General features: G+C 33.3%; 2 protein-coding genes and 1 long non-coding RNA gene across 5 annotated transcripts; 2 read left to right on the forward strand and 1 right to left on the reverse strand.

Annotated features, from left to right (window-relative positions):
- Positions 1-6,164: 6,164 nt before the first annotated feature.
- Positions 6,165-26,013, reverse strand: LOC110668311 (uncharacterized). 2 transcript variants are annotated; one of them, XR_009150039.1, is made up of 3 exons: positions 25,794-26,013; positions 15,637-15,694; positions 6,165-6,690 (listed from the first exon to the last, which is right to left on the reverse strand). It is a non-coding gene; the product is annotated as an uncharacterized LOC110668311 (long non-coding RNA). The 2 variants fall into 2 exon arrangements; XR_009150040.1 differs by lacking the exons at positions 6,165-6,690; positions 25,794-26,013 and adding exons at positions 14,867-15,028; positions 23,098-23,158.
- Positions 26,014-31,487: 5,474 nt separating this feature from the next.
- LOC110668301 (receptor-like protein 43) lies at positions 31,488-34,589 on the forward strand. The gene is made up of 2 exons (XM_058149981.1): positions 31,488-32,587; positions 33,218-34,589. Exons 1-2 carry the CDS (start codon positions 31,573-31,575, stop codon positions 34,546-34,548), a joined length of 2,346 nt encoding a protein of 781 aa, XP_058005964.1. The 5' UTR covers positions 31,488-31,572; the 3' UTR covers positions 34,549-34,589.
- A 6,563-nt stretch (positions 34,590-41,152) lies between these two features.
- Positions 41,153-56,585, forward strand: LOC110668285 (putative threonine aspartase). Of its 2 annotated transcripts, none has more exons than XM_021829467.2 (11): positions 41,153-41,394; positions 41,529-41,579; positions 41,966-42,086; positions 42,212-42,296; positions 42,473-42,554; positions 53,598-53,727; positions 54,057-54,223; positions 54,328-54,494; positions 54,858-54,981; positions 55,056-55,160; positions 56,190-56,585. In XM_021829467.2, the coding sequence occupies exons 1-11, from the start codon at positions 41,191-41,193 to the stop codon at positions 56,277-56,279; spliced, it is 1,326 nt and encodes a 441-aa protein (XP_021685159.2). In that variant the 5' UTR covers positions 41,153-41,190; the 3' UTR covers positions 56,280-56,585. The 2 variants fall into 2 exon arrangements, with proteins under 2 accessions (XP_021685159.2, XP_021685169.2); XM_021829477.2 differs by having other exon boundaries at positions 54,331-54,494.
- The last annotated feature ends 15,504 nt before the right edge of the window (positions 56,586-72,089 follow it).

Raw genomic sequence — 72,089 nt, forward strand, 5'->3', positions numbered from 1 at the left:
GTTATGCCACTCAGTGTGCCGAGCACTCTATTTTATCTTAATTCATTTTTATTCTTCCTTTTGAATATAACTTGTGAAATATAATTTATTTAAGCCATTTATCGAAATTATAATTTATTTAAGGTTCCGAAAATTTTAAAGAAAATCATGGAGTACCAAATAAAAATGGAGAAAGCAGTTCTTGAACTCGTGAAAACACTTCCAATATTCATATATTCGTATTCAATTACTCTCAAACTCCAATAATCATCATCTCAACATTTGTCAACCATTCATTTCTCAATTTCAATTTTCAATCGTTCATCTCATTTGATAGTCATGTAACAATCACAGATCAATATTCACTTTTCCATTTACAAACACAAATTTGCATTATTTACATGAAAATTAAAATACATTACATAAGTTTCATTACATATGAGAAAATCAAAATTTATTACAGAATGCCAAAATTACACCTATTGTCCTACCAATGCAATCGCAGGTTGAGGTGACACGGACACTATGCGAATCGTGAACCGCCTTACCGAACTGTGGTCTACCGGGCCCTCTGTCCAAATCTTTCGCACTCACGCGTTGCAAAGCGACGCGCTAAGCATAAAGCTTAGTGGTGCCAATAATACAAGAAAATATAATATGCAAATAAAAATAATAATTTCCTTGCTATTGTGTTCATAAGAAATGAATAATTACTAACTTATTGTGTAGTCGAGGGCTAATCATGTTTCATGATATTAACTTCTTCATGCATTTCGTTAATTATTTTCTTCATGATATTGAGCTTCTTTGTATTTTTGTAATCATTCCTGATACTTAATTTTCGTATTTTCTTTAATAATCAGTTCAATCACAGTTATACTTTTCCATGCCCAAGTAACCTATACTGGACGACTAGACTGGATAACGGGTCGTTGGCACTGGACACCGCGGTGTCTCGGGCCGTCATACCATGGGACGCAGAACGTCAACCACGTATGCAGTCAGTATGGCTAAAAAGCCATGATATCACATAATTGGCATAAAAGCCATGAATACAGGCATAAAAGCCATGAATACGGGCATAAAGCCATGAATACAGGCATAAAGCCTTACGCAGTACTGCTAAAACAATACCCTATTGGCATGCCAACCTATCCAAACCAATCACATTAGGCCTACTAGGGCATTTTGCACTTTTAAGTTTCACAATTTTTGAATTTTAAGTTTTCATGTCACTATTTATTTCATTAGTCAACTAAAATGTTGACTTTTGCATAAACCATAGGTACATTGGTCTTAGTACTCCCAACATACCACATTTTGTATTCAAAACTTGTTGGTTTTGGTCACTTTCTCAAAGCTTAGGTCATTTTGGCAAAATTGCCAATTTTTGGTTTTAGTGTCACTATTCACCTCATTGGTCAACAAAAATGTTGACTTTTGGATAGAAAATAGGTGTATTGGTTTTAACACCCCAAACATACCACATTTTGTATTTAAAACTTGTTGGTATTGGTTGCCAATACCATTTCTAAGTTTAATGCTAATTGAACAAAATTTTCAGATTTGGTGCTTCATCTTTACTGTTCCATTTGTTATTTTTACAGTGGGAATTTGAGGAAATGGTAAACATGAAAGTTGTTCCTTATTCTGTCTAGTTGAATTTCCTTTTTTGAATCACTCCATTTGGAGTTTTGTAGCACAAGTTATGGCCAAAATAAGTTTACTGTTCACGTAATCGCTCTCGCTGAAATTTTGGGTTTTGGCAGATTTTGGTCCAACTTTGGTCAGTAATTTGACCAAGTTAAGTTCATAATTTGGTCTAACTTTCTTCATATGACATGTTCTACCATACCTTAGGTTTCCATCGGTTCAAGAATCGCCTAAATCCGAGTTTTCTAGAGGGAGTTATAGTCATCCAAACATTACTGTTCAAATGTAAATCTGCAGAGTTGCAGGTTTGATAACTTAACTTTGCCCAATCATTTGAATGGGTTAATGGCATTATTTGGGGTAGGTTTCTTCATGAAAGTTGTTTGTCTATATCTTATCTTGTTGCTGTAAAAATTTCAGGTCAATTAACCAAATCTACAGTGAGTTATGGCCAAATGAACAGTTACTATTCATTTGGTCATTTCTGCAGGTGCTGTTGCAGGGTATCCGGATTGGGGCCAACTTTTGGTCCTCTTGCTTTGGTCTTTTGGGCATGGTTTCTTCAGCAAAAATGTGCCATTATAAGCCTAGTTTCATGTCCAATTGGCCAAACACCAATTGGACCTACACAGCCAAAGATATGGCAGTCCAAACAGGCTGGACTCACAGCCTTATTGCTGCTGTCACTAGGCAGCCTACCAATTGGGTTTGTAACACTTTAGTTCACTTCAAATTATGATTAACTTGCCTCAAATGGTCACTAATTGACCATTAGGATGGTCACTCACCATTTCACAAGCAAAGTCTAAGTTTCTCTCCCAAAACCCTAGCTCAAATTCAAGGTTCACACAACACACACTAATTAAACATACTAATCACACTTCTCATCATAACCAAGCAAGTTATCCATTTTATTTGCAATAAAACACTTCAAATCCTACTCCTACACAAGCTGGCTGGATTCTTAGTCTAACATATATCCATCAATTTCAACATTTATCATGTAATCCTAGTGTAACTCACTTTATTTTCATCATTTATCATGTAATTCTAGTGTAATTCACTTTATTTTCATCATTATAAGAGGAAGAAGTAAGAATTTAGCACTAACCTTAGGAGGGCAGAATTTTCTCTTAGCCAAACTTTAATTTTCCTTCACTTTCTTGGCAGCCAATCACTTGCTCAATATGTAATATTAAATTTTTATGAAGAAAGGTAGGGATTTTATGGTGAAAAATTCAAAGTTAGCAAGGTGTAATGAAGGATAACAATGGTGGAAATGGGAGAGGTGGCTGCTGGCTGGTTTTGGGAGAGAAGATGCAGATTTTGTTTTTCAATTTTTGTCTCAATTATCTCCTTTTAAAGTGCTAGTTGAAATTTGATTGGTGGAGGGCATTGCAATGACATCATGTGATGTCATTATTCTCAATTTCTTTCATTTTTCTTTTTTTTTCTTTTCTACTCACTTTCAATTCAATTTTTAGCAATATTTATTCATATTTTAGATTATAATAATTATTTACTTAACTGGACAAGTCGGCCAAAAATCACCTCTGAAGGCGAAATGACCAAAATGCCCTCCGTTTGGCTTAACGGGTCAAAATTGTCTGTACCGATTGAAAAATTTTTCTAAATATTTTCTTGGCATTCTAATGCCATAGGAACCTCAATAACCCTTCTCTGGAGTCCCAAAAATTATTTTAAAATTTTTCCCTCGGGTCTAGGGCTCCTCATTGCGAGAACCGCAACTTCCCTCTGGTTACCCTTCGCTTGGGCACCGGCTCATTTAACTTGGTTGTATTTTATTTCTAAAATTTTTACTAAATTTTTCTTATTAATATTTGAGTTAATTATGGTTCCTGACTTTAGTTTAAATATTTTTCCGGACGTTCTAGCTGTCCGGACCGACATCGGTCACCGGAACAGTAGACTGTGCGGAATTACTACCGGGAGGATGTTACAAATAATATCTATAACATGGGGACCTCAGCTCACCCTTACAATACTTAAATCACATATATCCATATTTAGGAGCTTAGCTCCCTCCATCACTAAAAATAATATCCATGCAATCTGTTTGCTGGTTTTACAACCACCGCAAGTACACGGATCGCTAACAAGTAATAAAGTGATCAGTAGAGTATTGTTCACATGAGGATCGTGTTGAGTACCAAACTATAGTAATTTTAATTATCTAGACGATAGAATTGTAGAGAAATAATGATTAGATCTAAAGTAAAAGAAATAGAATCTAAATAATTAACTAAACTAAAATACCAATGGACAAAGGCATTCTAAAGCTAGGGGTTCACACTTCAATTAATTATAGAATTAATCTAATTCATTCAATAAATGGGAGATTATTACTTTGATAGAAATTAATCCTAAGGTATCCTAGATCCTCTCTCAAGGTATCTAAGTTATATTTCAATTAGAGTCAAACCCTACTTTCATTGGTGATTAATCCTAATCAAAACCCTTTAAGATCTATGATTAATTTTGGAACTCCACAAAGGTTATCGGCCTATCTCTAGGTCAGATTTTCTAGGTTCAAAATCTCAATTTTCTAATATTAATCTCCACCTTTCAGTCCTTCAATTAATATCTGTAATCAATACTAAGTGCGTACCAACACATAGCATGCATTAAGATCACAAAAGATTGAATTAAAAAATAAAATACCCAATGTATTAAATAAAATCAAACCAGATCCATAATGAAATTGAGTGCTATACATTAACCCTAGAATAAAGAACCTACTCACCAATGGTGAGTTTTACAATCAAGTTTATAAAAAAATATAGAAAAGACATAAGAAGAAAATAGAGTGAAGGAACCCAGAAAAAGAGTTGCAGCCTTGGACTTTTGGAACTTCTGTTGAAAATCCCTTCTAGCAATCTTGCAGATCTTGTTTCTCCTTTGCCTCTCTTAAAGTTGATGTGCACCCTTGAATGTAAATTTTCCTCCTTTGAATGGAAATTCTCCTCTTTCTCTTTGATGCAAATTTTCTTTTTCCTCAATTCTTGACTTGTTATATTTATATCTGGTGTAAAAACCCTAATTTCAGAGTCCTAGAAGCATTAAGAGTCCATCCGGGTCAAGTTGAAAGCAAGAAAGTAGCATCAGAATTGCTGTCAGGGGACTTTACATTGGCCGTATAGTGATACACACCCCGTGTAAATTTCTACCACTTCATTTTTTAAGTTTTCTTCAGTCCAGAGAGTTACACAGGGTAGGTTACACGGCCCGTGTACTACTTCTGGCCCTGTATTCTTCATGTTTTAACCTCCAAATCTCTTTCAAACTTGTCCTTGATTCTAGAACCACATAAAAATACCTGATAAAATATAAAAATCAATGAATTGAGTTGCATTAATATGTTTTCTAAAATAATAATAAAAATACATAAAAATAAACATAAAAGGAGACTAAATGCTAACAAAATGTAATGAATGTTAATCTTAAATGTTTATATAATTTGATGCAATCAAATACCCCCAAACTCAAACTCATTGGGGTACTTAGAAACTTAACCAAAAACTTAACTTATACATAATTAGGCACTCTTCAACCTTCATACCAAGTCTCACTTTCAAGGTATAGAGACCTCAATAGTTGCCTGCTAGAACCTCACCTCCTTTATGGTGTTTCAAACAATTATTCCTCTATACAAGGCCATTAATAAGTCACAAATAACTTGTTTTATCAGGATAGACTTGAGAAATACTTACTCCCCCAAATTTGCCTCTATTGTGGATAATTGTAGTGAAGTGACTCAATTCCAACTCCATAGGCATATCTCAATTTTCTATCTCCACTAATGTAGCATACACTTTTCAAAAGATCAAAAGGTCTTTTAGTAGGGTTGTAATAGGGCTAAAGGAATAATAACTTGGTTGTCAATGAAAGGTTTTAGGGCTAAAGGGATAATAACTTGGTTGTCAATGAAAGGTTTTTAGGGAATGCAAATATGAGGATAGCATTTATGCATAAAATACCAAGTATACTAAGTTTATTCTGTTGATTTTGTATGGAGAGGAGGGGCTTTTAGTTTTTTTATAGTACCAAGCATGCTTCCATGATACTTATCTTAGGACTTCTTCTTCTCTTTTTTTTTTTTTTTTGTCCCTTTTGTCCTCTCTCCCAAACTCATTGCTTTTGCTAAGTTGGAAAGGTAAAAATTTTTTTGATTTCAATTGCACACTTTCACTCTTTCTTGAGTTCTACATTCTCTCTCCATTTTTTTTTTGCACTTAATATATTTTTTAATTATGCATTTTGCTTCCTCAAAAGGGTAGGATAGGTGTTTAGGCTAGGGGCTAGGTAAATAATATGGTTAAGCAATAAATTCTAAGGGATAAATATAAGCTTCAAGTTGGCTACAATGGATATATATTTTAATTAAGGATGGCTAAGGCTTAATGGGGATATATCAAAGAAAGCCTTAATCATCTCTTCATCAAGCATATGCTAGGATTTCACCTCGATCGGTCCAAGAGACATGTTCTAGAGCTGGTGAGGCATTTTTAGATTTACTTGTATTTCAAAAATTTTCTCCTAATTTTGCAAGTTCAATGTGACAGATTAATAGCTATGAAGGGGTTTAACTAGTTTAACTCCACTTAGGTGATTTAGTTTTTCACAAACAATATATTAAAGCCTTTTTGTCCATCCAGTTACATTCATTCCTCTTTCCCAGAGAGTCTAATCATTAGCTCATCAAGGTTTTAGTTATAATTCTAAGTTTAAACCCTTTTGAAAAATCCAGAATTTTTAAAATTTGTAAAAATTTTTTGGATTTTTAATACACAAATATAATATAGACATAATAAGATAATGAAATACAATATATGAATGCAATACATGAAATGCACCCCCAAACTCAAATTTGATATTGTCTTCAATGTCATCAAGATATTATAATCAGGTCAAGAGCAACATCATAAATGTAATAACAAAGAAAAGCTAATAGATATAGAATACTCCCCCTTGAAGCATGCCTTCCCTTGAATATTTGTGAGTTTGATCCCCATTGCTCATTTTAAGTGCTTCTTGAACCTACAAAGTAAACAAATATCGAAATCAAGTTTGGGAGGGTGATAAAATAAAAGAAATAGACAAATGCAAAGGTTAAATTTAAAACTTGTGTTGCCTCTCAAGAAGCGCTAATTTAAGGTCATTAGCTTGACCCCTTTTAGAATTACTAATCAAACAGCGGTTTTCACCCATAGTAGCTATCATGTAACACCACATATGGGTCTTGATTTGTGGTGCCCTCAAGATTGGCAAGATCTGAAACAAAATTGCACATAGCATGAACAACACATGGCTTGGAATGATATGCTTGGGATGAGAACTGTTTTAGCTCATGGAGGACATATGATGATGTAGGAGGTGTCCATGATAGAAAAGGGTCTTCTGGTGGTATATGTGCAAGCATCATTAATGAACTTAAATTGATAGTCTCATTAATTTCCTCATCTACCACCTTTATCTCTGATTTGTCTTTATGGAAACACTCTTCCAAGCAACCCCCAACTATAAAGGAGTTATTTCCTTCAGCTCTAGGTTCCACTTGTTCTTTACGTAACTCCTATTCTTGTGGGAATTCTACTGGTAAGTCATCTTCAAAGGAATTGTTCTTGAAGCTCAACTTCTTTTATAGGTTCAAATTCCCATGAAGCTTCTTCATTCTCCCAACTTTGTTCATTTAATTCCTCTTCATAAAGTGATAGCTCGTTGTTCACCATTAGTTTGTTAAAATTTTCTAATGGAGCTATCGCCTCTTCAAGTCCCACTCTATTCTCTAATTGTAGCTTGAATAATTGGTGTGAAATATTAGGTTGATAGGTGTCTGAAGGGTTTTGGTGACTCCAACCTTGCAGTGAAGGATCCCAATGCCAATCGTAATCAAAATCTGCCATGTCATTCAACAAGTGAATGGCATCCTCATGGTTTCTTTGAAGAACATGATCACCGGTAGCCCAAGCTTCATAATCTACTCAATTTCTTATCACTTCATTCAGACTATTGTAGAAATTGAGAGTGAGTTTATAATTTGAAAGAGTATGATTGGCAAATTGCTCTACCAATTCATTGAATCTTCTCCAAGCATTGTAAAATGGTTCATTGTGTTACTGAATAAAACTTGTGAAGACTTGTGGATGAAACATCTCAATGTACCTCACAAGAAAAACAGGTAAAAACAAAATTAATCAAGAAATAAACTATAAAAGAAATAAAAATGTCTAGAGTAATCAAATCACTAATCGTTTGATATCAAGCAACGGTCCCCGGCAGCGGCGCTAAAAACTTATTTGCTGGTTTTACAACCACCGCAAATGCAAGGATCGCTAAGAAGTAATAAAATGATGAGTAGAGTATCGTTCTCACGAGGACCGTATTGAGTACCAAATTATAGTGATTTTAATTATCTAGACGATAGAATTGTAGAGAAATAACGATTAGATCTAAAGTAAAAGAAATAGAATCTAAATAATTAACTAAACTAAAATACCAATGGATAAAGGCATTCTAGAGCTAGGGGTTCACACTTCAATCAATTATAGAATTAATCTAATTTATTCAATAAATGGGAGATTATTACTTTGATGGAAATTAATCATAAGGTATCCTAGATCCTCTCTCAAGGTATCTAAGGTGTATTTTAATTAGAGCCAAATCCTACTTTCGTTGGTGATTAATCCTAATCAAAACCCTTTAAGATTTATGATTCATTTTGGAACTCCATAAAGGTTATCAGCCTATCTCTAGGTCAGATTTCCTATGTTCAAAATCCCAATTTTCTAATATTAATCTTTACCTTTCAATCATTTAATTAATATCTGTATTTAATATTAAGCAGGTACCAACACATAGCATGTATTAAAATCACAAGAGATTAAATCAAAGAATAAAATACCCAATGTATTCAATAAAATCAAACAAGATCCATAATGAAATTGAGTGCTATACCCTAACCCTAGAATAAAGAACCTACTCACCCGTGGTGAGTTTTACAATCAAGTTTATAAAAAAATAAAGAGAAAACATGAGAAGAAAATAGAGTGAAAGAACCCAAAAAAAGAGTTGCAGCCTTGGACTTTTGGAACTTCAACTGAAAATCCCTTCTAGCAATCTTGCAGATCTTGTTTCTCCTTTGCCTCTCTTGAAGTTGATGTGCACCCTTGAATGTAAATTTTTCTCCTTTGAATGTAAATTCTCCTCTTTCTCTTCGATGTAAATTCTTTTTTTCCTCAATTCTTGACTTATTATATTTATATCTGGTGTAAAAACCCAAATTTCAGAGTCCTAGAAGCATTAGGAGTCCATCCGGGTCAAGTTGAAAGTAAGAAAAGTCGCATCAGATTTGTTGTCAGGGGACTTTACACAGGCCGTGTAGTGATACACGCCATGTGTAAATTTCTGCCACTTTGTTTTTCAAGTTTTCTTCAGTCCAGAGAGTTACACGGGGTCCAGGAAGTTACACGGGGTAGGCTACACGGCCCGTGTACTGCTTCTAGCCCTGTATTCTTCACGTTTTGACCTCCAAATCTCTTCCAAACTCGTCCTTGATTTTAGAACCACATTAAAAAACCTAATAAAATATAAAAATCAATGAATTGAGTTGGATTAACATGTTTTCTAAAATAATAATAAAAACAAATAAAAATAAACATAAAAGGAGACTAAATGTTAACAAAATGCAATGAATGTTAACCTTAAATGTCTATATAATTTGATGCAATCACAATCTCACATAATTAATTAATTTTACAACTCGAGAACTAAGTTATTACAACTCAAATAAAAATATGACTATTGGTCCATGCGGAGTTCTAAATTTAAATAAAAGACAATAAAGGTCAGTCAACATGTTTTCTACTTAAACCTGCGATGAAAGAAAGCAGGTTAATTTCAAATAAAGTTACCTATCACCTAAGGAAAAATAGTTGAACAGGGCTGAGCGTTCGACTCAGAGAGTAAGATATTGACTTTAAATATAATTTCTATAACTAACTATATCTAATGCATTTCTACGTATGAAATGCAATACATTCATATAGTTCAAATAATTCAACCAATATTCGCACAAAAAGATAATTTAAATAATTGGTTTATCCCAAAGTTTATACTTGGAAAAGGTGTTAAAAAGGTTTAACATGCTTGATTCTAAGAGAAGATTGTTACCAGTGAGACATGGTATCCACCTTTCTAAAGAGATGTCCCCAAAGACACCTGAAGAAAGAGATAAAATAGCTAGGATTCCATATGCTTTGGCTATTGGAAGTTTGATATATGCAATGATGTGTACTAGGCCGGATATCGCACATACTGTTAGTTTGACTAGCAGGTTTCAATCCAATCCAAGTTTGGAATACTGGATAGCTGTCAAGAATATCCTTAAGTACTTGATAAGAACTAAGGATTTATTCTTGATTTATGGAGGTGGTGATTTGTAATTAGATGGCTATACTGATTCTGATTTCCAATCAGATATCGATGATAGAAAGTCTAACTCTAGGTTTGTGTTCATTTGTAATGGAGGTGCAGTCAGTTGGAAGAGTTCCAAACATAGTACGACTGTTGATTCCACTATAGAGGCTGAGTACATTGCTGCATCAGATGCTGCAAAAGAGGCTGTTTGGATATGGAACCCCAGTCTCACTAGAAATCTAAACACATAGAAAGACGCTACCACATTATCAGGGAGATAGTTTGGCGAGACAATGTAGCCATGCAGAAAATAGCATCAGCTGAAAATCCAGCTAATTCATTCACGAAGCCTATGTCACAAACTCAGTTAGACCGACATCTTGAGAAGATGGGTTTAAGATATTGTAATGAATGGCTCAAGTGCTAGTGGGAGATTGTTAGTAGTATGCCCTAGAGCATATCATTTAGTATGTATCTAGTATATATTTTATTAATAAAAGGCAATTTCACTTTTCCGTTTACATAATATATTTATATGTAATAGAAAAAGTCCATTGCTATTTTGTTAGAAATTCTATTCTTAAGTTGTTAAGAATATGAGTGATAGTATTTCTAGTACAAAGTATCATAAATTGATTCACAATCGAGGATACTTCACAATAAGGACATGACTTATCCAGAAAGATTATAATCATGTTTATTCCCAAGGTATTTATATGAGATATAAATAAGATAGAATGGTGAGTCTCATGCCATATAACAAACATGATACGTACTTATACATGATAAGCAGGCTGAACCAGTGACGCATGTGACAAGCACATGGAGTTTACTCTTTTCAATGCATTATCATATATCATATCAATGCATATAATCTTTAGACCTGAGATAACATAGTTATCTTGTATATAGGTGGTTTGAGTTTAATATTGCTTTCATACTTGTACTGTGTATGGGTATATGGGATGTGTTGGCTCCTACTAGTTATATAGAGAGGTAGGTGTTAATCAAGATGGAATCTATTACCCTAAGTAAATAGGGATAAAATCCTATGTTCATTTAATTGTTCTTGATATTTCAAGTTCCTAGCCAGGACAGACAGATTTAGTCAGAAAAGAGTTTCTGACAAAAAAATCTAATTAATCAAGAACTAGAATTAAAAGAGAACATAATATTCATAGCAAATGGGGTTTGACATAAACCATGACTCCAACTCGAATTGGGATTTTGTAACAAAGAGATTCTAGTGCATGGTAACATATGATTATAGGTTCATTTAAGGTATTCCTTATTACTGATTGGGTGGCCATGACATGCTATGCTAGGTGTTAACCATAGTCTATGAGGTGCCTAAAATGATTTAGAGAAATCATTTATGGTAAGAAAGAGTTCTGATGATATTAAGAGTTAATATCATATCTCATTGCCAATTAGTGATGAGCCTAATAAGTCACACACATATACAAGATAATCACCAAGTAAAATATGATTTAATTGATTAATTAAAGAGTTTAATTAATTAATTAAATAAGTTTGGTTTGCAATAAGATTGCAAAGTACCTAGCATGACTTGAAACCAAATTTAGGTTGTTGGATGTATAATATAAGTTAAATTTATATTTAAAGTGTTTAAATATGAATTTAATTGTGAGAAATTAATTAATGAAGATTAATTAATTAATTAATTTATATTTGATATAAATTGATTAGAAGAGAAGAAATAACGATTTTGGGTTGAGAACTCAAAATTAAAACATAAGGGTAATTTGGTCATTTCACAGGGTGACACATGGCACTATGAGATGGTGACACATGGCACCATATAAGCTTGTCATTTGTCTTCCTATCATGTAAGATGATCAAAGTCAAGATTAAGTCTAGCTTTGATACTTGGCTTAATATGATTAAGTCAATTAAAAATAAGATGCAATGTGGTAGTGACATGTGGCAATAGGTTTAAGTGATGACCTAATTATAAAAGGGAAAAGAAAAGAAGAAACAATATACTCTTCTTTGTCTCAAAAGTGCCGCCACCTTTATCACTCCCTCTCCTCCTTTTTTTTTTCTTATCAATTCAAAGAGAATTGCCCAAATTTCTTTGAATTAAAATTGCTAAAAATTATTTCTAGTGTCCTATACACACATACAACCTCTCTAAAGGTAAGAACCCAATTTATAATTGGTTAGCAAAGGCTTGAGAAGCAAATTAGGGGCTGCCCATTAGTGATCTTGGTGTGGACAAGCTAGAGGGACAACACTTGGGGTCCTAGGTGCTTCCTAAAGGTGCTAATCACATTCATTGTGCATCAAAGTGGTTAGTGCTCTAATTCCTCTTTTAAACTAGGGGTTAAATGAATTAATTTGTTAATTCACAATCTTAAATGGCAAACATAGATCCTAATACATATTAAAAGTGTTTTAATATGCAATTGAGTATTGAAATTAATTAGGCACATAAAGTATGTGGTATGATGCATGTAACCCTAAAAGAAAATTTTTTGTAATTCAATGCTCTAATGAACAACTTTCATGCTTCTGCTCCTTCAGGAAGGGTGCTGGAGGTAGACCGCTGAGGGAGGAAAGTGGGGGAGGTGGTGGTCGGGAGGGAGGAGTTAGAATAAAAAGAGAGGAGGAGGGAGGTCATGCAGCACGAGAAGAAGAAGAAAAGAAAAAGAAAAGGGACCAGTCTGATTTGATCGGTCCGATCCAGATTGATTTAATTCGGCCGATTTGATTTAGGACACCCGAAATTTATTTTTACTATGCCTTGGGATCCAAATCTATAAAAACCATGTGTAAATCTTTCTTCGCATCTCTATATTTCTCCATCAAGCTTCTAATAAGAAAGATCGCTTCCATGGTTGAACGGCCAGGCATGAAGCCAAATTGATTGGGAGAGATAGAAGTATCATGACGTAGTCGATGTTCTACAACTCTCTCCCACAACTTTATAGTATGGCTCATGAGTTTAATTTCTCTATAGTTTGAGCAACTCTATATGTCTCTCTTATTTTTAAAAATAGGTACTAAAATACTCCTCCTTCATTCATCAGGCATTTTCTTTGAATTTAGAATCTTATTAAACAATTTAGTTAACCATGCAACTCCCATATCACCCAAACACTTCCACACTTCAATTAGTATTTTATCGGGTCCACAGGCTTTACCTACTTTCATTCCCTTAAGTGCTTCCTTTACTTCTAAAGATCTAATCATTCTAGTATAATTCATATCTCTTAGGATTCAAAACGAGGCTCGAAAATTTTAGAAAAATTATAGAAAATTTAAAAAAATTTCTGAAATTCAAAAATATTTTCAACTTGTCACTTGGTCTTTCAATTAATTTTTAAAAATTATTGAACTTAATTACCTCGAAAAATAAAAATCCAATTTTAAAAACTCAAAAAATTCAAATTAAAATAGCACAATATTTTAATACATTAAAATATCAAAATTTACATAAAAAATAATTATTTAAAATTTCAAAACATTACAATTAGCATTTTTAACAATAAAAGAAATATTCTCTTAATTTCACCTGTATTTTAACACTCTTTCTGTTAATCTCTTCTTTTCTTATATCTTCTTTCCTTTATCTATCGGTCAATTCGCTAAATTCTGTTGTCACTTATAAGAGAGATTTATTTTTATTGTTGAAGTGTCAACGTGACATTTCTAACTCAGCTTTTGGCAAGTAACTTATAATGAAATTTGGCTTTGAAATTGGATAAATTTTATAATTCAAAATTAAATTAAAGAACAGTGCTAAATTAACCTATAAGTTAAGAGATGATGAGAAAATTTTGATAACATAATAAATGTGCCAATAAATTTATAAAGAATATATAATATAAATTAATAATTTAATTTTTGTTAGTATTTTATACATTTTTAAAGCTATTAAGATTTAAAAATTAAAATTTATATTATTTAAATTGGATCCATATTATAAATTAATATTTTAATTTTTGTTAGCATTTTATAAATTTAAATTAATATTTACAAGCTTAATATTTCATTAATTGGTATGATCCAATTTCAAGATAATTGATTTGGATTTAACCTGAAAATTAAAGAATACTAAAAAATTTATATTCTTAAAATGAATGAAATATTCACTACAAGAAAAAAAGGAGATTTGAAACCGAATATTTGGTTTCAAATAAGTGAAAATCAGTTTCTAAATGCATTTGGAAACCGATTTGAAACCGAAATATTCTGTTTCAAATTCGCATATTTCCAAATAAATTAGAAACAAAATATGACATTTGTTTCAAATTCTAAAACTATTTTGAAACCGATATGGCATTTTAAATTTTACAAACCACATTATTTCGATTTCAAAATCCATTTCAATTTAGAAACGGACATTTTCAGTTTCAATTTATCTGAAATGGATTTCCATTTTGAATCGTTTCTAAATTGTAAACACAAATAAAACACTTTTTAAAACTGTCATGGTTTGAATTCTGGACTGGACCGACACTAAGACTTTGGTCAGCATAAAGCTCCCAAAACCCGTAGTAAGTCTAACTATTCCCTAGCCTAACTTTTAAGCCCATATTTTGAGTCCATTTTCAAGAAACCAACCGGACAAAGTCCAACCATAAACTGAACTACCCAACGGGGAGTTTTTAGCTCACTTGACCTGTGATCACAGCATCTACACATATGGGGAGCCCAGCTCACCCTCACAATCCTCAATCAGTCAATTTAATCAAATGGGAGCTCAAATCCCTCATTCAAAATAAGCATCCATCTCATATAATCACACATGCATAATTAATAAGTTTACAACTTCAAACTAAATAATCTTTTATAGTCTTAAATCAAATAAAACACTTCTAATACATGCGGAGTTCTAGATTGCAAAATAATAATATAAATTTATGAATACTACGAATCTAGACCTGTGAAGAAGAAAACAGGTTAATCACAAAAGGAAAAGTCCTCCTGTAACCTGGAAAAAATGACTGAACAGGAGTGAGTGTTCGACTCAGAGTAAAATATTGATTTTACGTATAATTTCTATAACTATCTAAGTATAGTGCATCCCCAAGAATGAAATGCAACATGTTCACACAATTCCAATAAGTCAAGTCATAATCATACCAAAGGTAATCTAGAGCACTCACACACTCGTGTGTTAAGGTCATACTCACACACACACATATATATATGAGAGCTGATCTTCTATACAGCTCTCTTAGTTCCAACCTCTACCAGCGAGATCAACTCAAAGCCGAACTTCCTCTTAGTATCCAAATGCGGAAGTCAGCGAGATCAACTTGAGCCGTGCTTATCCCGACTTATTCATAATAAGGATCGAGTCCCAGCGAGTCAAGCTCCATCGCATCTACCCGTCCTACGTATATCCATATACACACCAACTCACACACGCAGCTCTAGATCGCCATAAAGCAATAGCCACAGCAATATCATTAAATACAAATGCAATACAAGGCATGCCTAGCAAATAACTATGTACATATATCTATAAGTGATGCATGAACATGCCTTAAATGCATAATAATATTTAAATTATAAGTAAAATCAATATCCACTCACTAATTAACTGAAAGTCACTGCAGTGGCTGGACGGAGGAGAAAGGCTAACCGAGCTCACCTAAAAAATATATCAAAAATTTTTTCAGTATTTACTTAAAGCAAAACTTTAAAAAATCAAAGTACATCCTAAATTTTACAGAAAATCCGACAGAACTCCCCTTATACCTAGGATCTACCCAACCTGCAAAATGATCTAAATAACACTTCTAAATCACATCTCCCATATCCACATCTCATCAACATTATATGGCCCCTCCTGGGCCCTCCAAAATAGGCAATACTCATAAAATTGAACAATTACATGTTAGTCCCTAAAACTAACCATTTATAAAAAAAAATCATTCAAACGAGCTCTAAAATTTTTAAAATTTTGCTTTGTGGTCCTTAACAATATTATAAAGCTAATACAAAAGAAATTAAAATTTTCTAGCTACCCATGAATATTTTATGAATTTTTATTCTAAACTCGACATTATGAAATTGAAGAAACTTGAAGTTCGGGTTTACTTATGCCAATTCTAACACTTGGAATGCATCCAGAGTGTTTGCAAATAGTGGGGAGGCCCATAATTCCAATCTGATTCTAAAACGATTTTGGCAGCCTGTCTGTCCGACCCAAAATTATAGATATGGATGACGGTCAAATTTCAGCGAAACAATAATACCTATGTGAAGCTCACAATACCGGGGGTTAGAATAAAATTATTACAAAATTAAATAAACTCATTTGACGCTCAAAAAAATACTGCAAAGTTCATGGGACTCACTAAATTTTCAGAATCAGAAAATTTTAAAATTTATATTGTCGTGAAACTCTTGTTGAATGGAGCATGCTGGTACTCTTGGAATTTCCATTAGGTTCCCGGTTTGGGATAAATTTGGCCAAAAGTCGAAATAGGCTAAAACTTCCCCAGCAAAAATTGGATAATTCGCTCAAAGAAAATTTGTGATCTTGGTGTCTATAGAAAGCTCTCGAGGTATAGATGAGGTTTATGAATTTTCTAGCTACCCATGAATATTTTATAAATTTTTATTCTAAACCTGACACTATAAAATTGAAGAAACTTAGAATTTTGGTTTACCTATGTCAATTCTGACGCTTGTAACGGGTTCAGGGTGTCTGCAAATGGTGGGGAGCCCGTAATTCCAATTTGATTATAAAATGGTTCCAGCAGCCTGTCTATCCGGCCCGAAATTGCAGATCTTGACAACAGTCAAATTGACCTACGCGAAGCTCACAATACTAGGGTTTAGAATAAAATTATTACGAAATTAAATAAGCTCATTTGATACTAAAAAAAATACTGTAAAATTTGCGGGACCCACTGGATTTTTGGTATCAGGAAATTTTTAAATTTATATTGTCGCGAAGCTCTCATCGAGTAGAGCAAGATGGTACTCTCGAAATCTCTATGGGATTCCCGAATTGGGATAAATTTAGCCCAAAAGTCAAAATAATATAAAAATTTGTAATCTTGCTGTTCATGAAAAACTCTCGAGGTGTAGATGAGGTTTGAGATTAGACCGATGCAATCGGTGGCCGAATCGGTCAGAATTGCATTGGGAAGATGAACGATCACGCGCGTATGTAAGAGACTTCAAGCACGATTTTTTGGCATTCTAAACAACGTTTGGCGATAAGGGAGGGCTCAGGTGGGGCGCTAATGAGTGGGGAGTGGCTGGGGGTGGTCAGCCGGCGTGGGGGAGGGGAGAGAAGAGAAAAAAATGGGAGAGAAGGGAGAGGGTGAGCGACGTGGGTGAAAGGGAGGAGAAAAAAGTAAGGGCAGATCCGATTTGACCAGTCCGACCCAGTTCGATTCAATTTAGTCAATCTGATTCAGAATACCCGAAATTGAATTTTTACTCTTCCTTAGGGCCCAAAATAAGACTCAAAAATTTCAAAAAAATTCCAAAAAACTCAAAAAAATTTTTAGAGTTCAAATATATTCTTTGTTTTGCCACGTGGTCTTTAAATTAATTTTTAAAAATTGACAAACTTTATTATTTTTGAAAAATCAAACCCGATTTTAAAAATTCAAAAAATTTCAAATAAATTTCCAAAATATTTAATAAAATAAAATATTAATATTTATATATAAAATAATTATTTAAAAATTTGAGGTGTTACATTCTTTCCCCTTTTACAGAAAATTAGTCCTCAAATTTTACACAAGGCTGAAATAAAAGGCAGGATTACATATTAAACAAGTACGGGTACTTGCTGTGCATATCCCTCTTTGACTCCCAAATGCATTCTTCTACTGATTAGCTCCGCCACAAAAACTTAACCATAGGTATCTACTTTGACCAAAGTTGTCTTATCTGGTAGTCCACTATGGCAACAAACTGCTCCTCAAACTCTACATATGCTGTCGAACTTATTCTACTATTCTCTAACTTTGCTATAGCATCTAAGCCATCATCTTCCTTTCTTAGCAAAGATTCTACCTCCAACCATTCCTTAATCTTTTTCTGACATCTCTGGTACTCTTTATTCTCCCACTACACTCTAATGTACTAGCTTGAAAATCTAATCTTTGTTTTATTCTATTGCCAGTCTTTGCAACACACAAAAGTGACTCGTATTGCCTGTTTTACAATGTCTCATGAAACATCCTTATGAAATAACTACTTTTGCACGTACCTTACCCAAGATCATTGCTAATTTTGTTGGCCATTAAAGCTTTAGCTAGATCCTCCCATACTAAAAACATTTGTACCTTCTTAATTCCATGATACTTTGAATTTCCAATCCACTTTGTATCATTACTAAGGTCCTTATACCAACTCCTGTCCATCTTATTTAACTAGTCATGTAGAGTTCCATTCAAGTGCCAAGTATACCCTACACCATCTATCAACATAGGAAAGTGAACTAGGTCTCTTCTCCTATATGACAAAAGTGTTTGTATTCCCTAACAACCCAATTAACGCGACTTTATCATTTCCCACTCCTTCTCTGGAATGGAAGTATCTTGACTTCTTCCTAAAGCTTCTTATTATGTGACATACTTCCTGGTGCATTGACACTTAGATTGAGGCTCCACTACTCCTTAATCTATCATTTCACCATAACTTGTTTTAAACATTCCTTAGTGTGTCCTTAGCATACTTAATAGTAGGTACACACTTACCATCATTTCCTTTTAAGGAGAATGTGTACGGACTGGTGCCTACCAAATTCTTAAATACTGGATCACCTCAACTCAATTTCCCTTATTTATATAGTCTTTTAGAGCCCAAAGCATAAGCTAAACTTGAAGAGAAAGTGAAATCTCCTCCTACAATCACTAGCATACTGTTGCCTGTAGAATAATGTTCAACCCATGTCTCTTAGTCTTTTTCTTAAAATTTCATCATTAGTTTCTATAAGATATCAGTGACAATAATCCTTCTGTTGTACCATTGATTTGCCTGACATATCATCTTAAGATTTACTTTCTTTATTTATACTCCATTTTTACCTTTTATGCCTAGCCTCGCTCTTTTGCATCCCTATATCTTACTATATTATCTCTCACTAACAAACTCTTCTAGAATTGATTCCAATCATACTTACTGTCATAGCTCTTATCCTTGTACTTCTCAGTGACTTGTGACTTTCACTCATACATATCTCTTCCAGCTCTTTCTCCTACTGTCGCTCTGTTACTTATTTTCATTCATATTTTTTTATAAAGTAACTTTATCGGTCATACTGAAAATGCTTACCCAACCCTTGATCGCAAACCCCATAACTATTATCTTACCATCTCTACTCAGGTCCTAAGCTTATATGCCATTTTTCACCATCTTTTTTGTTGAACCATTAGGTTTACTTTTATTTAACTTATTACTTATTAATTCACACATTTGCCTGATATAATAGTTCAAGATACCATTGCACATTCTATAACTTTTGCTTGCTTCGATTGCATTCCTCAACTAACTTTTCTCATACTGTTAGAAGTTTAAATGGATGTTATCCTATTGCTACCTACTCCATCTTGGGAATAGGAATAGATAGAGTTTGATCCATATCATGCGAATCTGAACTCTGTGTTCTAGCTCTTGACACTGTTTGAACTATGACCTGCTCTAAGTCTTATACCTTTGGATTCTATATCTTGATAGCTATCCTCACTCATGTAATCTCGTTCTGGGCTTTCTAATATTACCTTTTAGTTCATCCTATTTACCTTGCTCAGGATGGCACTTTATGTGCCTTATATCTCACTTTGATCTTCCTAATCTTGTCATATTCTTGGCTATTCGGTTTGCTCTTTAATTTACCTCTTTTATCTTACCCAAAATAGAACTTTGATTACTTTACTCCTTAGCTCCACTCTTCTTCTTGACCTGACAGCTATGCTAGATAACTTTACTTTTCAGTGTCTCTGCTAAGTCATCTTCACCTTTGTACTACTCAAAATTGGTCTTTCGACCACTCAGATTAGCACTTCCACTGCCATTCGAATTTCTTTCTAGTTACATCTGAAACCAACTATCCAAATTTTCATTTTCATATTTTTTTTTATCTACTGATATTCTATGACTTATTTTTGCTGACTTGCAGTCATTGTTCTTTCCTTTGCTTAACTATAAACTACCCTCTAATACTTCAAGGAGGAAATCTACAGAGATTCTATTTTATTATATCCACTCAATTAGTCAAAACTTATGGTACTGGGTACCATAACTCGTCATTCAATTCACTAGCTCTTCATTCATCATGAGCCAATCACTTATAGTTCCTACCATGAAACTTACACCCACTTCAGGATACTTAAGCTAACTACTCTTTAGGACACTATTCTTTAAGTCACCATCACTAGTAATAATCTTATGTCTTTCTTGAAAGCATCTACTCTTTGGGACACTATTCTTTAAGTCACCATCACTAGTAATAATCTTATGTCTTTCTTGAAAGCATAAGATCATACTCTACATCATAACTGACTGTAACAGGGGTACTAAATCTGTCACCTTGCCAAAACCACATCAAATCATTTACTCTCTTATCATATCGCAACTCTTTAAATTATCATTTCATAGGCTATGAATTTTATTCCTAGTCTCTGATCTTCTTTAGGTAATAAGGTTGTACTTGCATATTGCATACACATGAGGGATATACTATTCTTTTTAAGCTTTAGGCAAAACATCTCTTGTAATGCCAAAACTATCCAAGACCCCATATTGGAGACCAAATGATCCCACTAAGTAGTTGTCGTCATTACACTGCAACCATACTAAAAACCTCTAGTCTCGTGCCACTTATGCTATAACTTTGCACTCAAGTTAAGATAACCAAGTCACTGACTCTAGTTATCACCCAACTGCGACCTTTAATATTCTACCTCTAGGTTCTTAAAATGCTAACTAGGAGTCCTAAACTCTTCTGTAGAAATAGAACTCTGTTATGGCATAAGTATACCAAAATAGAGGCTGTCTACAACCACCCTTATCATGGTGCACCACAGGGAAGCATGCAGCTCTACACAATAATCCCATATCGATACTGTAATATGTAGCTTACAGCATAAAAATTGAGAATATTGCATAGTTACTACATTATATCCCAATAGACTAGGTTTCCTAATCCTGCAAGTGCTCTGATAGGTACCCTCTTTTGCCACCAAAGATAGTGAAAGTTGGTATCAAAGCAAAATAAGGATGGCGATACGTAACGCCTACGATTCCTAGAAACTCTCTTGCATGAACTGTGGCGAAGCGTGGCTCTCTGCCTAAGGGTTTGCTGGGACGGCGACACATGACGCCTGTAAGTGCTCATCAAGTACCCTCTTTTTGCCACCAAAGATAGTGGAAGTTGGTATCAGAGCTTAGGCTCTAAATTCATGGGAAGTGTACATTTGGGATTTTTTTTTTTTTTTAAGTCTTGTTAGGAGGTCACATGAGGAGTATAAGATCTTGTTTCATCTTCTTCTATAATTCCTTGTTTCTAGATTTGGTGTTATTCCTTAGGTAATTAAGAATGCTTAAGTTTAGTGTCGTAGTTTTCTTAGAGTACATGGTGATGTGAACTAGAGTTAGCAGACATATTGAGGTCTGCCATAGGGATACGTACTCTAAGAAATGTTATGTTTTAGTCAGTATGGGATTAAATGGCGTGCTTTACTAGTGCAAGGCACGAGGACATAAAGGTGATTTTTGACATTATATCTGCCCTAGATGGGAGTGAGAGTACTATTGCTGGCAGTCATTAGTAGACAACCCAGTCAGAGTAAGTTTACGGTATCAGTGGATTCGAGAGAGATTGCTACAGTTCACGTGTGAGAGTTCCCAAGAATCATAGGCATTATATATCACCTCCCTACTTTAATCTGATACCAACTTTATCACAATCCAAATTCTAGGTCGGACTGGCACTAGGACTTGAGTCAGCATAAGACCGCCAATGCCCATTGTAAGCCTAACTATTCCCTAGCCCAACTTTTAAGCTTATATTTTTAGCCCATTTTTAAGAAACCAATCGAACAGAGTCTGACTATAAACTAGACTATCCAATGGAGAGTTTTTAGCTCACCCAACCTGTGATCACAACAACTATACATATAGGGAGCTCAGCTTACCCTCACAATCCTCAATCAGTCAATTTAATCAAATGGGAGCTCAACTCCCTCATTCAAAATAAACATCAATCTCATATATTCACACATGCATAATTAATAAGTTTACAACTTCAAACTAAATAATCTTTTATAGTCCCAAATTAAATAAAATACTCCTAACACATGCAGAATTCTAGATTTCAAAATAATAACATAAATTTATAAACACTGCAACTCTAGACCTGCGAAGAAGAAAGCAGGTTAATCACAAAGGAACAATCTTCCTATAACCTGAAAAAAATGGGTGAACAGGAGTGAGTGTTTGACTTATAGAATAAGATATTGATTTTACGTACAATTTCTATAACTATCTAAGTCTAGTGTATCCCTAATAATGAAATGCAACATCTTCACACAATTCCAATAAGTCAAATCATAATCACACCAAAGGCAATCTAGAGCACTCACACACCCATGCATCAAGTCCATACTCACACATATGTATATGGGAGCTAATCCTCTATACAGCTCTCTTAGTTCCAACCTCTGCCAGCGAGATCAACTCAAAGTTAGACTTTCTTTTAGTATCCAAATGCGGGAGTCAGCGAGATCCACTCGAGCCGTGCTTATCCCGACTTATCCATAATAAGGATTGGATCCCAGTGAGTCAAGCTTTAGCCACGTTTACCCATCCTACCCATATTCATACACACATGCAACTCCAGATTGCCATAAAGCAACAACCATAGCAATGTCATCAAATACAAATTCAATACAAGGCATGCCTAGCAAATAACTATGTAAGGCATGCCTAGCAAATAACTATGTACATATATCTATGAGTGATGCATGAACATGCCTTAAATACATAATAATATTGAAATTATAAGTAAAATCAATATCTACTTACTAATTAACCAAAAGTCACTGCGGTGGTTGGGCAGAGAATGAAGGCTGACCTGACTCACCTAAAAATTATATCACAAATTTTTTACTTAAAGAAAACTTTAAAAAATCAAAGGAAATCCTAAGTTTTACCGAAAATCTGGCAGAATTCCCCATATACCTAGGACCTACTCAACCTGCAAGATGATCCAAATAATACTTCTAAATTATATATCCCATATACACATCTCATCAACATCATAAGGCCCCTCCTGGGCCCTCCAAAATAGGCAATACTCACATAATTGAAAAATTACGTTTTAATCCCTAAAACTAACATTTTATTAAAAAAAAATCATTCAAACGAGCTCTAAAATTTCTAAAATTTTGCCCCACGGTCCTTAACAATATTATAAAGCTAATGCAAAAGGAATTGAAACTTTCTAGCTACCCACGAATATTTTAAGGATTTTTATTCTAAACCCAGCACTATGAAATTGAAAAAACTTGGAGTTTGAGTTTACCTATGTCAATTTTGATGCTTGGAACGCGTTCGGAGCATTTGCAAATGGTGGAGAGGACCGTAATTCCAATCTAATTCTGAAACGGCTCCGATAGCCTATTTGTCCAGTCTGAAATTACAGATCTAGATGATGATTGGATTTCTGCTAAACGAAGATACCTACGCGAAGCCCACAATACTAGGGATTAGAATAAAATTATTACAAAATTAAATAATCTCATTTAATACTCGAAAAAATACTGCAAAGTTCGTAGGATCACCGGATTTTCGGTGTCGAAAAATTTTTAAATTTATATTGCCGTTAAGTTCTCGTCGAGTGGAGCATACCAGTACTCTCAGAATCTCCATGGGGTTCCCAGTTTGGGAGAAATTTCGCTCAAAAATCAAAATAGATTTAAACTTTTCAAGTAAAAATTGGACAATTCGCTCGATGAAAATTTGTGATCTTGGTATCTATGGAAAGCTTTCAAGGTCTAGATGAGGTTTGGGATTAGACCCGGTCCAATCGGTGGCCGAATTAGCCAAAATCGCACCGGAAAGACGAACGATCGCGCGTGCATGTAAGGGACTTATAACGCGATTTTTAGACGACTAGCAATGAGGGAAGGCTTAGGTGGGGCGCTGACAAGTGGGGTGGGGCGCTGACAAGTGGGGAGGGGCTGGGGGTGGTTAGCTGGCATGGGGAAGGAGAGAGGAGAGAGAAAAATGGGAAAGAAGGGAGTGAGTGCACAACACAGGAGAAAGGGAGGAGAAAAAGGTAAGGGCCAGTCTGTTTCGACCGGTCTGATCCGGTTCAGTTTGATCGATTGGTTCGATTTAGGATACCTGAAATTGAATTTTTACTATATCTTGATACTCAAAATTTTCGAAAAAATTTCAAAAAACTCAAAAAAAATTTTTGGAGTTCAAATATATTTTTGATTTTGCGACGTAGTCTTTAAATTAATTTTTAAAAGTCGACAAATTTTATTATTTTTGAAAAATCAGACCCAATTTTAAACATTTAGAAAATTTCAAATAAATTTCCAAAATATTTAATAAAATAAAATATTAACATTTACATATAAAATAATTATTTAAAATTTTAGGGTGTTACAAAAACCAAAATGCATTCGTTTTTAAATAGAAACGAAAATTCCGTTCCAAATCCGTTCGTAAATTTTAAAATCGAAAATTTTACTTTTTTCATTTCTAATACGTTTCAAATTACTAGGAAAATTTTTCTTTTTTGTTATTTAACATATTATTTTCTGCATTAATACATATAATATAATATTAATTTTAAATGCTCAATATCAGCTAAATGACTGCACCCTGCTACAAACTGCTACATAGTATTCAATTTCTCCATTTATTTATTGTCAAGTAAAGATACATATATAGGTCATTGATCATTTCTTTATTGTATGTACAAGTATCAGCCAAAACTACTCCTAATGTTTTCTCTTGCGTCGCTTTAGTAATGTTAATTTGTTCTATAACAATTTTTGCAACAAAGATGCATTCCATGCATTATTAGCAAAGTAGATCAATTTAACCCAAATTGATCTATTTTTTTATAATAAACAAATAGTAGATGGTTGATACTTGCGCAGAGTCATAAGCAAGAGCACCAATTATGCTAATTTTAAAATGGTTTTAAAAAATAGAATTTTAAAATGATGATTGGAACTTTAATAGTGAAATAAGGAGGTCCATTATTCTTTTTCAAAATGGAAATAAAGGCAAAAGTGCGCAGCAGTTGGGCTGTTGGCTTGGCTGTTGCCTACTAAAGCTTGTCAAACTTTCCACAATTTTTATATTACTCTTTCCATGCCTTTGGAAAATAAGCATACAGGGAAATAATATGCTCTTAATTAAAAAAAAAAAAAGAAAACTTAAAATATGTATTCAAAACCCATAAAATAATCTCCTATATTAACGCTAAAAATCTTTACTAAAATGCAAGTAAATCATCCATGTTAACCTAACCCTCATAAAGTCAATAATAAAAACCCTAAATTAGCAATCAAAACCCCACAAAATCAATAATAAAACCCTAGAAAATCAAATATTCAAAACCACAAAACTAGCAATGAAAAACAATAAAATCAATAATAAAATCCCACGAAATCAAATATTCAAAACACATAAAATATAAATGAGGGAAATCAACAAACGTTACTGAAGTGAAATCATCTTCTGAGAATGAAATCCACCTGATTCTTCTTCTTCTTCTTCTTTGTTTGACAATACAATGCTGGCAAGTAGAGAGAGATCGAGTGATATCTACACAGGGATTTTAGGATCGATACTTAGAAACAAACAACACAGTGAGGAGGGGAGGACCAAGAGCGAGAAGGGAAAGGGAGAGGCTGCAATTGTGATTCCTGAGAATGAGAAAGAAAGAGGATAGGGTTTTAGCCTTATGGGTTGAATTAGGCAGTCATCGCGACGCCTTCTAAAGCGATCAATGCGAATCAAATAAATTACTTATCCTTAAAATTTGGGTGTTTTACCGAACCCAATAAAGTTAACCCCATTTTTTTTAAGTATTAACTAAATTGAATCATTTAAACCATAAAATTAAATTAAAATAATTTAATTTATTAAAACTATCATATCATTTGAAACCGAATAAATCAGTTTCTAAATAATAAAATTAGAAACCGCCAACTTTCGATTTTTAAATTGTTAAATTTTAAAATCGAAATTATTTGGTTTTTAAATAAATTGTCAGAAATTAAATACATTCGATTTTTAATATGAACCTAAAATTTATTAAAACCACATAAGGTTTTGAAACCGAATATAATTGATTTCTAATTTAATATTAAAAACTGAGTAACGTCGGTTTTTAAATTAAACTCAAATTTATTAAAATTACCTCATATTTTCAAACCGAATAATTGGTTTCTAAAGTCAGTTTCAAATCTAATAACTTCACTTCAGAATTTAAAACCGACTCAATTCAGTTTCTAAAATCAGGATTAGAAACTGAAAACTTTTGGTTTCTTAAAACTATCTTATCATTTGAAATTGAAAAAATTGGTTTCTAAATAATGAAATTAGAAACCACTGCCATTCAGTTTTAAATTTGAGTTCAAATTTCATAATACTTTCCTTAGATTTTGAAACCAAAATTATTCGGTTTCTAAATAAATTGTTAGAAACCGAATACGTTGGGTTTCTAATATGAATTTCAAATTTATTAAAATCACATCAATTTTTGAAACCGAATAAAATCGGTTTCTAAATTCATATTAGAAACCGAATGTCGTCAGTTTCTAAAATAAACTCAAAATTATTAAAATTACCTTATATTTTGAAACTAAAGAATCGGTTTCTAAATAAAGGAATTACTAACCGAGTTGTATTGATTTCTAATTTGAGTTTCAAATTCAATAATACTACATTACATTTAGAAACCGAGGAAATTTGGTTTCTAAATAATGATTAGAAACTAAATATTTGCGGTTTCTAACATGAGCACCATAGGGTTTGAAACCAAAGAAATCGGTTTTCTGACTAATGAAATAAAAAACCAATATAGATCGGTTTCTAAAATGAGTTTTAAATTTTATGAAATAAAAATTGAGATTCTAAATTAGAAACTGAACATGTTAGTTTCAAAATTCGATTTTTAATCTGTTTCTAAATTAATGCAAAATCTGCCGCCAAATTTTGACACGTGTATTTAGAAACGAATGAATTTCCATTTCTAATTTATGTTTCAAATCGGTTTTTGATCGGTTTCTAATATATTTTTCCTATCCTACTCAATTTTCGTTTCAAACCCATTTCCAATTACAAACCGATAAAAGTCTGTTTCTAAATTCAGTTTCTATTTTGATGGATTCTTGTGGTTTATGCTTGTAAATATTAATTTATACAATTTGTATGATCCAATTTAAAAATAATTGATTTGGATTTAACCTGAAAATTAAATAAAAAGTTTAACATTTTATCCTAAATTAGTTAAAATCTACAAATTATTTTTGTATGATGAGTTCATAAGTAATTAATCCAAATAGCTCCCAATTTAAAATCATCCAAGTAATACCATTTGAAAAAAAAAACACTCAGATAATCCTAATCCAAAATAACTTGAATCCAGCTGATCTAATCGCCAACTCTAAAAAAAGTTGAAACATTTTTATGTGAATTTGTTTCTAATAAACAAGGAAAAATGGAAAAATATGTTGCAGGATTTTTTTCCCCTACCCATAAAGTCTGTAGGACATATTGCAGAAGTCTTATGCTTGTTGGACACGTCCGGCTATGACAAAAGAGTCTGCGGACTTAAGCCATGACTTAGAAGTCTAAAGTAGCTTTAAAGCAGAACTGAAAGAGATAGATGTACACCTAAACCTACCAAGATCCAAGTGTTGCATTTTCTCAACGTTCAATGGCAAGTTGGCAACATGGAATTGTTTGTAAATGGACTACACCATTCGTCCAATGAAAAAAAGAAAAAAATTACAAGCTTAATAGTTCATTGATTTTAATATAAGGATATTAAACTAAAATAAACTCAAAATTATTAAAATTACCTTATATTTTGAAACTGAAGAATCGGTTTCTAAATAAATGAATTACTAACCGAATTGTATTGATTTCTAATTTGAGTTTCAAATTCAATAATACTACATTACATTTAGAAACAGAGGAAATTTGGTTTCTAAATAATGATTAGAAACTGAATATTTACGGTTTCTAACATGAGCACCATAGGGTTTGAAACCGAAGAAATCGGTTTCTGACTAATGAAATCAAAAACCAATATATATCGGTTTCTAAAATGAGTTTTAAATTATATGAAACAAAAATTGAGATTCTAAATTAGAAACTGAGCATGTTAGTTTCAAAATTCAATTTTTAATCCATTTCTAAACTGATACAAAATCTGCTGCCAAATTTTGGCACGTATATTTGGAAACGGATGAATTTCCATTTCTAACTTTTGTTTCAAATCGGTTTTTAATCGATTTATAATATATTTTTTTTATCCTACTCAATTTTCATTTCAAACCCGTTTCCAATTACAAATCAATAAAAGTCTGTTTTTAAATTCAGTTTCTATTTTGATGGATTCTTGTAGTTTAATTTATACAATTTGTATGATCCAATTTAAAGATAATTGATTTGGATTTAACCTGAAAATTAAATAAAAAGTTTAACATTTTAAACTAAATTAGTTAAAATCTACAAATTATTTTTATATGATGAGTTTATAAGTAATTAATCCGAATCAACTCGCAATTTAAAATCATCCAAGTAATACCATTTAAAAAAAAAAAAACGAAACACTCAGATAATCCTAATCCAAAATAACTTGAATCCAGCTGATCTAATCGCCAACCCTAAAAAAAGTTGAAACATTTTTATGTGAATTTGTTTCTAATAAACAAGGAAAAATGGAAAAAATATGTTGCAGGATTTTTTTTCCCCTACCCATAAAGTCTGTAGGACATATTGCAGAAGTCTTGTGCTTGTTGGACACGTCCGGCTACGAGAATGAAAAAAGAGTGTGGACTTAAGCCATGACTTAGAAGTCTAAAGTAGCTTTAAAGCAGAACTGAAACAGATAGATGTAGACCTATACCTACCAAGATCCAAGTGTTGCATTTTCTCAACGTTCAATGGCAAGTTGGCAACATGGAATTGTTTGTAAATGGACTACACGATTCGTCCAATGAAAAAAAGAAAAAATTACAAGCTTAATATTTCATTGATTTTAATTTAAGGATATTAATTAATAGTTTTCCAATAGAAAGATTATTATTATTTTTTAGCAAAAAAATAAAAACAGTGAAAATTTAAATTTAGATTTGTTAAATATATTATATATTTTTAATCACTAAATCAAATTAAATTAAATAACTTTAGTTAGGCAAGTGAGTTTACGTTAAAATTTTCAAGATAGATTATGATAGAGATATTTATTTCTTTTATAAATCTCATTAACATTATTATTCCTTCATTTGAAAACTACAATTTTATAAAAATTAAACTTAGTATTTTTTTTTTCATCAATGCTCATATTTATGGATAGTGGCTTATTCCAATGTAATGTAATAAAATTAGCCTGACGACAATGGGTAGAATATTCACAAAAATCATTTAATTTAAATTTAAATTTGATTAATATTCACATTATCTGTTCTCTTTCCAAACTTAATTAAAATTTATCTTTAATTATTCAAATTCTTCTCAAACTTAATTATTATTACTCGAATAATATTCGAACCTATTTAATTTTATATATTTTAATTAATAATTTATATAAAAATATTTTTAATTAATAATTTATATTTTAAAATTTAATAACACTATAAAATATCTAAATTTTATTTATTTAAAATGTACTATATATAAAAATATATAAATATTATTATAAAAAATATATATTTTATATTTAATTAATTATTTATATAAACAGGTTTAAATAATCGTAGTCAACATGTAAAATTTAAACTTGACTCAAGCCTGCTACGGATATTGTTTATAAAAATCGAACCTGTCATAAATCCAATTATATATTATTCATACTCATCTTATAAGAGTTCGGTCGATTCCCACAAGTATCTTGCTCATTACTATACCTACTGATACCACCATACCTCAATATGATTTTTTTTTTCAAATTATTTAGCACGCAAAGGTTTAATTTCAAGAAGTACTAGAAGGATTTATTTTCCTCTAAATTTATTATGAAATAGGTACTGCGAATCTGTGATTGATTTTTTGAGTCTTGAATGGATTGTTTCAAATTTTCTAAATTATTATATACGCCAACAATGACAAATGAGAATAGTTTGTTTTGAGAAAAATATTTATTTGTGAGAATTATTTTCCATAAGACATGCTTTTGCAGAAAAGGAATAGTAATGCTGAAAATTTACAAGCAATTGTTCTTCATAATATTTTTTAGAGTAGACTATGAGCTTATTAAAATCTTACTGAGACAAAAGCAATCTCCAAAAAAAAAAAAAAATAATTAGTAACTTTTTTTAATTTTATTTATAAAATCTATGTTTACTTTTGTCCTCTGCCCTTTCAGTTTCATATTAATATTTTCTTTTTTTTTTCTTTTGGGTTTTTCTTTGTGTTTTTTTTTTTCATTTTTTTGTTTATTTTTCTCCAAATAATTTTCCTTATTTTGTTTATATTCTTGTTTTATTTATTTATTTTTCTTTATCTTTTTGTTTTTGTTCCTCGTGGTTGAGTTATGGTCTGTCTCCATCTTGTAGGCAGTGGTCTTTGTTTTTTCTTTTTAATTTTTTTTATTGGTATACTTCAGTAGTATATGTTTTGTAGATGTTGATATTCTATTAAATTTAATAGTGCGATCCGTTTCTTTAGTGTAATTAGTGATTAAGTTCGTTGTATTCATAATATGCAACTAATTCCTATTCATAATATGCAATTAATATGCAACTCATATTTAAAGATCTATTCATTTTGTTACGCTTTCCATTTAGAATTTCATTCAAATCAGCAAATTCTATCATACTTAGTAATTTTTTCTGTGTCTGATCTTCAATTATGGGTTCTGTAATTCTTGTATTATTTATATCCATTTAAATTTGATTAATGAAATTCTAATATATAAAAAATTATTTATAAAATCTTAAAAATTATTTATAAAATCTTGCTAAATTTGAAATGAGGAGACAAATATATTTCATTTCTTTCTTTTTTTTTTTAAGAAAAAAAATGTCTCGATTTGTTTTTCAAGAAAAAATATTTGTAGAAATCAATTTTTTTTGTATTTTTAAAAATATATTTTTATTGAAACAATAAATATTAAATATAGACATTTTTAATTTTTGTGAATTCAATTTTCAATGTGAATGCATACCTTTACAAATTAGTGTGAACTCAAAATACAAGAAATATGGTAGGACTCAACTATTGAATGGGTAGATCCTACATGTTTATGTTTTGAATTCTGAATAAGACGTAGGCAAAAATTTCCCCACTCTAGAATATTTCATGCAGGACAGAAGACAAAGTTCATCTATAGCCCCTGCGCACTTCTTAATAAATATTAGATTAATTGAGTTAACCAACAAAATCATCCTGATGAAGCCATCCTTCTGTCTCTTCATCATGCCAACAAGCTTGTTTTCGTTGCTCTTGTTGTGTAATCTTATAGCATTTACTAACTCTTTTTCTTCATCTACGCAGCCACGATGCCATGATGATGAGAGATCTTCCTTGTTGCAATTCAAGGAAGGCTTTGTCATCGACAATTCCATTTATGGTTGTGATCCTTCTGCTCCTTCAAAGATCGAGTCTTGGAAGCTTTTCCATGGAGAAAGTAGTGACTGTTGCTCATGGGATGGTGTGGAATGTGATGAAGAAACCAATCATGTGATTAGCCTTGACCTCAGCAGCAGTTGTCTCTTTGGTTCTATCAAGTCCAACAGCAGCCTGTTTCATCTTCTTCAACTTCGAAGGCTTAATCTTGCCTACAATGACTTCAACTTCTCTCAAATACCAGCACAAGTAGGCCATCTCTTGAGGTTAACTCATCTCAACCTCTCTTCGTCTCGCTTTTCTGGTGAAATCCCAGATGAAATCTCTAATCTATCCAGCTTGATTTCCCTTGATCTATCTCATTACAATGATTTGAGGCTCCATAAGCTTAGTTTAAGAGGTCTAGTTCAAAATCTGACCCATTTAAAGGTACTGCATCTCTCGAGCGTTGACATATTATCAAGGGTGCCTGATCTCTTGGCTAATTTTTTGGCTTTGCAATCTCTCCAACTTGATCAATGTGAGCTGCAAGGAGAATTCCCAACGGGCATTTTCCAGCTTCCAGAGCTGAAGATGCTTGACATAAGTGGAAATTCAGATCTCAAAGCTTCTTTGCCTGACTTTCAAAAGGGAAGTCCCCTCAAATCAATGAGCCTCTCCGAAGTTAAATTTGTGGGAGAGATACCTTCTTCGATTGGAAATCTTGACAACTTGGAACAACTCGACATCTCTCAGTGCAATTTCACAGGTCAGATTCCGTCCTCACTTGGTAACCTCACCAAACTTACACTTCTTTACCTCTCATATAACAATATCTGGGGCCAAAGTTCTTCCTTGTCATGGCTTTGTAAACTTACCAAACTCACTGATTTGGATCTTCATGGTATCAACTTGAATGATAACATCCCATCTCAGCTAATGAACCTGACACAACTTTCTTTTCTAGATTTAGGCTATTGTCAACTTACTGGTCCAATCCCATCTTGGCTGGTGAACCTGACTCAACTTCCTGCTATTATGCTAGATCACAATCAATTAGTAGGTCAAATCCCATCTTGGCTGATAAACAATATTGAATATTTATTTTTGAGTTCTAATCAATTGTCAGGTCCAATCCCATTCGTAAACAACACTTTTTCCCAACTGGCTCACTTGGACCTTTCATTCAATAAATTGCAAGGTTCCGTTCCTAGCAGTCTTTCTAAACTCAAGAATCTGGAAATTCTTGATCTTAATTCAAATAGTTTAGCCGGGGAAGTGGACTTAAATATGTTTCTTCAGTTGAGTAGCTTAGTGGTCTTGTCCTTGTCATTCAACAATTTGTTGTTGCTCACCAAAATCAGTTCAAATGCCAACATTCAAAATTTTATGTTTTTAGGATTGGCGTCATGCAACCTGAGTGAGTTCCCAACTTTCTTGCACAACCAAGATCAGTTGCAATTTCTTGACCTTTCCTCCAACAACATTCATGGGCAAATACCTTCTTGGGTTTGGAACATTAGTACAACTTCCATGTACTTTATGAACCTTTCTCACAACTTTTTGACTGGTTTTCAGCAAGACCCATATCCAGTTGTTCTCCAATGGACTCATTTACGGGTCTTAGACCTAAGGTTCAATATGCTACAGGGATCTCTCTCAATCCCTCCACCATTCAACAACAGATCGAGGAATGAATGTAAATTGGCAATGATCAATTTAAGTCAGAATCAAATACAAGGACAAGTACCAAGATCATTCGCCAGTTGCACGAAGCTAGAGTTGCTTGATTTGAGCAACAACCAATTCACTGGTCGTTTCCCTTCGTGGATAGGGAATCTTCCAGAGTTGAGAATCCTCAATTTGCGGTCCAATGGTTTTTATGGGGTGATAGAGAAACACAAACCTTCTAACTTCTCCAAGCTTCAAATCATTGACTTGTCTCATAATAATTTTACTGGAGAGTTGCCTTCAATGTACTTCGAAAGATGGAATGCCATGAAAGTTGCAGATGCAAATCCTACGAGATACATAGGAAAAAATGAAGAGTTCACTACAACTCCATATTATAACACTTACGACTACTCAATGATCATCAACAACAAAGGTTCAGAAATGGAATATTTGAAGATTCCAGGTGCTTTGGCTGTAATTGATTTCTCCCACAACAGATTTGAAGGCGATATTCCAGAAGTCATTGGAAATCTCAAGGCGCTTCATTTGCTCAACTTATCCAACAACATGCTGAGGGGTCATATACCATCATCTTTGGCGAACTTGAAGGAATTGGAATGTTTGGACCTTTCTGCAAACAAGTTTTCAGGAGAGATTCCATCACTATTAACACAACTTACATTCCTTTCATCTTTCAATGTGGCATACAATCAGCTTGCAGGACCAATTCCTCAAGGAAACCAGTTCGATACGTTTGAGGACAAATCATTTGCAGGGAACGTAGGATTGTGTGGAGCTCCTTTGAAGAAGAAATGCGGAGACGTGGAGGCATCTACACCACATCCCCCATCCCTTGCGAAAGATAATGGGTCAGGATCTCCATTTGAATTTGGTTGGAAGATAGTTTTGTTGGGCTATGGAAGTGGATTTGTAGTTGGAGGCGTTGCTGGGCACATATTCACCACAAGAAAACGTGGTTGGGTTGTGAGAACGTTTGGGCTTAGGAGAAAACAACGAAGAAGACGCGGGCAGACAGGAAATAGAAACAGAAATTGATATTATTGGAATATATATATATATATATATATATATATATATATATATATATATATATATATATATATATATATAAGACATGGAGATTATCTTTGTAGTTGGAATATTTAATATTGTGTTTGAATTAAATAAATAAAATTATTTTTATGAAAATATTTTTTAAGTGGATTCTCATATATTATACATTATTTTTTTATTATTTTACTATAACAAATATGGCTTCAATGATGAATTTAATTAATGATGGATCAAAATTATGTTACTAATAATATTGATTATATTCATTGCTAATTCATATTTAATATTAGTGTTATTAAATTCGGTTTGGAGATTAACTTAGCAAATAAACAGAGTGAATGGATATAACAACTATTAATATAAATAAATAAATATAATTAATTAAAATTTACTTATTTAAATAAAAATTTAACATTTATTAAGTTATATTTAATAAATTTTAATAGTATTTTTAAATTTTATACAAAAGTATTCAACTAATATAATGCATAAAAATTTATATAAATGTAAAATTCTCTTTTTAATATTTATAAAATATTAAGTATATGCTAAAAATTAAATATCTTGAAATAAAAAAAAAAACATAACTATCAAGTGATTTTGATTTTAAAGACTTTTATAAGATTTTGAGTTCAATTCTCTATATTAATATTAAAAAAAAGATTATATTGAATAATTGATCAATCGAGTCAATTGGGTTACACCGATTCACTGATTCAACTTTCGAGTTGACTGGGTCACACCGAGTATCTTTTTTGTTAATTTAATTACAAGTCTGAACCAATTCAATTATCGATTCACCGGTTTAATTGGCTAGTTTCGTCTGAGTTTAATAACTATATTTAATACTAAAGTAATGGGGATTTTATCAATGCATTAAAAATTCGTCACTTAAAATTAATTTTTAAATTAATTATGAAATAACAGTAAATACAACAATTGCTAAAAATGTTGTCACTAATTATATCATTAATAATAAATTTAGTCGGATTTATCGATCTGTTGGCTAAAGCTTTTGTTTTCTTGTAGTAAATCTTACATTTGTGAAAACTAAAGTGTATTATGAGCATGCTTTCCAATGGCATTGGAGCTTTACCAGTCATATGCTTCGATCGTCCTATTTCTATTGATTTGTGTGTTTTAACGATAAAATTTTAACTTCCGGTAAAATTTAAATCACATTAAAGATTGGGATTTTTATCGGATTTAGCCCTCTAAACAAGATATTCATATTTTTACCTACAACCCTTCGACCACTATAAGCACACAATTATAATGAACAGAAATCATCCACACTTATCATCGGATTAATTATTAAAATAATATAATTTTAAAAATCATTTTACTGTAATAATGTGAAATTTAATTTATTTATCAAAATAATGTATTGCTGATAAAATCATTAATTAAAAGAACATTTTAATGTGTCATCATATCATCTAACACAACTAGCAATTTTAGAGGGCTTCATGACCAGGGGAGAGCAGTTTTCGGTTTAAACCGAATCGAACTGATTAATTCGGTTTAATCAGTTCGGTTTTAAAATTTAATCGGTTCGGTTCGGTTTGTAATTTTAATAATTTCGGTTAATCGGTTCGGTTCAGTTATTTTCATAAAAAATCAAAAAAATCGAACTGAACCGAAATCAAAGAAAACCGAACCGAACCATAAGATTTTTGAGTTTTGATTTCTAATTTTTTTGTTTTTATGTTTTTATTATTTAGATTTAATGTTAAAAATATGAAATTTTATAAATTTCGGTTTTATCGGTTTAAAACAGAACCGAACAGATATTTATCGATTCGATTCGGTTCGATTTTCTCTTATCAATCGGTTCGGTTCAGTTTTAAAAATTTTTTATTTTCGATTTTTGGTTTTATCGGTTCGGTTCGGTTCAGAACCGAACCGACCGTTTGCACACTCCTATTCATGACTACACATAAAGCTGCATCGCAGCATAAGGAAAATAAGTTGATTGGAAAGTGAAGGAAATTTATTTCTTCTTATCTCATGCTTGCCCAATGTCTCGTGACTAATACCATGCTGATTTTAGTTTTATACTATTAAATTTGGAATAATTGGAAAAAAAAAAATTTGGGAAGGATGTACTGTATAAATTTTTTTAATATATATTAATTTTTTTAGTGATAAAATGTAAAATTTTAAAAATTTAAGAAAATAAAAATTAGGAATAAATGAAATTGAATATTTTTAATGTATATTTTTACTTTTTTCTATGAAGATTTGAAAATTTTAATTAGAATTTTATGGGATATGGTTTATTAAATTTTTGTATTTTTTTATTTGTACTAGATATATTAAAAATAAAAAATATTTTATAAATTATTAGTTATAATTATAAATACAACGAAATGTATTTATAATTAGAATATCTAAAAAATATTTAATTAATTCATTAAATATAAATGAAAATAATTTAATTAAGGAATAATTCCAAAATAAATGTTTATATATTTATTTATCAAAACAAACAGATATAAAACAAATAAATATAATATAACAAGAACTTTATATTTAAATATTTTTATTTATTATATAAAATATATTTAAAATATAAAATATATTTTATATACAATATTAATTGAAATTTTATACTATAAAATTAATTTTATTGATTAAAATATATTTTAATATCATAAATAATTCAAAATTACATAATAATAAAGTAATTATGAAATAATCATGAACAACTGTTAAAGTAATTATCAAAATCGTTTATAATTTTATAAATAAAAATAACAATTAATCTCCCTAAAATTATATTAATTGCTCATTAATTTATAAAGATTAATATACCTATCAATAAATTGATGACTAAAAAAAAAATTACATAATTGACAACTAAAAAAAATTTTTTGCAGTGTGATTATTTTATGATTATGTAATTTTCAAATTATTTATTATAGTAAAATAAAAAAAAAAACTTTTCAGTAGAAATTTTTAATTAAATATAAATGTAAAATATATTTTATATTATAAATATATTTTACATTATAAATTAAAAAATATTTAAATACAAAGTGTAAATCAATAAATTATTTTGTTAATCAAATAAAGTTTTAGGAAGTATATTATAATTTACTATTATTTTCTCAAATTCAATTTAGTCTATTCATATAAAAAAATGTTTTAACTACAATTATGTATACTTTAAAAGTTTTTATTTTTTTTAGTAAACTTTTTTGTAAATAGTTTTAGATTAGAGTTGCAAAATAGTTTTTTAAAAAATATTATTTAAATAATTAGTTTTGTACACCCTGTTTTGTCACAACCCAAGCTATAGGCCGGACCGGCATTAGGACCTGGGCAGGCATTAGGACCTGGGTCGGCATAAAGCCTCTGAGGCCCGTAGTAAGCCTTACTGTTCTCAAACCTATGACCAGGCCCACAAATTAGGCCCAATATGCATATAAAATAATTTAAATTAAACTGTTATAATTTTATTTCGTGTCAACTTCAGCTAGTAATTATCATAAACTAAAATTAGGGGAGCACAGCTCAACCCTGTTATATCATTTACAAACTATTTAAAACTTATAAAAATTTTTCATTTGTTAATACAAAAACTTAAATTCATGCAGTCCCTGACATGATTAATGCTACTACTAGTACATGCAGAGTTCTAAATTACAAATTTAGACAATAATAATACAGTTAAGTAATTTTTTCCATAACCTGCGAGGAAAGGAACAGGTTATTCTGAAAAAGGTCTCCTCCTGTAGCCTGGAAAAATAGGTGAACATGAGTGAGCGTTCGACTCAGAGAGTAAAATACCAATTTTAATCATAATCTCTATAGCTATCTAAAACTAATGCACCATGTGGAGTGATATGCAACATTCTCATAAATTTTTCATACAATTCATATCACAATCAGTAAAAAGGCAATTTGGAGCAGTCACACACCCAATACTGTCAAACAATACATATATGGGAGCTGATCTCCTATACAGCCCTCTTAATCCAACCTCTGCCAGCGAGTGTCTCTCAAGCTGGACTTTCGCTTAATAAACTAAATGCGGGGTTCCAGCAAGTGTCTCTCAAGCCGTGTCTACCCCGAAGGACCGGGTCCCAGCGAGTGTCTCTCAAGCCGTGTCTACCCCGAAGGACCGGGTCCCAGCGAGTGTCTCTCAAGTCGTGTCTACCCGTCCCGTCTATATCCAATACCATACCACACGCACGCCACGCACACACACTGCTCCAAATTACCACAAACAACATCCATGGCACTTCAACAATTATGAATGCAATATAAAACGTGCCTAGTGTTTAACTACATAGATACATATTTATAAGTGATGCATGGGCATGTTTGAACATATAATAATATCGAAATTACAATTAAAATTAATATTTTACTCACAGACTTAACCGAAGTCACTGTGGCGACTGGGCGGAGGAGAAAGGCTGTCCTGGCTCACCTGACAATTTTTATTATAATTATTTAATACATTTGACTCAATACAAACAAAGAAAAGACCAAAGATGTCCTAAATTGTGCCGAAAATCCGGCAGAGTCTCCTCTATACCTAGGACCTACCCAACTTACAAAAAGTCTTCAAAATACACTTATATATCCACCAATCACACAATCACAACTCAATCACATCACAAAGCCCCTCCTGGGCCCACCCAAACAGTCAACAACCACGATTTAAAAAATTACGTTTTAGTCCCTATAATTGACATTTCATAAAAATTCACTCCGACAAGCTCTAAAAATTCTAAAATTTTTCCCCACGGTCTTTAGCAATATTATAGAACTAACGCAAAAGAAATTATAATTTTTTGATCATACACGAATATTTTATGAATTTTATTCTAAATCGGTATTAGCCGAAAATGAGCAACTTGGAGTTCGGGTTTACCTATGCCAATTCTGACACCTGGAACGCGTCCAGAATGTTTTAAAATGCTAAGATTGACTATAATATTGACCACGTTCTGAGACGGACCGCCGGGCAGTCGGATCTGGTTGAAAATGCGGTTCCGCCGCCGGTGAGCTATCCTCGATCTGATTGCACTTAAATTAAGTTCAAATTGTGTTAATAATTATCATAAAATTATTTTTAAATTTTGGAAATCGAAAAAGTTTAAAAATCTCACCAAGCGATCTGGACCATTCGATTGTCACTTTTTTCAAACGGTGTCCGATCGGAGTGGGACCTATCCTATCTTGGAGATCTTGTCGTCCTGAGTCCATCGGTGGTCTCGGATTTCTGATCCGACAGTCGGATCCCCAGAAAAGTGGCCGGAAAGCCACTGCCGTCACTTTCTCTCTCCTCTTTCTCTCTCTTCGAAACTCGCCGGAAACTCCACCATTCCGGGCATGGCTGGTCAGAAAATGGGGCTGGGTTCGTGGGGAGTTGGTGGCAGCCTGGATCGCCGACGTTGGTGGTCGGAATCGGCTCGACTTCTCTCTCTCTCTCTCTCTCTTCTTCTTTTTTTTTTTTTTTTCCTTCCCTTTCTTCTATCTCTTTCTCTTCCTCCCTGCCGCCTGCTGCCGTGACTGCCGCCGCCTGACGTCGTCCTGAGGTGGGGGAGTGCCATCGGCGCTTGTGCTAGCCAGCCGACTGGAAAACGAAAGGGGGAGAGGGTGACGCGGGAGAGAGGGGAGAGGGGCTGCTGCGTTTTTTAATTTTCTGTGTGTTTTTTTTTTCTAATTACACTATTAGTCCCTCAACTTCTTAGAGGTTTACAATTAGGTCCAAAATTATTTTATTTATAATTTAAAATTTTTGAATTGTTACATGTTTGGTTTATTTGCAAAACACTAAAATTTATAGAATTCAGTTGAATTCCTTATTTTATGTGTTTGATCTGAAAAATAAAAAAGAATGTACTTATAATAATTCGATTCTAAGTATTGGTTATAACTAAAATAAATTTCTATTAAATTTAATGAAATTTAAAGTGAATTGCACAAAATTTACATGAAAATATTTTATGAACTAAAATGCCTTTATCCAAAAATTTTCTCATACTATTTTATGTTTTATTTAGACATATATCAGTTATACTTAATATTAATTAATGTGCCTTTGTATGTCACACCATAATGCAAAATGAATGTTATATTATTTTAGATGGTATATTATAATTAATATAGGATAAATTTACATTGGATTAAGGAAAAAAAATTAAAAGAAGATGGAAGCTACAAGTTAGCCTCCTATTTATTTATAATTAATATGTGCAAATAATTATATAAGATATTTTTATGTTTATTTTAATTTTTTAATATTTAAATTTATTATGTACTTAGTAACGATACTATTTATATTATTATAAAAATTTTTTATATTACGTGAATTTATTTTATATTTATTATTATATTATTAATTAATTTATATATTTATTAATTATTATAAATTTATTAAATGTGGGATTTTTTTACTTTCTTAAAAAATTATAATTTTTAATTTTACTTTTGGGAGAGTTTAAGAAATAAATATAAATAAATTTTAATTTTAAAATTATATTATATATGAATTATATGAAATTCAATAAAATTTTTAAATCGTGGCGTGGGAATTCAATGAATTCGTTGAATTTAATTTAAAAGTTACGGTAGAATTTAACCACCAGTACGGTAGGAAGTGTGATGGACTCAAAGACCAGCCTCTCTCAAAAAAGAGCACACTCTCTCGATCTGGATTCTGGAATGGCTTGTGAGGCAGAGGATCAGAACCCTAGATTCTTCATTGCCGTTCATGTCGGCGCGGGGTATCACGCGCCGTCCAGTGAGAAAGCCCTAAGGTCCGCAATGAAACGCGCTTGTCTTGCTGCTGCTTCCATTCTTCGCAAGGTGCTTTCCTTTTCACCCTCTCTCACAGTTCCTATTTTTCCAATTTCACAATCGTTTCTCTGCGAATATCAATCTCTTTTTTATGTACATTAGGTTTTTGATATTGTGTCTTCTTACGTTTGGCGTTTATTTAGGGTTCTGGTGGATGTCTAGATGCTGTTGCAGCCGCCATCCAAGTGTTGGAGGTACATTTTTATTTGATGTTTTGATATCTACGGATAATGAATATATTTCACTTTTGGGGTTTCAATGAATATTTTTTTCTAAATTTAAATGTAATTAGGAATAACATAGAGCTTACTGATAGATACTACAATGTACTTGCCTCTTTATTTTTGCCTTTTTGAAAAAAAAAGTTGTATTCACAAGCAAGTGTACCAATCCAATGCGTTCTTGCTTGAAATGGAAGGTGATTAGAGGTTGCTTCAAGGTTTTACTCTTTTTAGTTTAGGGAATGGCCCTAAATCAATGCTTCTTAGCAGTAATTTTATTCATCATAGACATTTTTGTGTATATACTATATACATAAGATAAGAGAAGGTAAATTTTTGCCATTATTGCTTCATTACAGGATGATCCCTCGACAAATGCCGGCCGAGGCTCTAATTTGACAGAAGATGGCAGCGTGGAGTGTGATGCTAGCATTATGGATGGTGACTCCGGGGCATTTGGAGCTGTTGGAGCAATGCCAGGTGCCCTTAAGTCATTAATTTTATTACGTGAAATGTGTTTGGATGGCTGTCTCTTTAGCTTCTTTTGTATAAAATTTACTTTTTCATGAGGTTACTGAATATATATTTCATTAGTTGTAGACCAGGTGTCCGAAATGCCATCCAAATTGCTGCCTTGTTGGCCAAGGAGCAAATGATTGGTTCTTCTTTGTTGGGTCGAATACCTCCTATGTAATGATCTTCATTCTCTACTTTAGCATGTTTTCCATGAATGATTACACTTTCCTGCTTATCTATTAGCACGCCTCATAATTCATAATATTCATGCTTCTTTTCCATCTTCTTCCTCTTCATTTTCTCTCTGTCCTTTGTGATGGTTTTCTTATGGATCATATTGTGTCCCCAAGGTTCTTGGCAGGTGAAGGTGCCTATCTATGGGCAAAATCCAAAGGCATTGATTTGCCAGCATCCATAGCAGAGGCTAATAAGGTTAATTAACTTTCTTGCCTTTACTTATTTTAAAAGAAATTTAATTTGTTGAATATTGTCTAATTAAAAGCTCGTGGATGATCATTTTTTATTTTTTTAAGCTTGATTACTTTTGAAACATGTTTGTGAATGTCTTTGTTAAGTTCCCGAACGTAGGATCACATCACAGGTCTATTAACGGAGAAATCTTCAGAGGCCGAAATCTTGGCCTTGCCCTTGTTCCTGTTTCTGCCTATGATGTAAAATTAGGACTCGTTAGAGGGAGTTCTCACTCAAGACTCATTCAGAAAAAGAGAGTCTCAATCTTGTGAATTAATAGAAATCTTACTTGAGTTTTATTGTATTAAAATTTCTCTTATATAGAGAGACTAATAGCAAGAAGATTTATAATGGAAATAGAAGTTCCTACTAGTAAGGAATCCTACTGATAAAAGAAACTAATAATATCAAAATACTAAATGGGAAAAATTGCTGCATCATTGCTGATATTCGTGAGCCACACACCTCTTGTAATTTCGGCCCACAAATACGTCTATAACATCACTCCCCTCCTGGAGAAAGAGCTTGTCCTCAAGCTCAAAGGATGGATAGGCTGCACAGAAATGGGAAACAGTCTCCCAAGTGGCGTCAATTGCTGGAAGTCCCACCCATTGGACAAGAATCTCCCATGTACTGCGATTGAGACGAGCTCGAAGAACCTGAGTGGGTTAGGAATGACACGACCCTCAACTGTTGATGGTAAAGTTGGCTGAACAGATGGCATATCCCCTTTGAATGGCTTCAATAATGAGACATGGAATACATCATGAATGTGGCTGGAAGAAGGGAGTTCTACCTGATATGCGACCTCCCCAATACGACGTAATACCTTAAAAGGCCCATAATAACGAGGTGCCAGCTTCGAATTTAGCTTGCTGGCCACTGTTAAGCGGCGAAAGGGGTACAGTCGTAACCGAACAAAATCACCAGTTGTAAAGACACATCACGGTGACCCTTGTCATAATATTCTTCATGCATAACTGAGCTTGTTGAAGCCGAAAACGAATCTCACCGAGCTCCACATCTCTTTCAATGAGAGCTTGATCAATTGCCTTATTACGGGACCCGCTACATAAGGCAATAAGTGAGACGGAGGATGTCCATACACGACCTGAAATGGAAAAGTTTTGAGGGTAGAATGAAAAGAGGTGTTATTACAGAATTTCACCCATGGTAACCAATCCACCCAACTTCGGGGTTTGTCACCCACAAAACATTGCAAATACATTTCAATAGTGTGATTGACCACTTCTGTTTGACCATCAGACTGTGGGTGGTAAAACTCAACTCAACTCAACTAAGCCTTTATCCCAAAAAATTTGGGGTCGGCTATATGGATTCGCTTTCTCCACTCTAAACGATTTCGGGTTAAATCCTCAGAAATGTGTAATGCTTCTAGGTCATGTTGTACTACTCTCCTCCAAGTCAATTTAGGTCTACCTCTTTTTTTCTTTCTATCCTCTAACCTAATGTGCTCTACTTGTCTAGCTGGAGCCTCCGTATGTCTACGCTTCACATGACCAAACCACCTCAATCTCCCTTCTCTCAACTTATCTTCAATTGGCACCACTCCTACCTTTTCTTTAATACTCTCATTACGGACTTTATCTAGTCTAATATGGCCACTCATCCACCTTAACATTCTCATCTCTGCAACTCTTATCTTAGACGCATATGACTCTTTCAGTGCCCAACACTCACTACCATATAACATAGCCGGTCGAATGGCTGTACGGTAAAATTTTCATTTCAACTTATTGGGAATCTTACGATCACATAAAACTCCCGTGGCACGTCTCCACTTCAACCATCCGGCTTTAATCCTATGACTAACATCCTCCTTACATCCCCCATCTACTTGAAGGACTGAGCCTAGATATTTAAAGTGATTACTTTGGGACAGTACTACTCCATTCAAACTAACTCCTTCCCTATCACCAGTTTGGCCTTCATTGAACTTGCAATGCATGTATTCTGTTTTCGTTCTACTTAACTTAAAACCCTTTGACTCTAGAGTACTTCTCCAAAGCTCTAGCTTTCTATTGACTCATTCTCATGTCTCATCTATCAGAACAATATCATCCGCAAACATCATGCACCAATGAATACTCTCTTGTATATGTTTCGTCAATTCATCTAAAACTAATGTAAAAAGGTAAGGGCTTATGGCTGATCCTTGGTGTAATCCAATTGAGATCGAAAAATCTCGTGTCCCCTCCCACTATGCGCACAATAGTAGTTGCTCCTTCATACATATCTTTCAACACTTGTATGTACCTAATAGATACCCTCTTTTGTTCTAACACATTCCATAAGACATCTCTTGGACCACTATCATAAGCCTTCTTCAAATCGATAAAAATTATGTGTAGATCTTTCTTCCCATCTCTATATTTCTCCATCAAGCTTCTAATGAGAAAGATCGCTTCCATAGTTGAACGACCAGGCATGAAACCAAATTGATTGAGAGAGATAGAAGTATCATGACGTAGTCGATGCTCCACAACTCTCTCCCTCAACTCTCTCCCACAACTTCATAGTATGGCTCATGAGTTTAATTCTCCTATAGTTTGAGCAACTCTGTATGTCTCCCTTATATTTAAAAATAGGTACTAAAATACTCCTCCATTCATCATACATTTTCTTTGAGTTTAGAATCTTATTAAATAATTTAGTTAACCATGCCACTCCCATATCTTCTAAACACTTCCACACTTCAATTGGTATTTCATCGGGTTCACAGGCTTTACCCACTTTCATTCTCTTAAGTGCTTTCTTTACTTCTAAAGATCTAATCCTTTTAGTATAATTCACATTCTTTTCTATTGTTCTATAATCTATATTCACGCTATTACCATTTTGACTATTATTAAAGAGATCATTAAAATAATTTCTCCATCTTTCTTTAATGTCCTCATTTTTCACCAACACTTTTCCTTCTTTATCTTTAATGCACCTAACTTGATTGAGATCTTGACATTTCCTTTCTCCTCTTCTTGCTAATCTATAAATATCTTTCTCTCCTTCTTTAGTTTCAAGTTTCTCATATAACTTTTCAAAGGCCTGTGCTCTTGCTTGACTAATTGCCTTTTTTGCCTCTTTATTTGCTATATTGTACTGTTCATATGCCTCATTATTATCACATTTAGGTAATTTCTTATACCATTCCCTTTTTCTCTTCACTGTCTTTTGTATTTCCTCATTCCACCACCATCTCTCTTTTGAGGATGATCCATGTCCTTTAGACTCTCCAAGTACTTTTCTAGCTATTTCTTTAATCTTTGATGCCATCTGTATCCACGTATCATTGGCCTCCATATCCAGCTTCTATACTTCGGACTCGAGAAGCTCATTTTTGAACTTCACTTGTTTTACTCCTTTGAACTCCCACCACTTTGTTCGAGCTGCGCTATTTCTTCTGACTTTACTTGAATTGTTCCTAAATTTGACATCCAAGACCACCAACCGATGTTGACTTGTTAAAGCCTCTCCTGGAATGACCTTGCAATCCTTGCATAGACCTCTATTTGTCTTCCTGGTTAAGAAGAAGTCGATTTGGCTTTTATGTTGCCCACTTTTGAAAGTCACTAAATGTGACTCTTTTTATAAAGTAGGTATTTGCTAGTATTAGGTCGTATGCCATAGCGAAATCCAGGATGTTTTTTCCCTCCTCATTTTGATGGCCAAAACTAAAATCTCCATGAACATTCTCATAACCTTGTTTATCACTTCTAACATGCCCATTCAAATCTCCACCAATGAAAACATTCTCTTCATTCGGTATTCTTTGCATTAAATCATCCATATCTTCCCAAAACTTTTGTTTACTCTCACTGTCTAGTCTTATTTGTGGGGCATAAGCACTAACTATATTTATTGTTTCTCCTTCTAGTACTTTATTAGTATAATTCTGTCTCCTACTCTTTTCACAGCTATTACTGCGTCTTTCAATGTCCTGTCTATGATTATGCTCACTCCATTCTTGTTTCTCTCCTTTTCGGTAAATCACAGTTTGTACCCTGAATTACCCACTTCTTTACTTTTCTCTTCTACCCATTTAGTCTCCTGAATGCAAGCAATATTCACCCTTCTCCTTTCCAAGGTATCCACAAGCTCCATTAATTTTCCTGTAAGTGATCCAACATTCCAAGTACCAATCCTGATCCTCCTCTTATCCTGCTTCTTCCTAATTGGTCTCCTTCTATTATATCTTCTATTGTTGTGGGTGATAAGCAGAGGAAAAAGCTAATTTAGCCCCACATAACCAGAATAATTCGCTCCAAAAATGGCTGGTGAAAACAACATCGCGATCACTCATAATAGATTTTGGTAGACCATGTAAGCAAAAAATGTGTGTAAAAAATGCATTTGCCACACTTACAGCAGTATAAGGATGAGAAAGTGGAATAAAATCAGCATACTTGGAAAATCAATCGATAACCACCAACATAACCTATTTCTCGTGGACTTCATAGGCACATCAGACCATATTTGAGTAGGAAGTGCTAATGGCTATAAGAGACCCGTAGGATGAAGATTAGAAGTCTTGTTACGCTGGCAAACTCTACAAGACTGAACAAAAGTCTGAATAGTAGTTTTATCCCCTTCCAATAGAAGTCACTTCGTACTCGTTGTAATGTTTTTCATACCCCCTCATGTGTGCCATTATGAACAGCCGCAATAATAGTTTCTAACAAAGGTGAAGTAGGCAGTAGATAAACCTGACTTTGAGAAAGAATTAATCTGTCACAAACTGACAATTCGGTACCCAATTTGCTTGTTGTCACCTGTTGCCGCAAGTGTAAGAAAGTCTCAGAACCTTGAATTTCGTCCCTAACAACATCAAACAATAGGACTACAGGTTGTGAGATGGCTAGTAGAGTACCCTCCTCTTCGTCACGCTTTGAAAGGGCATTAGCCACTTTATTTTGATAACTAGCCTTGTGTTCCGCATGAAAATCAAAGCCCAATAAATTGCTAATCCAATGTTGTTGAGGGGAGGTAGAGAGGCATTGGTCTAGGAGATATTTGAGGCTATAATGATCAGTTTTAATGAGAAAATGCCTTCCCCACAAATACGGACACCAGTGTTGGACCGCGTAGGCCAATCCAATAAGTTCTCGTTCATATGCAGGTAACTTATGGTGTTGTTTTGTCAACTTGCGACTAAAGAAAGCCATTGGATGGCCATTTTGATGAAGCACAACACCAATATCACCACACGAAGCATCACATTCGACCACAAATTGGACATGGAAGTTCGGAAGTTGTAACATAGATGCTTCAGAAAGGGCTTGTTTCAACTGATTAAAATTAGTGCTCCGTCATTCCAATGAAAGCTGCCACGCTTTAATAAGTTCGTAAGTGGGCTTGCTATGATCCCATAATTCTGAATGAATTTGCAGTAATATCCTACCAGCCCTAAGAACGCTCGAAGTGCCTTTAGTGAGTGAGGTGTAGGCCATTCCATTACTGCCTTGATTTTATTTGCATCAACTGAGACACCTGCATCATCAATAATATGACCCAATAGGCTACTTGGCGTGAGCCAAAGGAGCATTTGGATTTCTTAAGAAACAAATGATGAGAGCGTAGGAGTTGAAACATAATTTGAATGTGAAGTAAGTGTTCTTCCTATGTCTTGCTATATATGAGAATGTCTTTGAAGAAAACAAGAACAAACTTTTGTAGATAAGGGTTGAATACCTTATTCATCAATGCCTGGAAGGTGGATGGTGCATTCGTGGGACCGAAAGGCATCACTAGGAATTCAAAATGCCCATGGAGTATTCGAATGTTGTACCAAGACAACTGGAAAAGAAAAAGGAGATATACTGGGATGGATGATTCCCTGGTGCATTATCTCATGACATTGCCGTTCTATTTCATCTTTCTGCAGGTGAGGGTATCGATACGGGCGCACCACAACAGGTGTTGAACCGGGTAGCAAACAACTTTGGTGATCGCAAACAAATTCGGTGATTGCATTAGCAGATTGGTGGTAACCTTGTTGGTTCTTGCAATAAATCGGAGAACTCATCAAGCGATCTGTACAACTCCCCTTTTGGTACTGTGGTATCTTGTAACAAATTAATGTGGGGGTCATGTTCATGTTGGATACTTTGTAAGGTAATCGGCCGTTGATCCAATTCAAACCGCATAGTTAGTTTATCAAAATCCCACCATATGGGGCCCAATGTCTTCAACCAATGGATACCCAAGACCACATCAAATCTGTCCAAAGGAATAACATAAAATTCAATAGGGAAGAGTTAGGAACAATGGAATTGCAAAATAATGGATTATGTAGAAACTGTTGAGATTTTGTATTAAATTGAAAATAGTAGAATGCCTTTACAGATGTATCTTGCCTTATTCTCAAATTTCCAAACAGTGATTGAAATACAAGAACAAAGAAATAAGAACATAAAAATGGTCGCCAAGCAACCCCCAGGAGCAATTCCCGTACTAGCAGAGCTAGTCCCTAGCTCATAGCTGTCAAATAACCAAATGATTTCTAGATGCCCCTCTTCTTTATTTATAGACTCTTCCCTACTTCTATTTGCACGTCTTGTGATTCTCTTACACCAGCCGGAACCTCTGCATGTTTCCCACCTCTGCAATTCCCTTTATTCCTTTTGTTAGCTTTCTCTTCTAGAATACTCCGTTGCATATCCCTGTCAATGCCTCCCCCTCAAAATTAGCCTTGTCCTCAAGGCTGGATTTCAAACACGAGGGAAGTAATGCAAGAAATGGACTGTCCCATAACTCCATCAATGGTAGAAATTCCCTAAAAAAAAATGTGATCTCAATTACGTTGGCTTGCTTTATTACTACCAACTCTATCTTAGATTCGTCCTCCAAACCAAGTTCCAAGCTGCGCACTCAGGTCATGTCAATTTGTATCCAGTCAAGTAATTGGTTAATACCAACATAGATAAAAATTATCTGTATAAGAATTTTCACAACTATCATCCCAAACAAAGTTGCATGGAAAAGCATCCAAAATGAAATTCCCAATTGTGTACACTTAATGTTGGCAAGGTCGAAGAGAGACTATGGCACCTCAACAAGTAATAAATTTGTGAATAATTGCAAGTGTGGAAAATATGGTAACAGCCGGAGTGTAATTGTAGTGAGGTAAGTATCTATGATGCTAGTATTTTCAGATGAAAAAGCATCAAATTCTTCCACAGCAACATGATGATCCAGATAAAGATTAAGAGTGAGCCGACCATACCTAACTTCAACTAGCGATACAACACCAAGTGTAATCCACCATAAACTAATTCGCAAATTATAAGAAAATTTCCTTTTATACTTACTTCCAATTCCCGAATTTATAAGTGGAGGAATCTGACCTTCTTTGTTTAATATACGATTACCTGCAACCCAAGCTTGTTGCACAAGAGTTGAGACAAATCGTTGAATAAATGGCAGCATATTTCCTTCGTTGGCGAGAACAGTCGTGAGAAATCCCCAATTAGCAATTCTAGAATTTGTAATTAGTTGTGCTGCCAATGGAGGAGACTTGGTAAATTGGGTTGTAGCTGATCCTTTCCCTTTCACTATTTTGAGCTGAGAAATTCCTCCCTATGAAATGCATTGCAACTTGCTAGATATCGGTACTCATGTGGAGAGGGATCCTGCATCGTCGAAGGAGACAATTGCTTTGTCTCAGCATTTATCAACTCTGCTGGACTTAAATCTGGAGGTTCAGGTAGTGGCCTGTCAAAATCAAATAGAAGTGGGCTGGTGTATAAAGGCCCGACAGTAGAGTAATGCAGCTTAGTTCCAAAACTTGAGCCCATTGTTGAAACTGGACCAGCATCTTGTAATTTTTCCTTCAATCTACGCCCAAAATCTTCATTCTCCTTCCTCACAGCTGTCCCAAACACTACATGTAGCAAAACTCGCTCCTCCATTGTATTGTGAAGGTCTCGGTCAATTTTTTCGGCAAGTTTCATCATGTTATAGCCATTTGTGGTATTATGTAATTGTTGTGGTCCCCCTACATCACCATGTAATCCAGCAATCAAATAGCCCTTATAGTGAACATCCATGATCTCAAATACCTGTGTTGCTGTAGAGATAGATCCTTCCTCAAACATGGTCAGCGAGTCCATTTGAAAATCACCACCACCTTTCGTGGTCCCCACAGACTTCCCAAACAGAAGATGTAAGGTTCTCACCTGCTCTGCCTCCAAAAGATCTCGATCTTTCTCTCTAGTGAATCTTATTGAGCAATTTGTCTCAGTGATGTTGAGCAATGGAGACTGTTCCCTTAGGTAGTTGCGCAGTTTTGGCATGGAAGAATGCAAGCTGTGTTCCTCTGAGAACTCTAATTCCTGCTTTGATTTAACATTGAATCCTTCAACACTCTCTATCAATGAATTTTTTTTTAGCACCATCAACGCGGTTTTCCTCGGATTTGTGGCTGTTAGCTTCATCAAATTGCTGCAGCAACTCAACATTGCTAACTGCCAACTTGGGTTCGTTTAGTACAATTTCGGTAAGCTGTTGATTGTTTAAACTAGGATGCTCGATCTTGTTTGCTTTGAGTTGTGAATTAGCGATGGATGAGTCATGGGTGTTGGGTGTTGGAATGAGTTGGGTACCCCTGCCTTCCATGGCTATGAGCTGCCTCACTAGCCTTTCAATCCTATCTAATTGCTGTAATATCTTGTCCCCCATGGTTAATCTTTCTGCTGCCTTGTTCCTCTATCTTTGCTTTGTGATTTTCCAGTTTGATTTTTGGATTTGGCAAGTTGGACCAATTGATAGAGTTAGGAATGGAATTACAAAATAATGGATTGTGCAGAAATTGTTGAGATTTTGTATTAAATTGAAAATAGTAGAATGCTTTTACAAATGTATCTCGCCCTATTCTCAAATTTCCAAGCAGTGATTGAAATACGAGAACAAAGAACTAAGAACATAAAAATGGTTGCCAAGCAACCCCTAGGAACAATTCCCATACTAGCAGAGCTAGTCCCCAGCACACAGCTATCAAATAACCAAATGATTTCTGGATGCCCCTCTTCTTTCTTCTCTTTTTTATTTATAGACTCTCCCCTACTTCTATTTGCACATATCTCATGATTCTGTTACACCAGCTAGCACCTCTGCATTTTTCTCACCTTCGCAATTCCCTCTATTCCTTTTGTTAGCCTTCTCTTCTAGAATACTCCATTGCATATCCCTATCAGCAGAATTCACTTGTCACAGTAAGAATCTCATGGCAACTCTCGAGACTTGGAAGTCGTTGTCCATTAGCTACTGTGACCTGAAGCCCTTTCTTGTGGACAATTTCCAATCTCAAGCTTTGTGCCGCAACTTTGCCGATAAAGATGTGTGTGCTGCCCGAATCTACTAGTACTGTTGTAGGACATCCCTTGATTTCTGCCACTAACTGCATGGTGCGGAAGTGCTGAAGTCCCGTAATTGCGTGCAAGGAAATTGCTGGCTCCCCAATTGTTATGCTATCCTTTGTGCAGATCTCTTCAGTATCATCCATCTCAAGCCAAAATAAATTTCTACACCAGTGACCGAAGGTATATGGTTCATCACAATTGTAACGAAGCCCCTTTGCTCTCCTTTCTGCCATCTCTGCTCTCGTTAATTTTTTAATGAAAGGTGTGGTGACCGTAGTACTATTAGTACTAGAAGCAATGCTACCACTCTGCCTCAAAGGTCTCTTATACCCATTGTTGCAACAGGTATGGTAGATGGTTTTGGTGGAACCCATGGACTCCTTCTAGTGCCTCATGATCGACTCAATTATCGTTTTCGCTCGAAGGCCCATGCCAAATTCATAACAGTCACCAGATTTGGTGAATTTTTTCATTTCAACATCCAACCGTATGTTTTTTGACAATCCAGCAGTAAAAAGATCAACTTGTTGGTCAACCCGTACTAAAGTAGCATGAGCTAACAGACTTAGGAAGTGTCATTGGTACTGCTCAACTGTCCCTTCTTGCTTCAAATTAACTAACTTCCCCAAGGGATTGCCCCTTAATGGTGGTCCAATCCGCAAATTACAGTAGTCTTTGAATAATTCCCATGTCAACCTAGGCTGTTCCTGTTCTAACCTGTAGAACCATAATTGTGCCTCTCCTGGCATATGGAAGGCTGCCAATTTATTAGATTCTTGTGTTTTTTCGTTAACAAAAAATTGTTCACATCGAGGCAACCATCTTAGTGGATCCTCAGTCCCATGAAACGATGGGAAGTCTAGTTTAGCATAACGCTGCACCATTTCTTCCCCTGGTTGAGCTTCATATTGGTCCTTTTCCTTTCCAACAGTATTCGAATTGCGACTTTCTGTCCCACTTTCTGTATCCTTGTTTTTGTCCCCTACAACATTGAGGAATTCTTGCAACAGTTGTGACAGTTGTTGTAATTGATTTTCTGTTCACGCCATTCGAGCCTCCATACGTGATTCTAATTGCGCAATTCTGACTTTATTCTGTGCCTGCGTTGCTCGTAAGACAGCCCTTAGATCATCCCTGGTGTTCGTCTGGTCCTCCATGACGCTTGGCTCTAATACCAAATTGTTAAGTTCCTTAACATAGGATCGCGTCACAGGTACGGAGAAATCTTCAGAGGCCGAAATCTTGGCCTTGCTCTTGTTCCTGTTTCTGCCTATGATGTAAAATTACGACTTGTTAGAGGGAGTCCTTATCTCAAGACTCATTCAGAAAAAGAAAGAGTTTCAATCTCATGAATTAATAGAAATCTTGCTTGAGCTTTATGTTATTAAAATTATGTCTCTTATATAGGAGAGACTTACAGCAAGAAGATTTATAAATAGAAGTTCCTACTAATAAGGAATCCTACTGATAAAAGGAAACTAATAATATCAAAATACTAAATAGGCAAAATTGCTGCATTACTGCTGATCTTCATGAGCCACACTCTTGTAATTTCGGTCAACAAATGCGTCTATAACAGTCTTGGAATGGAAAAACTGAACATCTGAACACGTCCATATTTTTGAAACAGTGGCTAGTGACAGAAAGGGCAAAAGCACAGTGGAAGAAGTACAAAGCAATGCTTGTGAATGCAACTGCTGAGATTGACACTTCTGAAGGGAGAATCGGTTGTAATTCTCAAGAGACAACAAAAACATCAGGTATGCCATTGGTCTTTGATGTTTAAAAAAAAAGTACTTCCATTTGAAAAAATATTTGCTGTGAAGTTTTTTGCTTCTTTGTCTTGTTCATGTTGTGAAACCCACCTTTCTGTTTTGTCCATTTTGAACTTCATATTGATTAGTCCTTAAATTTTGTTTGTCAAAAGTCAAAGCTGGCAACTGTATTCTCATGCTATAATATATCTATGCTATATTTATGAATTTATCAGTCAGTTTTTTCTAGCTTCACTCTGCTGTAGTTGACATTGCATTTGGCAAGCTTTCTAAATGTTACGTTCTACAATTGACAAGTTCCATTTGTATTTCAGAGTTAGGAGCTCAATCTGGCAACCCTTTAAAAGGGAATGCTGGTGGTCAATTATATATGCCAAGTGCTTTGGAAGAGGACAGTATCATGGACACTGTTGGAGTTATTTGTGTTGACACTGAAGGACATATAGCTTCTGGCAGCTCTAGTGGTGGTATAGCCCTGAAGGTAATGGATGGTTGTTATAATTGGCATTGATGCAATGATCATATCTTGGAATTATAGATAAATTATAACTCGATTTTCCTCTTTTTTTATTTAAAAAAATGTAGCAGGCCAGTGGACGTGTGGGGTTGGGTGCAATGTATGGTTCAGGTTGTTGGGCTTCTTCAAAAGGCCCCTTTGGGGCTCCATTTATCGTTGGTTGCTGTGTATCTGGCGCAGGAGAATATTTAATGAAAGGATTTGCAGCTCGAGAGTGCTGCGTTTCATCATCAATGTATGATTGGCTTTTCTTGATATGCCTTTGTATAAGATTCCTTGGCACCATGACTCCCACCCTGAAAGGGGGGAAAATAATCTCACATATGCATAGAATTCCTAAATGAGCTGGGTAAGAGCTTGTCGGAGTTGAATTCATTTCAGAGTAGTCCTTGGCTAGTTCTAAGAAAATTTACTCTTTGATTATAAGCCAGTTGAAAAAGACATGGGCATCTTTTCTTCCATAGGACTTTAGAGATTTGCTTTGATGCTTTAGTTCGTACATAATTTTGTAATGTAGCTCAATTTCCTGATATTGTGACAATCTGAAATTTTTAGTCTGTGATATCTCTTAGATTAACAAGCTAGTTTTAATGTTTAGTTCTCAGGCTGGTCCAGCCTCTGCCAGCATTAAAGTTCTACGTTCTGTAAATGCCGATAGCAGTCAAAACTTTAGTGATCAAAGTGCAGGAATTTTACTTGTGCAAGCTGATGCTCCTGTGGTGGTTAGCTCTTGACTAAAACCCTGATTCTGAATTTATTAAAATTTGATATATATTCACATGTTTTTGTTCTTTAGGCAGTAGGAAATTTGCCACAGCTGAAAGCCATAGAGATTGCAGCATCATACACTTCCTTGTCTTTTGGGATAGGATATTTTGGGAGCTCTATGGAACGACCCAAGGTATTGTAATCTTCTTTGAGCCTTAACATTTGTTTAGTTTAATGATGATCTATTAAAAATTGTTAACATCAATCTCAAGCCCCGCAAATGAAAATCAGAAGGATTTTTTAATGTCATTCTAACTGTTAGCAGAACAAAGATAGTGTGTGCCTTTTATGGCTTGGGCAAATTCCAATTTTATGCAATTATATATTTTGAGGTGGAAATTGTAGGCTAAGCTTGCTTTAAACTTTCAATGACACATTATGGAGCAAGTTGAGTTTTTTAATAAATTGAAGTTATGCTTGAATTTTGACCCCGTATTTTCTTTGTGCTGTTTTGAATGTCATAACCATGCCTAAAATTGCTAATGTGAGATGATGTTGCTGTTATTTTCATTGCTGTTATCATGTGCCCTATCTCTCACCATTGGCGAACTGGTCATAATATGAGCTTAATTTCACCCACCATCTCTCAATTTTGTTTGTTGTTTCATTATTATCCCTTAGCTTCAATTAGTATCATAGAAATACTTAAACTTCAATTTAATACCACTCAAAGTCCCTCTAATTAAATTTTGCTGGGTGTTTAGGCCAGAGGTTGATTTTGACATGCCTAAGTGGATGAGATACAATAAAAAATTATTCAGGGTTTATCTATCCAAAGATATAGAAAAAATTAGATGAAATAAAAGAGTTATCAGTAATATTTCAACTACAATTAGAGAGGCTTATCTCTCCACGTGGTAGAGATTTTTTATTATCTAATTCATCTAGGCATGTTTAGATTAGTTTTTACCGGAGTACCTAACAGAATTTGGCTTGAGAGACTTTGGATGGTATTAATTTGAAATTTGAGTATTTTTTTAGTACAAATTGAAGTTAATGGACGGTGATGAAACAACTTCAAAGTTGAGGAAGTTGAGGGATGATTGATAAAATTAAGCCTAATATTTGAAGTTCTAAGTCACTGCCTGTTCCCTAGACATTGGATCAATAGGTACTGCTACCCACCTCTTTTGATTCCTTGCATTTCTTGTGGTTGCCTCAGGTGTCCGTGCTTCGAAATAAGAAACAGCAAGGCAAAACTGGAGTAGACCATTTTGAAGCACGAATTGATCTTTCTGCCAAATATCTGTAACTAGAATTATGCGTAGCTGAATTTGGATGTCCATTATGAAAGCAGGAGAAAGTAAGAGCTGATTTTGGCATTATTGAAATCTGTCCTTTTTATGTATGTTCTTGCAATCGATATATTACAGAAGTGGAGGGGTGCTGGCTGCTCAGGCTGTATCCTAGGTCCTGAACGTTGCACTTCTTTTCTTTTTTCAATTAAGCCCTTGGATTTAAATTAGTAATACTGGGCCGAACTTTTCTCGCCCTTATTAGATTGATGGAATGATAATAATAATAATAAAAATTATATGGTTAAACGCCGTTTATTTAAGTCACAGATATTAAATAAAATGTAAAATAAAATAAAAAGAAACTGTTTTACATCTGGAAACGCCGCCATCATTCATCATTTTTGGTGAATCAGATGTACAATGTTAAATCAAATTGAGTTTTTTAATTGAAATTAATTATTCAAGCATTAGAATGAAGTATTTTGATTTGAATAATTTGATTTTATTTTGTTACTTTAATCAAAATCACAGTTAAAAACACACAAAAACGAAGAAGGATTGAGAAAATTGAATTATGCGAGTGCAAGTAATTTCCTATAGTATGAATTGTTTGAAAAGTAAAGAACGTCCCAACGTTTATATCATTATCATAGAGTGATGAAATTTTTATGTTGATTGTCATCTATCGCAACTCTTCTTCATTATCTGGGTTTGAGATTGGCTAAGCGCAAATTACTTATGCGTCTAATATGAGTTGCAGAGATAAAAATGTTAAGGTGGATGATTGGTCATATCAGACTAGATAAAGTATGAGTGGTCATACCAGATTAGATAAAGTCCGTAATGAGAGTATTAGAGAAAATGTAGGAGTGATGTCAATTGAGGATAAGTTGAGAGAAGGGAGATTGAGGTGGTTTAGTCATGTAAAGCGTAGACATACGGAGGTTCTAGTTAGACAAGTAGAGCACATTAGGTTAGATGATAGAAAGAAAAGAAAGAGTAGACCTAAACTGACTTGGAGGAGAGTAGTACAATATGACCTATAAGCATTGCATATTTCTGAGGATTTAGCAAGGAGAAGAGAAAAGAAATGTCAAGATCTCAATCAAGTTAGGTGCATTAAGAATAAAGAAGGAAAAATGTTTAAAAGATGAGGACATTAAAGAAAAGATGGGAAAATTATTTTGATGATTTCTTTAATAATAGTTAAAATGGTAATAGCGTGAATATAAACTGCAGAACAATAGAAAAGAATGTGAATTATACTAGAAGGATTAGATCTTTAGAAGTAAAGGAAGCACTTAAGAGAATGAAAGTGGGTAAAGCCTGTAGATCCGATGGAATACTAATTAAAGTGTGGAAGTGTTTGAGAGATATGTGAGTGGCATGGTTAACTAAATTATTTAATAAGATTTTAAACTCAAAGAAAATGCCTGATGAATGGGGGATGAGTATTTTAGTACCCATTTTTAAAAATAAGGAAGACATACAGAGTTGCTTAAACTATAGGAGAATTAAACTCATGAGCCATACTATGAAGTTGTGGGAGAGAGTTATGGAGTATCGACTACGTCATGATACTTCTATCTCTCCTAATCAATGGCTTCTGCCCGGTCGTTCAACTATGGAAGTGATCTTTCTCTTTAGAAGCATGATGGAGAAATATAGAGATGTGAAGAAAGAGCTACACATGGTTTTTATTGATTAGAAGAAGGCTTATGATAGTGTCCCAAGAGATGTCTTATGGAGAGTGTTGGAACAAAAGAGGGTATTTATTAGGTACATACAAATATTGAAATATATGTATGAAGGAGCAACTATTATTGTGCATACAGTGGGAGGGGACACAAGAGATTTTTCGATCTCAGTTAAATTACACCAAGGATCAGCTATAAGTGCTTACCTTTTTACATTAGTTTTAGATGAATTGACGAAATATATACAAGAGAGTATCCCTTGGTGTATGATGTTTGCGGATGATATTGTTTTGATAGATGAGACGCGAGAAGGTGTCAATAGAAAGCTAGAGCTTTAGAGAAGTATTCTAGAGTCAAAGGGTTTTAAGTTAAGGAGAACGAAGACAGAATACATGCATTGTAAGTTCAGTGAAGGCCAAACTGGTGATAGGGAATGAGTTAGTTTGGATGGAGTGGTACTGTCTCAAAGTAATCAGCTCAATCCTTCAAGTAGATGGGGGATGTGAGGAGGATGTTAGCCATAGGATTAAAGTCGGATGGTTGAAATGGAGATGTGCCATGGGAGTTTTATGTGATCACAAGATTCCTAATAAGTTGAAAGGAAAATTTTACCGTACAACCATACGACTGGCTATGTTATATGGTAGTGAGTGTTGGGCACTGAAAGAGTCATATGCGTCTAAGATAAGAGTTGCAGAGATGAGAATGTTAAGATGGATGAGTAATCATACTAGACTAGATAAAGTCCGTAATGAGAGTATTAGAGAAAAGGAGAAGTGGTGCCAATTGAGGATAAGTTGAGAGAATGGAAATTGAGGTGGTTTGGTTATGTGAAGCGTAGACATATGGAGGCTCCATTTAGACAAGTAGAGCACATTAGGTTAGATGATAGAAAGAAAAAAGGGGTAGACTTAAATTGACTTGAGGGAGAATAGTACAACATAACCTAGAAGCATTACACATTTATGAGGATTTAACCCAAAATCATTTAGATTGGAGAAAGCGAATCCATATAGCCGACCCTAAATTTTTAGGATAAAGGCTTAGTTGAGTTGAGTTGAGCTGTATGAATTGTTTGAAAAGGGGTGACTCAGAATTCAAAGTTCATCTACTGCTTTTTGATTTCAATAATTTTGATTTATACGTTAACAGAACGATAATAGAACATCCCTAAGTCTTCTTTTCTATAGGAAATGCCTATTATTGCCCTGTCGAGACTAGTATGCATTACCTTCTAGTCTCTCAGCCCAGCCACTCATTAGAATTTTCCAGCTGACGAAGGAGATTTAGCTTGTCTATGCACTAGATGACTTGCCCCATGTGCAGGGCTAGGCAAATGGTTAGTTGGATTATGAATTAAATTAAAAAAAATTATTAGAAATATAAAAATTGAATCAAACCAATTATAGCAAATAATTCAAATTGAATAAATTCAGTTTAGTAAGGTTAAATAAAAAGGTATTTAATTCAACTGTTAAATACAATTGATACTGATTTATTTGATAAAATTTAAAAAGGCAACTTATCTATCACCCGCCTTTCATATCAATTTCATGAATATTTTGGATTTGACCTTTTGATGTGATTATGAAATTCTTGGATGAGATTACTTGTTACTTTATTTTTTTTATAAAGTGGAATAATGGATGCAACAAGTCTATTATTATATTTTAAAATTTATGTACCTTTAACCATAAAATTAAATGAAGAAAACATGTAATTTAGTAATTAATTACTTATTTTGTTATAATGTAAATATTAAAATTAAATAATAATTATTATTATATTAATAAATTAATAGTTAAATAATAAATACTAATATTTATATATATATATTTATTTATTTATTTATTCATATAAATATAATCAAACTAGTCTCAAAATGAACATTATCAAAACATAACAAGTGTTGCTCTATTAGATTTTTTTCCTATTTATCTATTTTCCCCCTATTTTTCTAACAATTTTATAATATCAATTGATGAAATGTGACTTGTAAATACTGATAGATCTATAAGGAAATTAATTAAAAAAAATAATGACAATAATTACAATATAATTAATATTAGGAAACTTAGTATCATAGTCATAAATTATATATAAACCAAAGTGACCTTTTTATTTTTTACTGTAATTGTAAAATCATGTACATAATTCTTTATAATAAAAAATTTATGACAATAATTATAATTTAATCAATTATAGGAAAACTTAAAGCCATAGTTATAAACAATATAAACTAATATCACATATCAAAAATTAAATTAGTTATCTCTCAATACAAATAGAGAATACAATGTCCAATCAAGATTTCCTCTCAAACTTAACCAAATGATATTTTAGTAATCAAAACATTAGAAGAAAATGATAAACAATTTGCACAAATATATATCATTAAGGTAAACTTCATCTTATAATAATTTATTTATATACATTTTATTGTTATTTCATTAATTTTTTTAATATTCATTTTAAATTTAAATTTATTTTTTTATATTTTCATATTTTTTTAAAAGTTATTTTTAAAATATTTTAAATAAATTAAATATAAATATATAGAAAAAGCTATATAGTTATATTTTTATTCAATTAAATAATATATCAACAGTGAGTAAAAAGCTAGTTTGTATATGATTATGAGATGTTGAGTGAAAAATTATATAATATATGCCAATGTGGCTTTTTAAGATTTGTATAATTTTTGTTATAACATTCATGCAAATTTAAGACACACACAAATTACACAATTACACAGTATAAAAAAGAGAAAAATGATAACACAAGATTTAACATGGTTCGATCGTAAGATATACGTTCACGGGTAAGACAAGAGAAAAAGTTTAACTGTGATGAAAAAAAGTAAGATACAGTAACTCAAAACTCTCAAACCCTAATCCCAGTGTATTTCCCGAATATCACATAACTCTACTATAAAAAGTAAAATTTTACAATATTTATACAAGCCTATCGACCCGCACCCTCTGCTACTACTACAGCTCTCACTTTTTATTCCAATCGGGTTGCAATGTGAAACTTTTGGGTCAAGTTACAATTCGGGTCCATGAAAATATATTCAAAATTCAAGCCACATAAAAAATAACAATTTTTTTTATCATTCACAAAATAAATGACATGATGTAATAAATTAATAATTATATATTTATTTAAATAATAAAATAAATAATATGTTATAATATATTTATTAGCCATTTTACATATAACAACAATAGTTAGATATAGTTTTACCAAATATTTAATATAAATCAGCTATCTTATTAACTATTAGTTATCAGCTACATATGATAATTAAATTAAACAGGCTCTAAATCAATTATGAAATATTATCGCCTTAACTTTCGTAGATTGTTTTTTGATCTTCATGGATAAAAAAAAAAAAAAAAAAAAGAAAGGCAGAAGAAAGTAACAAGAGCACCAATTTTTAATTTCAACAGAGCAACAACAAAGCATAGTAACATATGTTGAATTGAACAAATGAATAGGGCAATCAACAAACTAGAAGCTACAATTTCAGCAATTTTATAATTTCAAATTTATTAAGATTTGCAATTTCGGTCAATCAATAAAAACTTTACAATAAGTCCTAAGCCTAATAAAAGACACAAATTGAATCTAAACATCACATATCATCAAGCTAAACAATACAACACTAATACCAAATTTGCATGGGCAATTTATGCGATGAAGGACATGTATGGGCAAATTGTCAAATCGAGGGGTTGCAGGCGATGGTAGGACTGGTGAGGGGTTGTGTAAGCAGAGCACTTTGTCTGCTCTCAACCTCCTTTTAGCACCTCTTGACTGGAAGGTTCCATGAATATTAATGTACCTTTGCTTTGTCATAGGGCCCCTCTAGCTCTCTTGGTGCGACGGCATCTTTTTGGTGGAAGGATTTTGGCATTGGATAGGATTAGGGCAATCAGAGGATGGAGTATGAGAGGAAGAAACAGAGAGGAAATCAGAAGGCAGGTTTGCAAGATAAAGAGCCTATTAAACCTATAAAATGACAAAATATTTACCATTTCAGTTCAATTTTACTGAAATTTTTCTTCAAAAATTAGATGAGACTTAATTACTAAATAAATCAAATTGAATGAACTTAATTACTAAATAAATCAAATTTCAATTTGATTTGATCAATTGTTTTGATTTAAACTGAATTTTGCTCACCCCCATCAATTCATACAAGTCCATAGTAGAATTCAAACGGTCAAGACAAAAACTCTTAACATCTTGGTTAGGAAATCTTGGAGAGTTGAATTCAAACAATCAAATAAATGATATTTCCCTTATCGTAGAAAATCTTAGTGAGTTGAAACCTCATCTTTATGATATAATAGATTTATAGTCTGCTTGACGTTGAGTTTGGAAAGCTGAAACTGTTTTTTTAAATAAAAATACCATTTTAGATGCTGTTAAAAAAAACAGTTTGGAAAAAGCTGTTTTGTTATTTTGATGTTCTTATGACTAAAATTGATCAAATTTAATTTTTAATTATTTTTTAATACTATCTAACTAATATATTTAAAAAAATGATTTTCTCGACAGCAATTTCAACAGCAATTTCAAACAAGCCTTTAATGGGGTGATGGAGAAACCCCAAGGCATAGTGTTCCCAAGCCTCGAGTTATTGACTTAGTTCACAATAATTTTAGTGGAAAGTTGCCATCAATGTATTTCAGACATAGCACACCATGAAAACCATAAATGCAAGTCACACGACATTGTTGAAGATGCCTTATTTGCTGTAGAAAAATTTACCTTAGACCAAGTCTCTAGGAAATAAATCGAATAAGAGATTTTTAAAACTAGTTGTTATGTTTTTCAATTCAATTTTACATTATGTTTATCTTTTTATTTTCATACATTTTTGTTAACCTTTTATGTATAAATACATGCATTCAGCAATGAAATAATGATACTTTCCTCTCTCAATACATTTCTTGTTTTTGGCCTCTGTTTTTCCTTCTCTTAAAACCAATAAAGTGGTACAAGGGTCTGTTTCTTAAGAGGCCTGTGAATTTGAGAGAAATTAAAGATGAAAAGAAAGAAAAAAAAAAAAAAAAGAACGAAGAGCCACAGTTTAGAAACCATGTGCAAAAAAAATATAGTGAGATGAAGAAAAAAAAAGGCCAAGAATGCCCAACAAATTAGCCATAAGCAGAAGGTCGGATTGAAGCAAGGCAACCCATGGAAGGCTCTTGTCATTCAGTCTGCATCTGCAGAAAAACACAACAACAGACGAAGATTAAGTAAGATGAGAAGGACTTTTCCAAAAACAGCGAAGCCAAGCCAAAAGGAGGCAGCCAAGTACCTCTAACAAAACAAAATCAAGTTAGGAGTGACAAAGTGCCAAGGTACCTAAGCGTATCCATAAATAATACATAAAAAAAATGATGAAGAAACCAACATGTCTCAAAATTACAATAATCTTAAAACAAACTTGCAAGCATTTAAACTAAAAAAAAAAGATGAAAAGAATGAAAAGAAGGACATGTCTCAAAATTGCAACAACACCATCAAAATAGACTTGCAAATCCTTAAAATGCAGAAAAATTATTAAAAGAGAAGCTAAAAAAATTAAGATGCTTGATGGTGAAGTGTTGGAAGATGCCTCATTTGATATATACATGCTTTCATCAATGAAATAATTAGGGCTGAGCATTCAGTTCAAACTGAACTGAACTCTCAAAACTGAATTAACCAAATTATCATATTTTAGAAATCGAATCGAACCGAAATGAATTAAAAACTGAATCAAATCGAACCGCTCTATTTCGGTTCGGTTCGGTTCAGTTCAGTTCAAACCAATCACTTTTGAGTTTTTGATGTGTTTTTTAATTTAGACTTGAATTTTAAGTTATTTAGTATGATTTTGACCTTAATTTGAACCTAATAACTATTAATCAATGAAATTAAACAATTTATATATATAAAATTACACATAATTCATAAATTTACCATAAAAATAAATTAATTTAAAAATTAATAAAACAATTTGATTCGGTTTAATCAATTTTTTCTCTCTAAAGCCAAATCAAACCGAAATAACTACAATTTTTAGAATGCATAATCAAACCGAACTGAATTATCTTAAAAATCAAATCAAATTACTAAATTAAGATAGTTCGATTTGATTTATTTAGTTCAAACTGAATAGTGCTCACTCCTAAAAATAATGAGACTTTTTTGCTCTCATTACATTTCTTATTGCCATTGATTTCTCCTACAATAAATTCAAAGGAGAGATACCAGATACCATTTGAAATCTTAAAGGGCTTTACTTGCTCTAACCTTCCAGCAACTTTCTCAGCAATATTTAAAGCATTATGTTTGGGCATTTCAAATAACAAGCTTTCAGCAAAATTATCTTGGCAGCAAATTGATCTCACTTAGCTTTCTTCTATGTTTTTCTGTAATCAACTTGGAGGGCCCATACCTTGAGGGAAAAAGTTTGATACATTTGAGAGCAATCAATTGAAGGAAACATGGGATTATCTGGAGCGCTCCTTTGAAAAAGAAATGTGAGAATTTTGAGACTTCACCACCATTTTTTTAAAACATTTGTAGGAGATAGATGTTGGATAGCTAAGCGGTCAAAATGCAAAGCAGAACAACTAATTAGCAGTCTTAAAAAGATTGATTTACATATAAAATTTATCAATAATATATATAAATGTATGAAGGGAGAGGGGGGACTTATCATTGTCAATAATGCCCTTCATGATTTATATTATTCATAAAAATACGAATAAAATGTATTTATATCGATAACTTTATATATTTGTTGCTAATAACATAAATTATTAACGAAAATCTTTCACTAATTACTTTTAGAGACAATGCATCTGTTGCTAATACTTTTTAGTAATAAGAATCTGTTTTATACAAAATCGTCATTAATAATTTTTATTGATGACTTATCCATCTCTAATACTTTCACTAACAAAAAACTATTCTATGCAAATTCGTAATTAATAATTTTTAGCGACAAGTTATCCATCGCTAAATTTATAAATAATTTCAATTTCTAATATTACTATAATTAATATAAATTAAAATGTTAATATTATTTTGATAGTAATTGTACTTATATTAAAAATCCTATTATTAAAAATCTTATTATAATTTTATATTCTTAATTCTATAAGTATTATTAATTCACTAAAAGTTATTTAGCTTATTACAATAAAATTAACAAACAACATTAAACACCGAATCTGACTTATATTAATTTATTTTTTTAATTATTCTAAATATTTAAAAACCTATAATCTTAAATTATAAAATTACTATAAAAAGAACAACTATTTAATGAACATAATTATAAAATTATTATTAAAAAATAATTATTTAATTAAATAAAAAATTTGTATTTATGTCAATAGATATAAAATTCTAACTATTCAATGACATATATTTTATATGTTATAAGTTTGTAGCTATTTTTCTTTAAATATTAGTCATAGATAGTTTTACATTTGCACACTCCATTTTCATGCAATAAGATTCCAGTTTAATTAACTTTGACTTATATTTTTTTTTCTTTTTTCACTATATTTTTGTGTGTATTTTTTCTCTTACGGGCAAAATCTATTTATAAGTTTTTAAAATTTTTGAGTTTTTACATGTCATAAGTATTATTCTTGTAAGGGTAGTTGCACATGAATATAATCACTAGAATTTTGCTATTATTGCAAATATTAAATGAAATAAATATTACTGCAAATTCAATGATACTCATATAGGCTAAGATAGATTGATTTCTTTATTTTTTCACGTTTGATATTAATGCATCCTATAATATTTGGGATGATTAATGTCACGACCCAAATTATGGGTTGGACCGACACTAGAACTTAGGTCATTATAAGGCCCCCGAAGCCCGTTGTAAGCCTAACTAAACTCTAGCCCATCATTAAGCCCATATCAAGCCCAATTTCAAGTGACCAGTCGGACAGAGTCTGACCATAAAATAGACCATCCAATGGAGAGCCATTCACTCACCTGACCTATAATCTCAATGAAAATATATTTGGGGAGCTTAGCTCACCCGTTAATCATGCACAATCTCAAAATAAAATCAATGGGAGTTCAGCTCCCTCATCCATCATAAGAATACAGTTATGCATACATAAATCTTATAAGTTACAATCCCAAATTAATAAATATTACAGTCCAGCTAAATATTATGATTCTACACATGCGGAGGTCTAGAAGTTATGTTTAACAGTACAAAACGTAAAATTAATAATAAGTAGACCTGTGAAGAATGAAAGCAGATTAGACACAAGGAAAGACTCTCATGTGACCTGGAAAAATAGTGAACAAGAGTGAGCGTTTGACTCATAGAGTAAATATTTATTTTACTTACAATTTCTATAACTATCTAATTTTAATGCATCCTTAGAAGTGAAATGCATCATCTTCATACAAGTCAAACATATCATATTAAGTCACATCAAAGATAATATGGAGCACTCACTCACCCAAGTCATATTCATACTCACGCATACATATATGGGGAGCTGATCCCCCTACCCAGCTCTCTTAATCCAAAACCTGCCAACGAGATCAACTTGAGTCGGACTTTCGCTTAATAATCCATATGCGGGGGCCAGCGAGATCAACTCAAAGTCGTGCCTACCCCGTCTTATCCATAATAAAGATCGGGTCTCAACGAGTCAAGCTCCAACCGTGTCTATCCGTCCTACCCATATCCATATACTCCACATACACACCCACTCACACACACAGCTCCAGATTATCAAACACAGCAATCAAGGTAATATAATCAAGTATAAATGCAAAATAGGATATGCCTAATATTTAACTGCATAAATATAAGTATGAGTGATGCATGAATATGCCAAAAATATAATAGTATTAAAATTTTAAATAAAATAAATATCTACTCACAACACTTTTACAAGCTACTGCGGTGGCTGGGAGGAGGAAGAAGGCTATCCCAGCTCACCTAAACAATATATCAAAATTTATTAACAAACAACTTGAAATAAAGCCATAGAGAATCAAAAGACAGCCCCAAGGTTTTGCCGAAAATCCGACAGAGTCCCCCTATACGTAGGACCTACCCAACACTTTTAATTCTCAATTTTCCACAATCACAACACATCAATAACATATGGCCCCTCCTGGGCCCTCTAAACCAATCAAAACTCACAAGCTGAGAAAATTACAATTTAATCCCCGGAACCAACTTTTTAGTAAAAACCACTTAAACAAGCTTTAAAAATTATAAATTTTTTTTCCGCGGTCCTTAGCAATATTAATAAGCTAATGCAAAAGGAATTATAATTTTCTAACTTACCACGAATATTTTATAGATTTTTAATCAGAATCAAGCACTAGATAATTAAGAAAAACTAGGGTTCGGGTTTACCTATGCCAATTCTAACACTTGAGGCATGTCCGGAACATCTGAAAACAGTGGGGCAGCTTATAATCTTGACCCGATTCTAAAGTTTTCCCAGTAGCCTGCCTGTCCGGCCTGAAATTGCAGACCCTAGTAATTGTCGAATTTTTGAGAAATGAGGGTACCTACGCAAAGCCCACAATACCAGGAGTTAGAGAAAAATATTTTTGAAAATTATTAGACTCATTTAAAGCTTGAAAAATCACAGTGAAGGTTGTGGGACCCATTAAAATTTTGGTGTCGAAAAATTATGAAATTTATATCCTCGCGAAGCTCTCGTTGTGTATAGTGCGCTGGTACTCTCGGATTTTTCGTGGGGTTTCCGGTTTGGGAGAAATTTAGCCCAAAAATCAAAATGAGCTAAAACTTTTCAGGTAAAAAGTGGACAAAATACTCGATGAAAATTTATATTTTTGGTGTCTATGAAAAGCTTTCAACTAGTAGAAGGTATTTGGGACCAGATCCGATCCAATTGGTGACAGGATCGGCCGGATTTTGCTTGGAAAGGAGACTTTACCGTGCGCGTGTGAAGGGGACTTTGGGCTGATTTTCCAGCAACCTAGAGGCCAACCGGCAGCGGGGGAGGGGCGCAGAAGGTCGCTGGCAAAGCGGGGAGGGGAGGGGAGGCGGTGGCTGGCACGGAGAAAGAGGGAGGAGAGAGAAACGGAAGGGAGAAGATGGCGTCGGGGAGAGAAGGGAGAGGGAGAAAAAGAAGAAAAAGGACTGGTTCGATTCGATCGGTCCGATTCAATTCGGTTCGATTCACTAGGTTTGATTCAAGATATCGAAATTGAATTATTACTCTGCCCTGAGACAAAAAACAAGACCCAAAAATTTCAAAAAAATTACAGACGACTCAGAAAAATTTTTAGAGTTCAAATATATTTTTAGTTTTACTACGTGATCTTTAAATTAATTTGTAAAAATTAACAAAATTTATTGATTTTGAAAAATCAAACCCGATTTCTAAAATTCGAAAAATTTCAAATAAATTTTCAAAATTTTAATAATATTAACATTTATACATAAAATAAGTATTTTAAAAATTAGGGGTGTTACAATTAATATCATTTTTACATAAAAAAGAGCATTTTATATGTGATTGTATGAGATTTTAATTTTCTTGGGTATATTTAGTTTAAATATAAATTAATTATAATTTATTAATATCCTTATGTGCATGAATATATTTTTTATTTTTAATTTATTAATTGATTTTAACTCTAAATTTATAAGAAAATCTAATTATATTTTTTTATATATTTATGTGAAAAGTTATGTTCCTTTTAATATTAATTTTAAGTTGTTATGTTTTAAATTTTTAAAATAATAAAAATGAGAGAAAGATTTGAAAAAAAGAAGAAAAAAAAATTTAACTACTTGAGAGTATTAATTATATAAATAATATGAATTAATTAAAAATGCATGAGTAAATTTATATTTATATTTATATTTTAATTTATAATATATTTATAACATACATAATATAATCAATAATTTAAAAAAAATAAAATACTTATTAGATATATTAAATAATATATAAATAAGTTTTAAAAGTATTTGTATTAAATGATATGAGAACATAAAATTTTAAGATATCAATATAATAAAAATTAACATTTTATAATGATAATGCACTATATAAATATAAAATATATTTTAAAAATTATTTTATTTTCAAATTTTATAAATAACTTTCTTTCACGTTAATCTAAGTTATGCAATCTCATTTTGTATATTAATATTATTTTAAGTTATAAAAAATATATTATAGGCAAATCAAATTTATTTTAAAAAAAGTAAAATAACAAAATTTGAATAAATTTAATTCCATGAGCAACTTGCAATTTTTATTAATTTATTTTAATTTTTAAACATCATCACCCATTTATATATTTAAAATTATTATTATATTATTTTCTTATTATATTACATTTAAGTTTATAATTATATTAATATATATGACACATAACTTTAATAAAAAATATCCAATGAAAAATATAATAATTTTAAATTAAAGAATAATTTTATCTACATAATTACTTAAAATAAAACTAAAATTAATATATTAAAAATTAACAAAAAATTATATATATATGAAATTAAATCATGAGTATTCACATTGATCTTTTGCTGTTAACTCATTGATCAATGGAATTTATAGATAGATTGAGGAAACCTTAATGGAATTTATAGATAGACTGAGGAAACCTTACTCCAAATTTTCTCAAAGAAATTTTTGTTCAAGGTGTCACGACCCAACCTATGGGCCGGACCGGCACTAGGACCTGAGCCAGCCTAAAGCCCCCGAGGCCCGTAGTAAGCCTAACTGTTCATTAACCCAACTCTAAGGCCCATTTGGGCCCAGTATCAAGAAAACAAATGGACAGAGTCCGGCCATAAAATGAACTTTCCAACGGGGAGTTTTCGACTCACCCGACCTGTAAACACAATAAATACTCAATTGGGGAGCTCAGCTCACCCTCCACATACTCATATCCTCATAATAATAAATGGGAGCTCAGCTCCCTCATCCAATCCATCAAACATGCATATCATTATACGTTTACAGGTCCAACATGATAATAATATTACAGACCATAATCAATAAATACTTCTAACACATGCGGAAATTCTAGGAGTAAATAAAATTACACAAATATTGATAAACAACCTGCGAAGTAGAAAAGCAGATTAACCCAGAATAAAATATCCTCCTGTGGCCTGTAAAAATTTTTGAACAGGAGTGAGCGTTCGACTCAGAGAGTAAAATATCAATTTTAACCATAATCTCTATAACTATCTAAAATTAATGCACCAGAGAGTGAAATGCAACATCAACAACATTTTCACATCATAACATCAAAAGGTAAATTTGGAGCACTCACGCACCTGTAACATCAATCATAATATATGGGAGCCGATCCCTATACACTCTCTCTTAAATCCAACACAGTGCCATGAAGAACTCATTTCGGACTTCCACTTAATAACCAAATCGAGGGTCCCAAATGAAGAACTCAAGCCGTGACTACCCTCGAAGGATCGGGTCCCCGAAGAACTCAAGCCGTGACTACCCGGCCCTATCCATAGTCCACACCACATCACACGCACGCCAACGCACGCACACCGCCTCCAAATTACCGCAACAACATTCATGGCACTTTAATTATCAATGCAACATAAATCGTGCCTAGAGTTTAACTACATAATTATATGCATATAAGTGATGCATGGGCATGCTGACATATAATAATATCGAAATTACAATTAAAATTAATATTTTACTCACAGACTTGACGGCAATCACTGTGGTGGTCGCGGAGGAAGAAGGTCATTCCGCTCACCTGACAATTATATTACAATTATTTAATACAAATGACTCAATACAAATCAAGAAAAGACACAATACGTCCTAAGTCGTGCCGAAAATCCGGCAGAGTCTCCCCTATACCTAGGACCTATCCAACCTGCAAAAGGGCTCAAAACACACTTCTATATCCACAATCCATATATCCACAACTCAATCACATCACACAGCCCCTCCTGGGCCCATCAAATCAATCATTTTTGCAAAAACTGCTCAAATAAGCTCTAAAAATTATAAAACTCGCCCATGGTCCTTAGAAATATTACTAAGCTATTGCAAAAGAATCGTAATTTTCTAAGCTACCACGAATATTTTATGGATTTTTAATCCTATTTAAGCACTAAAAATTACGAAAAGCAAGGTTCGGTTTACCTTTGCCGATTCTCGACTTTGGGAACGCGCCGATGCCCGACAATGGTGGGGTAGCCAAAACCTCGATCCAATTCGGTCACTTTTCCAGAGGTCCTGTTCGCCGAAATTCACATATCCGAACAACTGTCGAATTTCCGCGAATTGAGGATACCTACACGAAGCCCAATAATAATATATAAAAAATCAGGAGTGTTACATTCTTCCCCCCTTACAGAAAATTCGTCCTCGAATTTTACACAAGGCAGAATAAAGCACATGATTATACATTGAACAGATAAGGGTACTTGCTACGCATGTCCCGTTCTAACTCCCAGGTGCACTCTTCCACCGATCGACTCTCCACAAAACCTTAACCATAGGGATCTGCTTTGATCTCACTGTCTCACTTGGTAGTCCACTATGGCTACAGTCGCTCCTCAAATGTCAAGTTCTCTTTTAGCTCTATCACATCCGGCTGCAGTACATGAGAAGGATCGGGAATGTATTTACTGAGCATGGAGATGTGAAACACGGGATGAACGTGAGAGAGGTTGGGTGGTAGCTCCAACCGGTAGGCAACTGCTCCAACTCTATTAGTAACCTCAAAAGGTCCAATATACCGAGGTGCCAACTTGCCCTTCTTTCCAAATCTCATGACTCCCTTCATTGGAGAAACCTTCAGGAATACATAGTCGCCCACTGCAAACTCCACATCCCTCCGTCTGGGTCCGCATAACTCTTACGCCTCTTGAAAGTCGCTGCTCTCGATTAAAGGAACTATCTCTGAAGTGTACTGCACTAGGTTTACATCATGCACCTTCGCTTCCCCCATTTATGTCCAACACAGAGGAGACCTACACTTTCTTCCATATAGTGCCTCATAGGGTGCCATTCCTATGCTGGAGTGATAACTGTTGTTGTAGGCAAACTTCACTAAAGCTAGCTGATCATC

Source organism: Hevea brasiliensis, chromosome 7 (genome assembly GCF_030052815.1).
Source record: "Hevea brasiliensis isolate MT/VB/25A 57/8 chromosome 7, ASM3005281v1, whole genome shotgun sequence".
Lineage (NCBI taxonomy): Eukaryota > Viridiplantae > Streptophyta > Magnoliopsida > Malpighiales > Euphorbiaceae > Hevea > Hevea brasiliensis.

What these genes read in the sequence shown, in the direction of transcription:
- LOC110668285 (XM_021829467.2), top strand. Translation starts at nt 41,191, where the DNA reads ATGGACTCAAAGACCAGCCTCTCTCAAAAAAGAGCACACTCTCTCGAT. An exon ending in AGCTGTTGGAGCAATGCCAG is followed by an intron (nt 42,087 to 42,211) that starts GTGCCCTTAAGT and finishes GTTGTAGACCAG; the next exon opens with GTGTCCGAAATGCCATCCAA. An exon ending in AGAGACAACAAAAACATCAG is followed by an intron (nt 53,728 to 54,056) that starts GTATGCCATTGG and finishes TTTGTATTTCAG; the next exon opens with AGTTAGGAGCTCAATCTGGC.
- LOC110668301 (XM_058149981.1), top strand. Translation starts at nt 31,573, where the DNA reads ATGCAGGACAGAAGACAAAGTTCATCTATAGCCCCTGCGCACTTCTTA. An exon ending in CTCTCAGTGCAATTTCACAG is followed by an intron (nt 32,588 to 33,217) that starts GTCAGATTCCGT and finishes TTATGTTTTTAG; the next exon opens with GATTGGCGTCATGCAACCTG.